Genomic DNA, 57,184 nt, shown 5'->3' with positions numbered 1-57,184 from the left:
ACCAATTTTGAAGTTTGAAATGTCTAAAAGGAAAAACTCTAAGTCAAGACTATTCTTTCAAACTTCGTTGTTCAAACATGGATTAAACAAAATGACAAGATGTCATATTGGTAACAAAGCCTCGATGAACAAACAAGCATTGAATGATAAGAAGAGGTTTCTCGGAAAGGAAAATTTTGCAATTATGCATAAATCTTTTGTCGTGACACCCTGGAAATGGTGTAGATAACCAAGGAGATTCAGATCCTGTACTCCTAAATCACAGTAGGAGGAGGATAGTTTTCAATTTTATGTCCCAAATTACGATGGGCTTAACCTTGAAAATCACAACGAGTTGAACTTTGAAGATTACAATGGGGGAAATCCGACCAAGTAAGAGATGAGCATTACCAACCGGACAAGATAGCATTCGGACGCATTGGCAATAAAGCCTTATTGAGCAATGGGCAATAACAACTCAAACATTGAAAGATCATTTTCATTTTTGCATTCATGCATACACATTTAGCCAGGATATTTTGATGTATTTCAATCATGATCACTAGGCATAAATAGGTTCATATAGGTCATGTTCCCCAAAGAACAGATCAATGAAGATGGCAGGTCTTACTTTCCTAAGTTGGCAGTGAAACAGATCGAAGAAACCATAGTTTGCAATTAAAAGATTGAGGCCACAACGGCAAATCTTACCTTCTCAGGCGATGCAGTGGAATAGATTGAAGCTACAACGGCAAATCTTCCTTCCCTGACATTCCAATCTCATTTCCCTAGTGGTGCAGTGGAACAGATTGAAGCTACGATGGCGAATCTCGCTTCCCCGACATTGAAGTCAAATAGATTGAAGCTACAACAGCGAATCTCATTTCCCTGGCAGTATAATGGAATAGATTGAAGCTACGACGGTGAATCTTGCTTCCCCGATAATGCAATTAAAAGATTGAGGCCACAACGGCGAATCTTACCTTCTCAGGCGATGCAGTGGAATAGATTGAAGCTACAACGGCAAATCTTCCTTCCCCGACATTGCAATCTCATTTCCCTAGTAGTGCAGTGGAACAGATTGAAGCTACGATGGCGAATCTCGCTTCCCCGACATTGAAGTCAAATAGATTGAAGCTACAATAGCGAATCTCATTTCCCTAGCAGTATAGTGGAATAGATTGAAGCTACGACGGTGAATCTTGTTTCCCCGACATTGCAATTAAAAGATTGAGGCCACAACGGCGAATCTTACCTTCTCAGGCGATGCAGTGGAATAGATTGAAGCTACAACGGCAAATCTTCCTTCCCCGACATTGCAATCTCATTTCCCTAGCGGTGCAGTGGAACAGATTGAAGCTACGATGGCGAATCTCGCTTCCCCGACATTGAAGTCAAATAGATTGAAGCTACAACAACGAATCTCATTTCCCTGGCAGTACAGTGGAACAGATTGAAGCTACGACGGTGAATCTTGCTTCCCCGACATTGCAATTAAAAGATTAAGGCCACAACGGCGAATCTTACCTTCCCAGGCGATGCAGTGGAATAGATTGAAGCTACAACGGCGAATCTTCGTTCCCCGACATTACAATCTCATTTCCCTAGCGATGCAGTGGAACAGATTGAAGCTACGATGGCGAATCTCGCTTCCCCGACATTGCGGTTAATAGATTGAAGCTACAACAGCGAATCTTACTTCCCCGACATTGCAGTTGAACAGATTGGAGATGGCAGACCTTATCTCTCTGAAGTTGCAATAGAGCAGATCGCATCCAGTTTGATCTCCCTAAAGTTGCAGTGGAGTAGACCAAAACCATGAATCTTGTCCCCTTGAAGTTGCAGCGAAAAATATTGAAGCTACAAGTTAAAACTCTCTGAAGTGCAGTGGAATGGACCGAAGTGACAAGACACAGTGGATCGAAATAAAGCTACTTGAAAAGAGAAGTACCAGAATAAGTCGAGATTCAGCGAGACTGGGCAAAATTAACCCTTTTGAAGTCTTTGCTCTGTTCTCGTTACACGACAACGAGCAAAGAGGGGCAGCTGTACGGGCCCAATTTTACCTGGGCCTTAAACACCAAACACAAAACACAAAACATAAACAGATTTAAAAACAAAAAATCCCTAAGCCCAATAATGCCCTAACCTAAAATTCAAACCAAACTACCCAAAACTACCCAAAAGCCCAACAACCCGAGGCCTAATATTCAAACCCCAATGGCCCAAAGTATCAAACCAAACAAGTCAAACCCTAGCACTACAGCACCGCGCCTAGGGTATTCAGACCCTCGACCTTCTAACGCCGCCAGCTACCACCGCCGTTCATCACGTCCCATCTACCCCCTACTCTCTGCCTCTGTAGTCTGTCTTCAAGTACCTACAAACATGCAAGGAAGAGACAACAACAATAGTAGAAAAATAGTAAGACAATCGGCTATAAAAGTCGAAGCAAAATGTAACCTTTTTCTCTCCTGGACACAAACATTTTTTTAAGAAATAAGAAAAGAGAAAATAGTTTCAAAGGTGATTTCTTAGCATTTCCGATTCTTATTCTTTTCTTCTGCGTTCATATTTATTTTTTTCATTTTTATATTTTACTTTTCTATCTCCGTCGCCGATATCGGCCTTGATAAGACGGGTTCAAGGTTTTTTTAACTCTCGGGTTCATGTAGTTCGGCCTTCAAAAGGGTTTAAAACGGAGGCCAAAGGTAACACCTCGCACAACTCCGGCCATAGGCCATGGAGGCGGCGGCTGCTATGGCCAAAACCCTAGGCCAGGTGGAGGACCGAAAGAGAAAAGCTAAGAGCTTTCTCTGTTTTTTTAACAAAAAAAAGAAACTGAATAGCTTTTTTTGTACTGTTTTTTATTTTTTATCAGGAATGAAACGGCGCCGTTTGGCCCCCCTGACCCGCCCATGATCCGACCCGCTCCAGAGGGGATTCGCGCGTTTTCATAAAGGGGGTTATTTGCACGCAAAACCCCTCCGCTTTTGAGCTGTAGCGCAACTGGGTCTTTACTGTTTTCATATTTTGGCCACTGAATTTACTAATAGTTTCATTTTGGTACAAGCTGAAACACCGTGATTGGGGGTTGGGAATATTTCCCAGTTGGTCCCTCGTCCTTTGAGCGTGTTGCATTTTGGCCCCGAACCACCTTCTTTGTTTATTTACGATTCTGACCCCAAAATTTCGGTCCGTTTTCAATTCGATCCTTAATCTACTTATTCATTTTTTTTGTTTGATTTTATTAAAAAAGAAAACAAAATAATTTTATTTATTACTTCATTTAATGTTATTTATTTACTTTCGTTTTTTTATTTTTCTTTTTTTTGGTCAACATTACATAAGTTTTATCTTATTTATTTATTCATCTTTTTATTTGATCCTTTTATTAACTTTTAACTGATTATTATTGCAATCTTATTCTATTAGTTATTTAATTGTTATTTTCAAGCATTTTTAATATTTAGATTTATTAGTATTGTTATTTCATTATTATTATTATTGTTACATTATCACTTCCATTATTATTATTCATATATTGGCACTAATGTTTGTTAGTTTTAATGTTATATGTATATTTTATGATGATGTATGTTATGTCATTATTACTATTGTATTTTATGATTTATTATTTACCCTTTAAATATTCTACAAATATAGTTATCTTATGTTGTTATCGTGCTACATCATATGAAATAATTGTTTGCCTTCACATGATATTTGTATAAATTAAATTTATATCTCGTTAAATATTATACTACCTTTTTACTCAAAATTCGAAAAAAAGAAAAATTTTCAAAAATAAAATAACATTCTGTATTTAGAAACTCAAGAAAATCGTATCCTAACTTACGGGGTTTTGATTTTCTCGAAAATTTAATTACACAAATCATTTCAATTAAAGTTTTTAAATCTCACCAGGAATTAAGAAAAAATTTGTGTCCTAACTTACGGGACATAATCTTTTTTTATTATAACCTGGGATAATCAAACTCTTTCAAAATAAAATTTTTCGGCATTTATTCTCATATCGAGAATTTTAGATAACGTGTCCTAACTTACGGGATGTGATTCTTTATCTCGAATAACGCAAAAGTATGCTTCTCTCTTTAAATTTTCATTTTAATACAAGGATCATATTTTTAATTCTTCCAAGTTCTCAATTTTCGACATCAAGACATTAGCTAATCAACTAGGTACCAAATTTTGGGCGTTACGAGGGTGCTAATCCTTCCTCGTATGTAACCGACTCCCGAACCCGTCTTCTGAATTTCGTGGACCAAAATTTTTGTTTTAATAAAATCAAATCGTTTATTAAAAATAACCACTTTTCAAGGTGATCCGATCACACCTCAAAAAGGATTGGTGGCGACTCCCGTTTTCATTTTTAAAATCAAAGTCGACCCCATTTTCATCAAAAAAATGGTGTCAACAGCTTGGCGACTCCATTGAGGTCTAAAATAAGAGAGTCAAGCCATGTGTTGATTATTTTTGTCTTTTGTCGAAGATTGAAAACTTGACACGATCCTTATATTGCACTTCATTTGCCTTTATTTCGGCCTTTATTATTTTGTTTATAATTACTGCTTTATTCTGAGTTTAGATGTATATTTTTTCACATTGCATTGCATGACCATTGGTCACCCCCTTTTAAGTGGGAGTGAGAAGCTACGCCTTCGTGAGGTTTTCACCTCCGCATGGGATAGTGAATCGCTTCCGGGATACATCTGTACCTATGTCTTCGTGAGATTTTCATCTCCGCATGGCCATAGGGAAATGCATTCCCCTGAACTGAACTCGGTCCATATGAGCCTATAATGGGTGAGGATCGAGGAATTTTGCTGGTTCGGGTACCTTTACTTTAGAACCAAACCACATGTAATGAGCCATAGGAACCCACCTAGATGGAACTACGCCAAACCTTAGTGCTTACCCAAATGGATGATGTATTTATTGTCATTTACTTTAAATCTTTCCCTGTGTTTAATACTAATTTGCTTTGTTTGTGAATGCGTGGCATTTTCATTCTAAAAGAGGTGTCGATTCACATTCAGTATCTAGATAGAAAGCTTATCATGGAAAAGGGGTTTTTTGATAAAGTATAAGATAATGCGGCTGTACGAATATGGGCTGAGACGACACAACGGGAGAAAGGCGATAGTCTTATCGAAGGGCACATGTCAGAATTGTGGGATTTCACCCGTATCAGTGTAATCCAGAATGATCTTCGAGAAATGAAGGAAATTTGGGATCAATGGGATAACGAGGCCAAGCAGCTGTTCTTTTGTAACTACGGCGACCTGTCTTATCTGCTCAGTGTCAAAGTGGACAAGTATTTATTTCGAGCCCTTGCTCAATTTTGGAATCCTGCCTACAGTTGTTTCACTTTTGGAAAATTGGACTTGACGCCTACTGTGGAGGAGTATACGACCTTGCTTCGGTGCCTAAAGATTCAAGTCGACAAGGCTTATTCTAGAGTTGCTTGTGTCCCTCCGTTGTTAAAGAAATTGATGAACATCATTGGGATGAGTGAGCAATGGGTTGCTGCCCGAATCTAGCAGAAAGGTGACAGTAAATGCGTTCCTTGTAAAAGCTTGCGAGATTTAGTGCTAGTACACCCTGATGTAAAGAAAAGGGTCGATGTCTTTGCTTTAGGTATCTACGGATTAGTGGTCTTCCCCCAAGAATTAGGACACATAGACGAGGCCATTTCTGATTTATTAGATCGGCTTAGTAAAGGGGTTACTCCTGTTCCGGTAATTCTGGCTGAAACTTTTAGATCCTTGAATGTATGTCGGAGAACAGGTGAGGGAAGGTTTATTGGATGTGCGCAGCTCTTATTGGTATGGTTTCATAGTCATTTCTGGAAAGTGGAAAAAGTCTCTTATTGGGTATTCTCTGATAGCTATTCCCCTCTAGAAGAATTAGTAGCCACGCCAAAACAGGATGACGTTTCAGAAGAAAGATGGATGGCGATACTCTAGAATCTCTGAGATGAAGATGTTGAATGGAGGGCTCCCTGGTTGATTCCTGATGAGAATACCAGTGCGGAGATTTTGACTGGGTTCCTCTACTCGGGATATGGGGAGCTATTGGATATGCTCCTCTACTCGTATCAAGATAGTTTAGATCACGACAATTCATACCGACAATGCAAGGACTGGCCCAATATGAATTTTCCTATAAGGAGGACAATTACAAGAAAAAGGTTCGAGAAATGTCTAATGCATGAAACCAAACTCGTCGAATGAAGATCTCAACTGTGGGTCGGGCAATGACCCCCGAGTACAGTCAGTGGCATGATTAAAGGGTCTACGACAATATCCCAGTGTCAAATCCAGAAACTGCTCGATCTTTAGAGGAACACCTACAAGTATTGCCCTCTGAGATAGAAATCATCAAACAAGAATTTGAAAAGAGGAGTTTGGAGTTAGGGAAGAATATAGAACAACTAGAAGAAGAAAAAATGCAATTAGGACTGGATGTGGACATTCAAAGAATAGAGGCTGACAAATTGAGAAATGGAAAGAACAAGGCAGAAGAAGATTTAGACAGCCTAAAGATGGATTACAAGAAGTTGCGTAGGTCAATAAGAACTGTCGGCTTGGGTAAAACGTCTGAACAATGGCGACGGGAAATCCAGGTGGAAAAGACGAAAGCTAATCAATGGAAAAAGAAATTTCAGGATACTCGAGCCAGAGAAGTTGCTTTGAAAAAGAGTCTACTAGTCTGCCAAAACGAGAAGACGGAGTTGAAGGTCCGAGTAATTGAGCTAGAAAGGTCACTTCACCAACACCGTAGTTGTAATTATGCAGTTGAATTAAAGGCAAGCTTGGACAAAATTGAAGAATTAAAGGGACAAGTAGGAGAGCTCAAGGATGCATTGCAAAACAGCGAACTCCAAATAGAGCTTCTGGAAATAAGTAATGAGCAGTGGCAAGGGCAATTCCATCAGTCTCAAGATTAGATTAGAGACAGAGATTATATTATGGGCGAGGCGGTGGCTCAAGTACGCGAGGTAGCTGATCACTTGCAAACCCTAGCAGTTCAGGCAGATCTATTAAGTTTAAAGTATGAGTTGGAATCGGATCGGGGCCGAGAATTAGCTTGGCTTCTTAGAAAGGTTAAGGCTTTGAGTATAAGGGCAAAGTCGTATATGTAATCTATTTTATGTAAAGAAACTTCTTCTCTAGTAAAGTTTTCTAATGAAGTTGAATTAGAATCAGTGCCTCTTTTTGCATTCATATCATGCATTTACATTACATCATATGCATCAAGTTCATAAAATGACTCTAATAATTTAAAATATGACAGTTACCCTAGAAACTGAAAAAAACCCGTCGATCAAATATCACTACGGTACTCGTCGTCAAACAAAAGTAATGGATCAGAGGTTAGAAAAGCTAGAACAAATGCAAAAAGAAATGCAAGATAAGATGCAAGAACAATTGGATAAAATCCAACAAGATGCACTGGAATCCCAAAGAATTATGAGTCAACTGGCACACATATTTGTTGATAAAAGAAAAAGCCCTCTAATCAATTCGGGAGTCGATCAGGAGGACCCTGTTTATCCTCCAGGCTTCACTCTGACGAATACCCAAGCACAACCAGAGATGCGCCCGCAGAGAGTACCTATCACTAGTAGGCCTCAATACCAGGATGGCACCGCAGTACCTACGAATTTTCAAACAAGTTCGGGTTCTAATCCCGGAGAGAATCCTACCAATCCAATGGTTCCTGATCTTGATGACATGACAGAAATGGAGAAAGCAAAAATGGATCTGTCAAAACAACTAGAAGACCGGTGTAAATGGCTAGAGGAGAAGTTTAAAGCCATGGAAAATGCTGATTACCACTGAGGAATGGACGCTAAAGATTTGAGCTCGGTACCCGATTTGGTCCTCCCTCCCAAATTTAAAATGCCAGAGTTTGAGAAGTATAACGGGACAAGTTGTCCTGAAGCTCATATGACTATGTTTTGCCGAAGAATGACCGGATACATCAACAATGATCAACTGCTGATTCATTGCTTCTAGGACAGTTTGATCAGGTCAGCGGCTAGATAGTACAATCAATTGAGTCGGGCCAACATCCATTCATGGAAAGATATGGCGCAGGCCTTTATAAAGCAGTATAGACATGTGATGGATATAGCACCCGATCAAATGGTATTGCAAAACATGGAAAAGAAACCTAATGAGAGCTTCTGACAGTATGCTTAGAGATGGAGGGAGGTGGCAGCGCAAGTTCAACCACCACTTTTAGAGAAAGAGATAACCATGCTTTTTATCAATACTTTGAAAGCTCCATTTCTCAATCATATGTTGGGCAGTGCCACTAAAAGCTTTTCAGACATAGTGATGTCTAGAGAAATGATAGAAAACGCCATAAGATGTGGCAAGATAGAAGTAGGAGAAAGCACTAAAAGGTCAGCACCAAGGAAGAAGGAGCACGAGATAAACAATACAAGCACATTTAACAAGGACCATTCTAAATCAATCACGGTGGGACAAGCAAGAGTAGTAACTGCTAATCAGCAAGGTTCTTCGAAACAAGAATCCAGTCCAAGGCCAAATGTAGAGAGACCTCAATTCACACCCATCCCAGTGACGTATAGGGAATTGTACCAGAACTTATCTGATGCACATGTGGTATCTCCATTTTAGCTAAAACCTATGCAACCTCCATACCCTAAGTAGTATGACTCAAATGCCCAATGCGAGTATCACGCGGAGACTAAGGGGCACTTGATTGAGAACTGCACTGTATTCAAGAAGTTAGTTGAAAAACTTATCAATTTGGGGATCGTAAAGATCAGTGATTCATCAAGACCAAACGTAGCATGGAATTTGTTGCCCAATCATGATGATAAAGGGGTGAATACGATAACTGAGAATGGAGGAAGGAGAGTCAAAGGCAACGTAGCAGAGAAAAGACCCCCCCGAATGGGTTTGGAAACAAATGATGAGAGAAGGTCTCATCAAGCAAGATTCAATAAAAAAGCCTGAAGGAGCAAGGAAGTTTTGTGAGTTCCACGCAGAAGAAGGCCACAACATCCAAAAATGCACTGAGTTCAGAACCATGGTGCAAAACTTAATGGATAACAAAGAGTTGAAGTTTTATGAAGAGATCAAGGGACTGGAAGAGGGAGAAGTTTATGCTTCAGAGGAAGCATCTGAAGGGAAAGCACAAAAGGATAATTACCCAGTGGTGATTATTTCAAAGCCAATGAGCAAAGAATCTGGGATACAAATAGTGCCAAAGGTCATAATCCAAAAACCTGTATCCTTTCCCTACAAGGATAACAAAAAGGTTCCTTGGAATTATAACTGCAATGTGACAATCACAGGAAAAGAGAGCTTGGTAAATGCTTCAGAAGAGGATGAAGGATTCTATACACGAAGTGGAAAATGCTATGATCCGGCAAATGCAAGAGTGGAATCTGAAAAAGGAAAAGCCTTAGTAGTTGAGCTGGGAAAAGTAAAAATGGACAAAATTGAATCGCATGTCAATCAGCCAGTAACTGAAAATAAGGCTAGAGAATTTCTAAAATTCTTAAAACATAGCGAGTACAACGTGGTAGAACAATTACATAAGCAATCGGCTCGTATCTTGGTGCTTGAGTTGTTTCTAAGTTCAGAGATACATCGTAATGTGTTGATTAAGGTGCTAAATGAAACTATGTCGCTAACGATATCTCAGTGAATAAGTTGGACCGCTTGGTTAACAATATAAGTGCCGACAATTTCATTTTCTTTAATGATGATGAAATACCGCCGGGGGGAAGAGGAGCCACCAAAGCCTTACCTATCACCGCTCGTTGCGGGGAATATACGTTGTCGGGTGTGCTAATTGATAATGGATCGGCCTTGAACGTCTTACCCTTATCCACCTTAAGCAGGTTACCGGTGGATAGCTCTCACATGAAATCATGCCAGAATATAGTGAGAGCTTTTGATGGTACCGAAAGAAGGGTGATGGGAAGAATAGAAATACCCCTCTTGATTGGCCCAAATACATACGATGTGGATTTCTTAGTGATGGATATCAAGCCTTCGTATAATTACTTGCTGGGAAGACCCTAAATTCAATCAGCAGGAGCGGTGCCTTCATCATTGCACCAGAAGTTGAAATTGGTAACAGAAGGCCGGTTAATTACGATTAGCGCTGAGAAAGATATCGTTGCATCGATAACCAGTGACGCACCATATTTAGGAACGGATGATGAGGCGATCTAATGTTCCTTTCTATCCTTAGAATTCGTAAATGCGACTTTTGTCGTTGAGGGAAAGAAGATCCCGATGCCCAGCATATCCAGAGCCACGAGGATGGGACTACAAATGACAGTTGGGAGAGGAGCTATGCCCGGAAAAGGACTGGGAAGATGCTTTCAAGGAAGGATAGAGGCACCAATGGTAAAGGACAAACAAGACCATTTCGGTTTAGGATTTAAACCAAATGATAAACAAAGAAGGAAAGAGTTGGAGAAAAGACAAGAGAGGAGGAAGGCGCATTTGAATGGAGGAGAAGGTGATTGGGAACCTATGACTTTCCCCCACATATCCAGGACCTTCGTATCAGGGGGAACCGTGTATTCTGGACTGAGGACTCCAAGAAAGAAGACCACGGAGGAAATGTTAGGAACCCTGAACATCAATGCCATATTTGAAGAAGGACTTGAAGAAAGAAGTATATCAGGCATCTATCCCTTTGAACCCGGGAGTGTTCTAAATAATTGGACTGCAGAAGAAATGTCTGAAGTTTTTAGAGCTTTTCCAGAGTAATATTCAAAACATACTAATTGTTTTAAGCCTAGAGAAAATGAAAACTTTTTGTGAGATGAAATGGGCCTATATTTGAACATTTTGACTGCAATGAAATATATATTTGCAATTTCTTTTTTGAGTATATATTCTTTTAAGATTCTTTCATTCTTTCGTATGAATAGTCATCTTGGATGCTTTTATTCCAAATCATTCTTCCATTAATTCATGACCATACTATAAATAAGAATTCTTAAATTCACACATTCCCTGTATATTCTTTGGTACCTATAACAGGTCCCAAGATATCAATGACATGAGTGACTCTACTATGGACTTAGAAAACCCTTTTGAACGAGATATGTGTTTAGAGGAATCTCAAGATTTTGAAGATAACATAGATTGCAACCTATCTCCGGACTTGTTGAGGATGGTAGAGCAGGAAGGGAAATAAATCCTACCTCACGAAGAGACGGTAGAGACGATGATCCTGGAAGAAGGGAAGGTGGTGAAGATTGGCACATGCATAGCTGAAGAAGTAAAACAAGACCTTATTGAGTTGCTTCGAGAGTTTAAAGATGTCTTTGCATAGTCATACCAAGATAAGCCTGGGTTAAATACTGATATCGTAGTTCACCGTCTTCTTATAAAGGAGGATTGCAAGCCCATTCAGCAAAAACTCCGAAGAATGAGGCCGGATGTTGTATTAAAAATAAAAGAGGAATTGTAAAAGCAATTCGATGTTGGATCCTGCAAGTAGTTAAATACTCCGAATGGGTAGCCAACATCGTACCCGTCCCTAAGAAAGATGGGAAAGTACGAATGTGTGTAGATTACAGAGACTTAAATAAAGCTAGCCCAAAGGATAATTTTCCCTTGCCTTATATCGACACTCTGGTAGATAACACGGCGGGGCACTCACTGTTTTCTTTTATGGATGGTTTCTCGGGAGATAACCAAATTAAGATGCATCCTGATGATATGAAGAAAACTACATTCATAACCCTATGGGGGACTTTCTGCTATAAAGTGATGCCATTTGGATTGAAAAATGCGGGAGCCACATACCAAAGAGCCATGGTGACCCTTTTCCATGATATGATACATGAGGACATTGAAGTATATGTTGACAACATGATTGCAAAATCCCAGACGGAAAGAGAACATGTACAGGTCTTAAGAAAGTTGTTCTTAAGATTAAGAAAGTTCCAACTCAAACTCAATCTGGCCAAATGTATCTTTGGAGCTAGGTCAGGGAAACTTCTGGGGTTTGTAGTCAGTGAAAAAGGGATTGAAATTGACCCAGACAAATCCAGGGCAATTCGAGATTTTCCTCCACCACGTACTCAGAAAGAAGTTAGAGGTTTCTTAGGAAGGCTGAATTATATTACTCGATTTATTTCACAATTGACTGAAAAATGCGACCCCATATTTCGTCTTTTGAAAAAGCACAATCTAGATGTGTGGAATGAAGAATGCCAGGAGGCTTTTGACAAGATAAAACAGTACTTGTCGAATATTCCAGTATTGTCGTCACCAAGGCCAGATAAACCATTGATCCTGTATTTAACAGTGTTCGACTATTCCATGGGATGTGTACTTGGTCAACATGATGAAATGGGAAGAAAAGAGAAGGCAATTTATTATCTTAGTAAGAAATTTACTGACTGTGAAATGAGGTATTCGCCTATTGAAAAATTATGTTGTGCTTTGGTCTAGACGACGCGAAGATTGGGACAATACATGCTCTATCATACGACTTGGTTAATTTCAAAGTTAGACCCTTTAAAGTATATGATGGAGTCGACTGCGTTGAATGGGAGGATGGCTAGGAGGTAGATTCTACTCTCCGAATTTGACATAGTCTATGTAAATCAGAAGGCTGTTAAAGGAAGCGCGATAGCAGAATTTTTTGCTAGCAGAGCGTTAGAAGACTATGAACCTCTGAATTTTGATTTCTCGAATGAAGATTTGATGTATGTTGCAACTGCTAAAGAGGATCCCCACGAAAATCACCCTTGGAAGCTAAGCTTCGACGGAGCTTCAAATGCTATAGGCAAAGGAATTAGGGCAGTCCTCGTGTCCCCTAGTGGAGATCATTATCCTTTCACTAGCAAATTGGACTTTGATTGCACCAATAACATGGCTAAGTATGAAGCTTGCATTATGGGCATCTGAGCAGCCATAGAGCGAAAAATTAATATGCTAGAGGTATACGGAGACTTTGCATTAGTAATTTACCAGCTCAAAGGGGAATGGGAATGAGAGACCCGAAGTTAGTCCGCTATCGAAAATTGGTTTTGGAATTGATTAAGGAGTTTGATAGTGTCACCTTTTGTTATCTCCCACGAGATGAAAACTAGATGGCAGATGCTTTGGCCACTCTAGCCTCTATGATCAACGTAAACAAACTAGAAGATATGAAGCCTATTCAGATCAGCATTCATGAGGCTCCAGCCCATTGTTGCAACATTGGCGATGAAGAGGAAAAGGATGATCACCCCTGGTATCATGACATATTACGATATGTAAGGAGTCGTGAGTACCCCGACCATGTGACGGAGAATGATAAGAGGACATTAAGGAGATTGGCCATTGATTATGTCCTAGATGGGGAGATTTTGTATAAAAAAGGAAAAGATCAAGTATTTTTGAGATGTATGGATGCTGTCGAGGCCAAGAAAATTTTGGAAGAAGTGCATGAAGGTATCTGTGGAACGCATGCTAACAGTTTCAGGATGGCAAGACAAATTATGAGATTTGGGTACTATTGGTCCACCATGTAAGTGGATTGCATTAGTTACACCAAAAAGTGCCATAAATGTCAAATTTATGGTGACAAAATGCATGCGCCACCTTCACCCCTTCACGTTATGGTTTCTCTATGGCCGTTCTCCATGTGGGGAATGGATGTCATCGGGCCAATATCTCCAAAGGCTTCTAATGGGCATCGTTTTATCTTTGTGGTTATTGATTACTTCACTAAATGGGTGGAGGCTACTTCATATGCTAATGTCAAGAAGTCAGCAGTTAGCAGGTTTCTAAAAAAAGAGATCATATGTCGATACGGGATGCCTGAAAGGATTATATCCGACAATGCGATGAACTTGAACAACAACTTAATAGCGGAAGTTTGTAGTCAGTTCAAGATCAGACACCATAATTCGTCGTTATACCGCCCAAAAATGAATGGTGTCGTGGAAGCAACTAACAAAAATATCAAGAAAATTGTAGGGAAAATGACTAAAACCTACAAAGACTGGCACAAGAAATTACCTTTCGCTCTCCTGGCATATCGTACCTCTGTTAAAACCTCTACTGGGGCAACACCGTTTTCTTTAGTCTATGAGATGGAGGTAGTTTTACCCATAGAAGTTGAAATCCCTTCTCTCCGAGTATTAGCTGAATTAAAGTTAGATGAGGCCGAATGGATTCAATCTCGATATGATCAGCTAAACTTGATAGAAGAAAAGAGGTTAAAAGCTATTCGTCATGGTCAGATGTATCAGAAACAAATTATGCGAGCCTATAACAAAAAAATTCGTCCCAGAGAATTTTACGAGGGGGACCTGGTTTTGAAAAAGATTATTCCTCTACAAAAGGATTTTAGAGGAAAATGGATGCCAAATTAGGAAGGTCCTTATGTGGTAAAAAAGGCCTTTTCTGGAGGAGCTTTAATCTTGAGCGAGATGGATGGTAAAAGCCTGCCAAATCCTGTAAACTCAGATTCAATCAAGATATATTTCACTTGAAGAAAGAGGACCAAAGTGAAAACCTGTAAATGGCACTTTAAGTTTCAAAAAAAAAAAGGGAGAGGCCAAGGTGAAAACCCGTAAAGTGCGCATTGAGACCAGAGGGGATTTGAGTTGTAAACCTGAAAAGGTGGCTCAAATTTTGATGGGACATGAGGTAAACGGAACATCTCAAATTTTGATTAAGATCGGGGCATGTGGTGGTCTCGCTATACCTGAATCAATAAGAAAAGGGAGAAGACATCTTGGGGCATCAACAAAGTATTTAGGATTCCCTAAATACATATTAAATTCAGAATGGTCTTTAGAAAGCTTATGTAAGGAAGCTCGTGCTGCGATATCTGGGGCACCTGTTGTCATCTTATTTATTTTCAATCTTGGCAAAATTTGTTGTCTTGATTAATGTACTCCTTTCAAGCTTTGCTCCCGATAAAATTCCATCTTGTCCATTGTCTTTTTCTCATTTGCTATCTTGATTAACTTTTTCATTTCGAGATTTGTTCTCAATAACATTTTGTTTGTTCATTGTGATAATCTTTTTTTTTCAAACAGCTAAAATAACTATTAATGGACTGAATGTTCAAGCAAAATGATTTTTGCATATTACTCTAGAAATTTTTAAATAATACAGGGACCTGAAACATGACTGTTGTTTAGAACACACCAATTTTGAAGTTTGAAATGTCTAAAAAGAAAAAGTCTAAGTCAAGACTATCCTTTCAAACTTCGTTGCTCAAACATGTATTAAACAAAATGACAAGATGTCATATTGGTAACAAAGCCTCAATGAACAAACAAGCATTGAATGATAAGAAGAGGTTTCTCAGAAAGGAAAATTTTGCAATTATGCATAAATCTTTTGTCGTGACACCCTGGAAATGGTGTAGATAACCAAGGAGATTCAGATCCTATACTCCTAAATCACAGTAGGAGGAGGATAGTTTTCAATTTTATGTCCCAAATTACGATGGGCTTAACCTTGAAAATCACAACGAGTTGAACTTTAAAGATTACAATGGGGGCAATCCAACCAAGTAAGAGATGAGCATTACCAACCGGACAAGATAGCATTCGGACGCATTGGCAATAAAGCCTTATTGAGCAATGGGCAATAACAACTCAAACATTGAAAGATCATTTTCATTTTTGCATTCATGCATACACATTTAGCCAGGATATTTTGATGTATTTCGATCATGATCACTAGGCATAAATAGGTTCATATAGGTCATGTTCCCTAAAGAACAGATCAATGAAGATGGCAGGTCTTGCTTTCCTAAGTTGACAGCGAAGCAGATCGAAGAAACCATAGTTTGCAATTAAAAGATTGAGGCCACAACGGCGAATCTTACCTTCTCAGGCGATGCAGTGGAATAGATTGAAGCTACAACGGCAAATCTTCCTTCCCCGACATTACAATCTCATTTCCCTAGCGGTGCAGTAGAACAGATTGAAGCTATGATGGCGAATCTCGCTTCCCCGACATTGAATTCAAATAGATTGAAGCTACAACAGCGAATCTCATTTCCCTGGCAGTACAGTGGAACAGATTGAAGCTACGACGGTGAATCTTGCTTCCCCGACACTGCAATTAAAAGATTGAGGCCACAATGGCGAATCTTACCTTCCAAAGCGATGCAATGGAATAGATTGAAGCTACAACGGCGAATCTTCCTTCCCTGACATTGCAATCTCATTTCCCTAGCGATGCAGTGGAACAGATTGAAGCTACGATGGCGAATCTCGCTTCCCCGACATTGCGGTTAATAGATTGAAGCTACAGCAGCGAATCTTACTTCCCCGACCTTGCAGTTGAACAGATTGGAGATGGCAGACCTTATCTCTCTGAAGTTGCAGTAGAGCAGATCGCATCCAGTTTGATCTCCCTAAAGTTACAGTGGAGTAGACCAAAACCATGAATCTTGTCCCCTTGAAGTTGCAGCGAAAAAGATTGAAGCTATAAGTCAAAACTCTCTGAAGTGCGGTGGAATGGATCGAAGCGACAAGACACAGTGGATCGAAATAAAGCTACTTGAAAAGAGAAGTACCAGAATAAGTCGAGATTCGGCGAGACCGGGCAAAATTGACCCTTTTGAAGTCTTTGCTCTGTTCTCGTTACATGACAACGAGCAAAGAGGGGCAGCTGTACGAGCCCAATTTTACCCGGGCCTTAAACACCAAACACAAAACCCAAAACATAAACAGATTTAAAAACAAAAAATCCCTAAGCCCAATAAAGCCCTAACCCAACATTCAAACCAAACTACCCAAAACTACCCAAAAGCCCAACAACTCGAAGCCCAATATCCAAACCCCAATGGCCCAAAGTATCAAACCAAACAAGTCAAACCCTAGCGCTACAGCGCCGCGCCTAGGGTATTCGGACCCTCGACCTTCTGGCGCCGCCACCTACCACCACCGTTCATCACGTCCCATCTGCCCTCTACTCTCTGCCTCTGTAGTCCGTCTTCAAGTACCTACAAACAAGCAAGGAAGTGACAACAACAATAGTAGAAAAATAGTAACACAATCGGCTATAAAAGTCGAAGCTAAATGTAACCTTTTTCTCTCTTGGACACAAACATTTTTTTAAGAAATAAGAAAAGAGAAAATAGTTTCAAAGGTGATTTCTTAGCATTTCCGATTCTTATTCTTTTCTTCTGCGTTTATTTTTATTTTTTTCATTTTTATATTTTACTTTTCTATCTCCGTCGCCGATATCGGCCTTGATAAGGCGGGTTCAAGGTTTTTTTAACTCTCGGGTTCATGTAGTTCGGCCTTCAAAAGGGTTTAAAACGGTGGCCAAAGTTAACCCCTCACGCAACTCCGGCTATAGGCCATGGAGGCGGCGGCGGCTATGGCCAAAACCCTAGGCCAGGTGGAGGACCGAGAGAGAAAAGCTAAGAGCTTTCTCTGTTTTTTTAACAAAAAAAAGGAAACTGAATAGGTTTTTTTTTTACTATTTTTTATTCTTTATCAGGAATGAAACGGCGCCATTTGGCCCCCTGACCCGCGCGTGATATGACCCGCTCCAAGGGGGATCCGTGCGTTTTCATAAAGGGGGTTATTTGCGCGCAAGACTCCTCCCCTTTCGAGCTGTAGCGCAATTGGGTCTTTACTGTTTTTATATTTTGGCCATTGAATTTACTAATAGTTTCATTTTGGTACAAGCTGAAACACCGTGATTGGGGGTTGGGAATATTTCCCAGTTGGTCCCTCGTCCTTTGAGCGTGTTTCATTTTGGCCCCGAGCCACCTTCTTTGTTTTTTACGATTCTGACCCCTAAATTTCGGTCCGTTTTCAATTCGATCCTTAATCTACTTATTCATTTTTTTTTGTTTGATTTTATTAAGAAAGAAAACAAAATAATTTTATTTATTACTTCGTTTAATGTTATTTATTTACTTTCGTTTTTTTTCTTTTTTTTTGTCAACATTACATAGGTTTTATCTTATTTATTCATCTTTTATTTTATCCTTTTATTAATTTTAACCGATTATTATTGCAATCTTATTCTATTAGTTATTTAATTGTTATTTTCAAGCATTTTTAATATTTAGATTTATTAGTATTGTTATTTCATTATTATTATTGTTATTACTTCCATTATTATTGTTCATATATTGGCACTAATGTTTGTTAGTTTTAATGTTATATGTATATTTTATGATGATGTATGTTATGTCATTATTACTATTGTATTTTATGATTTATTATTTACCCTTTAAATATTCTACAAATATAGTTATCTTATGTTGTTATCGTGCTACATCATATGAAATAATTGTTTGCCTTCACATGATATTTGTATAAATTAAATTTATATCTCGTTAAATATTATACTACCTTTTTATTCAAAATTCGAAAAAAAGAAAAATTTTCAAAAATAAAATAATATTCTAATTTAGAAACTCAAGAAAATCGTATCCTAACTTACGGGATTTCGATTTTCTCGAAAATTTAAATACACAAATCATTTCAATTAAAGTTTTTAAATCTCACCAGGAATTAACAAAAAATTTGTGTCCTAACTTACGGGACATAATCTTTTTTATTAAAACCTGGTATAATCAAACTCTTTCAAAATAAAATTTTTCGACATTTATTCTCGTATCGATAATTTTAGATATGGTATCCTAACTTACGGGATGTGATTCTTTATCTCGAATAACGCGAAAGTATGCTTCTCTCTTTAAATTTTCATTTTAATACAAGGATCGTATTTTTAATTCTTCCAAGTTCTCAATTTTCGACATCAAGACATTAGCTAATCAATTAGGTACCAATTTTTGGGCATTACGAGGGTGCTAATCCTTCCTCGTACGTAACCGACTCCCGAACCTGTCTTCTGAATTTCGTGGACCAAAATTGTTGTTTTAATAAAATCAAATCGTTTATTAAAAATAACCATTTTTCAAGGTGATCCGATCACACCTCAAAAAGGATTGGTGGCAACTTCCGTTTTCATTTTCGAAATCCAAGTCAACCCCGTTTTCATAAAAAAAATGGTGTCAACAATACCAATAATTCAATTAAATAATTCAAATCAATAAACAGACGAAATTTAGAAGCCAATATGGTAAAACAAATTAACATCCACCATAACAAATATAACAAAAATAACAACGAAGGTCTCAGTTACATGTCGAATCAAAATTGAAAGTTTAAATGTATTAGAAAGATCTTTATGAAAGAAATGTTGCATCTGCGAAAGCTTAAATTTACTACAGTACCAGACCTCCTTGTTACTACCTTGAATATGTGCACAGAAACAAACAAAACGATGCGCTAAAAAAAATCACTCAATGATGATACATTACATTTTAAAATTCAAGAAGTGTAAATATTTAATTTTTAAATTTTGCACACTATAAAAGAAATTGAGATTGAAATAAGCATTCTAAAAGCATTCAATAGCCAACAATAACATTTAATCACAAAAAATTTTCATTTAATTAATTTATCCAAGAAATTGAGATTGAAATAAGCATTCTAAAAGCATTCAATAGCCAACAATAACATTTAATCACAAAAAAAATTCATTTAATTAATTTATCTAAATAACACAAGAAGGAAAACATTTAAACAGATGAATGTCGAACTGAGCTCCCAATGACAATCAATAAATAGCTGCACAAATGCCAACAATGATAATATTCCATTGCGCGATAAATACGACCTAATTGATGACCAACCAAACACCAAATGTGAAAACATAACAATGACAATATTCTCAGACGTTCAAGATAATCCGCACAATAAACAGTGATGGGAATCCCTATAGTCTATCACATGTCGACTATATCCGATAAAATTCCAATTAGTTTTACTGAATATTTTTAACAATTTATAAAAGTAGCAATTTATACAAATGACCATTATTAAAAACATTTAATGAACTATTACACGAAGTCAATTCCGAATACAAGTAATCACAAATCGAATTTCTAAGCAAGTTTTACTTAGAATGTTCAATCTTTGACAACTTGACTTTTTACTTCGCCTTGGACGTTTCAGCTACTTCGTTCTATTTAAGAATTAAATCCAACAATTAATAGAATAAAACCTATAATTTCATGAATACAAATACTAAACAAAGTTCACTATCCGATTCCGAAAACTACCAATAACTAATCCAAAATTTATTTTGAACAAAGAGAAACTAATTTCGACCATATAAAAACTTCGATACTAATTTAGAAACACGATTAAAAAAAACTTACCACTAGATTCAGATTTTTTCCTTTTTTCCTTTTTTAAATTTTAAAAATATTAGAAATTTGAGTTTTGATTTCCACTATTCAAAATCAAATTGGTTAAATTAAAATCACTCTAAAAGCGAAGAAAATGTGTTCCCCACTTTCAATTTGGTTCGAAATGAAAAAGAATCGATAAAAAAATTGAAATAGAAAGAAAAAAAAAAACTTCCCTCGATTTCGAAGGGCGTGCGGAGATGGTGAGGATCAGGTTTTTTTTCCACGCTTAAATCTTAAAAAAGAAAAATTAAACTTTTAACTTTGGTAAAATGATGTCATAAATACTTTTAACTTTCATCATTTTACAAATAAGTTCTTAAGCTTCAATTAACTCAATTTTCTCTCTCTTTACAATTTAATCCAAGACCAATCAATACCATTAACTATCGAAAGCCGAACAATAAAGTCTCAACTCCAGAACTAGAATTTCCGATATTAAATTCACTATGGAATAATAAATTCTCAACAACCTTGCAATATTTTATTGAAATTTCACGAAATTTGATACCGGAAAATTTTGTGGCATTACTTTAAACTTTTATTTTTAAAATATATCACATAAGAATTGAATCTTATTTAATAGTTAAAATAATAATTTTAATAAATAAAAGATTTTATTAATATAACATCGATAATTTAAAGATGTAATTATAATATTTTAAAGTTTAAAACCAATTTAAAATGAACCATATAATTTAGAGATATATAATACAATTAACCTTATCCCAAAAACATTCTTCGAAGTTTGAATATTTGGGTTTTTCTCCAACCATATTTTACTTTAATTAAATATCAAGTGGTTCCATAAATGAAAAAAAAAAAGAATAAACACTCATTTAATTACCAAATAAAGTAAATTAATTTAAGGCTTTTTAAATCAAAGCTTTACTTGACAGAGACGAAAGAAAATTAGCAAGATAGGATAATTGAAAGATTAGAAAATATATTTACTCTTAATACGTATGATTGGTAAGAATTATAAATATGAAAAAAAACAGGAAAAAAATAGTTTTGTTCTTGTTTATTGTATGGTAGAATTAAAAAATAGGGAAAATGTTAAACTATAAGAAAAGAATGAAGAAATCAATAAAATAATATTTTCCATTATGTTTCAACATGCAGGCTTCTCATGTATTTATACACGAACATAGACAACTGACGTAAACCAACTAACTGCCACCTAACTACAAACAGACTAACAACTTCAGCAGTTACAGACGAAACAACTTCATTAATTACTCTAACATTCCCCTAGCTTGTTTGATTTCTGAACACTAAGCTCACTGAAAGACAAGACTCGAAGAGCATGTCGAAAAGAAGAAAATAGCTTAGGCGTAATTGGTTTAGTGAGAACATCTGCAATCTGTTGAAAAGACGGAACAAAGTTGACTTGTAGAAGCCCGGCAAGGATTTTTTCACGAACAAAATGATGATCTATTTCAACATGCTTCATCCTGGCATGATGAGTGGGATTCTCAGCTACTGAAACTGCAGAGAAATTATCGCACCAAATGACAAGCAATTTAGACGGGAGGATGCCCACTTCAATCAACAGTTGTTGAATCCATAGAAGTTCAGATACACAGTTGGCTAGGCTGCGATGTTCTGCCTCAGCAGATGACCTTGATACTACTGGCTGCTTCTTTGAGCACCAAGAAACCGGATTTGATCCTAAGAACACCACATACCCTGAAGTAGATTGTCGATCTTCAATGGATGAGGCCCAGTCAGCATCAGAGTAACATACCAGCTCTAGCTGACCTTTAGGAAAGTACAGGCCATGATCCATGGTGCCAGCCAGATATCTCAAAACTCATTTGATGGCCCTCCAATGAGTGTCACTTGGGGAGTTCATGAACTGACTAAGTTTATTGACATAGAATGACAGATCAGGTCGTGCAATACATACATATTGAAGCATACCTACAGCACTTATGTACAAATGAATATCAGCAAACGGAGGACTGCCATCTGAAGCAACTAACTTGGGGGTGCTCACCATGGGTGTTGGTGTGGGAGCTGCACTGATCATTCCAGTTTTGTGAAGTAGTTCAGTAACATACTTCTTCTAACTGAGTAGCATTCCCTGTGATGTACGCTACACATCAATTCCCAAGAAGAAGCTGAGATCTCCCATGTCCTTAAGACCAAATTTATTATGAAGATGAAGGACCACATCTTCTATATCTTGATCAGAACTGCCCGTGAGCACAATGTAATCGACATAGACCACGAGTAGCAGATACTTTCCTGCAGATCCTCGAATAAACAGGGAGGAATCAGCTTTGAATGCTCGAAAACCAAGCTGACCAACAAGGTACTGCTTAAGAGTTTGAAACCATGCGCGAGGAGCTTGTCGCAGACCATAGAGCACTTTATTCAACTTGCAAACAAGTTTCTGACCAGAGGTATCCGAAACTTCAAAACCAGGGGGTTGCTCCATGTATAACTCTTCAGTAAGCTCACCATTAAGAAAAGCATTATTAATATCAACTTGTCTCAATGACCACCCTTGCATAACAGCAATAGCAAGAATAGTGCAAATAGTAGACGCTCGAACCACCAGACTAAAAGTATCACGAAAATCAAGCTCCGCATGTTGAGAGAATCCTTTTGCTACCAATCGAGCTTTGTACCAATCTACAGATCCATCAGCCTTCTTTTTAACCTTAAAGAGCCATTTGCACCCGACTGCTCTCCGATTCTCTGGTAGTGGACAGAGTGTCCAAGTATTATTGTGGATCAATGCTTGTAACTCACTATGAACTGCCACCTGCCAGCACTCAGATGCCATTGTTGTATGAATGTCAGAAGGAACATCACAAGGAGAGTAAGGTGCTGTGCTCAAATATGCCTTTGGCTTGAATACTCCAACTTTACTCCTAGTAACCATGGAATAGGTATTACATGGGACAGGGTGTAAGACTTGTAATGGTTGAGGTGTAGGTGACCTAGGTGAAGCAGTTGGGGTAGGTAGAACTTGTGTCATATTAGGATAGTCAGACTGTGAAGTAGGCATTGTAGGTGAGGAACTAGGCGTTGTAGAGTGATTATTAGAAATAGTGATAGTTGGTGTGCTAGTACAAGGTACTTGACTAGGAGTTAAGACAAGAAGTTTTGCACTAGACTAGGACACAGGGATAGATGAGACGACTGATGAAAAAAGAGTTTTGTATGGAAACGTATTCTCATGAAACGTGACATGACGAGTAACATAGATTTTACCAGTTGTATCCTAACATTTGTAACCTTTGTATAATGGGGAGTAACCTAGAAACACACAGGGTAAAGACCGAAACTGTAGTTTTGTTCTGTTAAATGGTCGAAGGTTGGGAAAACACAAGCAACCAAATGTTCGAAGAAAAAGGTATTCTAGCTTTGTTTTAAATAGTTTCTCACAGGGTGATATATCTCCCAAGGGATGAGAGGGTAACCTGTTGATCAGGAACACAGCACTGCAGAAAGCTTCATTCCAGAATGTTAAAGGCATGGTGGCATGAGCTAGCATGGACAGACCTGCTTCAACTACCTGTCTGTGTTTGCGCTCAACAAGACCATTTTGTGCAGATGTGTATGGACAAGTGAGACGCTGTATGATCCCTTGCTGAGCCAAATAGCTCTTTAATGCCTGAAATTCCCCTCCTCCATCTGTTTGTAAAACTTGAAGTTTTGTACCAAGTATTCTTTCAGCTTGGCGATGAAACAATGGAAACACAGTAATAACCTTCGACTTATTCTTCAAAAAATAAAGCCACGTATAGCGTGAGTAGGCATCAGTGAATGCAACGTAGTAACGAAACCCGTTGGACACAACCAGAGCTGGTCCCCAAACATCAGCAACTACCAACTGTAAAGGAGTGGTATATGTAGTGATCAACTTAGAAAAAGGAAGCTTATGGTCCTTACCCAGATGACAAGCAACACAACCAACAGATTTATTATTGTCAGTAAATTGTATATTACATTGTAGAAGTGCCTTTGTAAGTATAGCTCGACAGGGGTACCCTAATCTAGAATGCCAATCACTGAAAGGAAACATTGTGCTAGACACTGAGTATGCTTAGAAGACACACCACCTTCAGTATACTTGTTGAGATGAAGCCTGTACAAACCATGATGCACGGAGCCTCGAAGAAGCACCTCTCTTGCCCGTAAATCACGTACCTGACACTAAGTAGGGAAAAACTCAAACATCACCTGATTGTCTTTAGCAAAATTGGACACAGAGAATAGATTTTTAGTAATGCCAGGAACAAGCAACAAGGATCTCATGTACAATGGTCGAGACCGAGTAAGTAAAGATGATTTCCCAGTAGACAGAATAGGTAGAGCTGAACCATTGCCGACAAACACCTTACCTGGTCCTTTGTATGATCCACTATCACCAAGTGAGGTAGCCAAATTTGTAAGATGATGTGTGGCACCAGAATCTGGATACCAGAAGTTATCGGCCACTGTTTCAAGAGTTGCCACATAGGCCTAAGACTGTGCTGCGCTAGGGGAAGACATACTGACCTGTTGTGGAGAACTACCAACGAATGTATTAGACCAAATAGATGAGGGATGAGTGGGAAAACACCAACCTGGTGAACACCACTGAGCATTTTACTGAGAAGAAGGGATCCAAGGTGCAGCAGTAGGACTGGAACCGACCATACAAATATTTGCTTATGGGGGAGGCCTGTAGTTGTTACTCTTGTAGGAAGAGTCAAATCGATAGTAGCAACGGTCAGCAAGATGACCAGCTTTCCTACATAACTGGCATTGAATCCTCAAGCTAGAAGAATACCCTCGCCCACGCCCACGCCCCCGAGCTGTAGATGACGATCTATAAGCAGGTATTGAACCATTATCAATAGTAGACTTAGGAGACTGATGAGACACCATGTTTGCAGAACTAGAGACTTCACAACTCACAACTTGCTGTCGAGTTTCAGCATCAAGAAGCATGGAAGTTACTCCTTGGACTGTGTAGGGCACCTGACTTGCTGTAACAATGGTAATGACAGATTCATATTCGGGAGAAAAACCATTAAGGATCACAATAACATGCCCGTGCTCGCTGATAACTTCACCGCAACTAGCCAAATTATCATAGCAGCTTTTAACCTTTATCAAGAACACTTTCATGCTCAATTCACCCTTGCGTTGGGAGTGCAAAGACCTTCGATAGAACATCAATTTAGAGTAGTTTTACTGTCATACAAAGTGACAATCTCATCCAGATTTTAGCACTGGTGTCTATACCAATAAGATGAGGAAGAACCATTTGACTAATAGAAGATAATAACCATGACGCAAGCACACTGTCTTGTTGTTCGAAGCTTGCGAACTCTGGGTTTTCATGAAGACCACCATTACCATAAGAAAGAAATTGAGTGGGAGGGACCTACTGCGAGTCCAAGAAGCCTTGAAGCTTATGTGCTTTTACTGCCAAAAGTACCAGTTGTCGCCATAACAAATAGGTATTATCATCAAGAAGAACACTAATCTTCTTTGTACAAAAGAACCGACTGTCAACAACTCCGTCAGTAGTATTGAAAGCCATTTCGACGATGCAAACTGCACAGTAGACAGACTAAAGAAACGATGCCAGGACAAAACCTATATCTGATACCATGTTAAACTATAAGAAAAGAAAGAAGAAATCAAGAAAATAATATTTTCCATTATGTTTCAACATGCAGGCTTCTCATGCATTTATACACGAACGTAGACAACTGACGTAAACCAACTAACTGCCACCTAACTACTAACAGACTAACAACTTCAGCAGTTACAGACTAAACAACTTCATTAATTACTCTAACAGAAAAAAAATAATTTTTTTTAAAAATGCATAATTTTAAATTAACATATATCTCTTATATATTTTCTCTCATCTTAGAATGATTTGCTTTTATGAGTTAATAATTCATTTGGATAGACAATGAGTGTAGCTCTAGTGAGATTGAAAATAGAGATGACGGTGAGATTAAAATAATGTTGGATATTTGTTTGGATTAAAACGCAATGGTAGTTATGAGATGAAAATGAAAATTTAGTTTGCCTCCTAAACTTATCCAAAAGTACTTAGTTGGTATCTGAATTTTTTTATGGACCTAGTTGGTACCTGAACTTGTATTAGGCTAGTATCTTTGCACTAACACCATTAGTTTATATTGACGTAGCATTGATAGTCAATCTGTTGGTAACACATTGCAACCTCTCAATATTACATGTGATAGATATAAATTTAAAAAATTAAAAAACTTTAAAATATAGAAATTAATAAAATATATATATATTTAATTTTTCACATAAAAGTTGAACCTAGAAAAAAAATTATACTTTTTTTATTAATTTATTTATTTTAAAGATTTTTTTTAATTTATACTCGTCATGTGGTATATTGAGAGGCTGTCATGAGTAAACACCAAATTGGTTATCAGTGCCACGTCAATACAAACTAAAGGTGTTGGTGTGGAGGTACCAACTTAGATGACAAAATTAAAGTTCATATACCAATTAAGTACTTTTGGACAAGTTCAAGGGTCAATTTACATATTAACCCATTTTTTTAATTATGTTGACATGACAATTCATGTGAAGTTTATGATGACATGATACTATTTTGTTTTATATGCTACAATAAAAAATAATTTAAAAATTATAAAAAAATATTCAAAAAATACAAAATTCAAAAATTATATAAAAATTGATAAAATTTTTTTAAAAAAAGCATGAAATATACGAAGATTGTCATGTGGGCTATCATATTTAAAACTTAACATGTTATTCAGTATTTCTATTAAAAACTCAATTAGACTATTTTTCAAAAGGTTAATAGTTAAATTTGACTTTGTTTTACAAAGTTGAAGCCTAAATTAAGCTCTCTGAAAACAAAAAAATTATAAATATTAAAGGTTAAATTTAATATTATACCAAAAATAAATGAATAAATAGATATAATTAAAAGTTAAGAAGGAAGAGAAATGGTTAAAAGAGTAGTGTAAAGCCCAAAATCTGCTCGGGCCCAGCAATCCAATTACAAAAAATAAACCCAAACAATTATAGCCCAAATAAATCAAAAAAACCAAAAGCCCAAATAGCCCACAACAAAAACTTTCAGCAGCAAAGGGAGCAAACCCTAACCCTCTCTAGCGCTGCATGCACGCCCCTGCCCTTGGGCGCCGCTCCAACTCCCCGCACGCCGCTGCTGCACTTTACCACGCTCGTCTAACACCTGCAAAGAATTGAATGCAATAACAAATGAAGAAGCACGCGGGCAATAATAGTAGTTAATAGATAATAAGGAAGAGAAAAGCATTTTGATTCGGCTATAAAAGCCCGAATCTCACCGTTGTATTTTTTACGAACACACATAAAAGAAAAGAACACATATTGAAATCAAAAACAGATTGGAGATTCTAAGAGGTTGATAAAGATCTTATTATATTCTTTAGTTTTTCGTTTTCATATTGTTTATTTTTCTCATTTATTTCATTTAGTTGTTCACTCATCTATTCTACAAATCCATTTTTAACAAACAAAATAGAATAAAAAAGGAAAATACCTGAAACCCTCAGCCGCGTCGTCGGAGGTCTCTCCGTCATCGAAATCGGCTCTAAAGGGATGAAGTGAAAGGCCTTGTCTCGTGGCCATCGGGCCAGAAAACGTGGCCTTTGAACGGGGTTCAAAACAGAGCTCAAAATAGCCCCATTTGCGCATCGACGACAACAGCTACGGCGGCGGCCACGGCTCAAAGCCTGGCCGGATGTTGGGGGGAAATGCCGAGAGGGAGAGAGACCGATGATTCTCTGCTTTTTTTTTGAAAATGAAAAAGGGAATGATTTTTTTTTGTTGTTTTTTGTAGTATTTATAAAGGAGTGAAACGACGTCGTTTCAAGAGTGGCCGACCCGAATGCGTGACCCGACCCGCCTAGGGGATCCGCGTGTTTTTGTTAAGTGGGCTATTTGCGCCCTTAGTCCTTCCACATTATTTTTTTGTTTTAATTTAATCCTTCTGCTTGTTTCTTTATTTTTTTTAATTTGGCCCCGCAAATTTGCTGCATGTTCCAATTTAGTCCGTGCATAAATGCTGCGCTTCAGGACTTGGGCATATTTCCCGATCAATCCTTCGCACTTTGTGCGTGCTTCATTTCAACCCCCCTGAACCTTTTATTTGCGAATTTGGCCCCCAAATTATTGGTCTAATTTCAATTCGATCCTCGGCCTTTTAAACTTCAAGTTTTTTTTTTATTTTTTTCTATAAATATACATATTTAAAAATCAGTTTTATTTAATATTTTTGTTTAATGTTATTTACTTATTTATATATATATATTAAACTTCAGATTTTGTCATATACATATACATGCATACATTTTATAATACACATACATTTTTAATACACATACTTATACATGTTTATATTCTATAATCTATATGCATTTTTATATATATATACATACGTCTTTTATACTTTATAATTTTAAAAAAAGATATATGCATATATACGTTCTTATAACTTATACATATATTTTATAATTCCTAAATATACATTTTTTATGTTTTATCGTTTTAAAATATGTACATGTATATATATATTTTTATATAATATTGACATATACTTTATGATATACATATATACACATTTTTTATTTTATAAAAATTGTCCACATAAATATACATATGTCTTTTCATATTTTTTAATTTTATTCATCTTCTTTATTGTTATTATTATTTATTTACTTATTTACGTGTTTATTATCATTTCAAAAGGATAATTTTAATTCTATTAATTTATTTACTTGTTGTTATGTGATTGATTCGTCTCTTATATTTATTTATTTCATTTTCGTTGATTATCTGTATTATTTATGCTTAACTTGTCATATTCATTATCATTTTGTTATGCATATTAACACCATACATCAAAAAGAAATTTTTCTAAATAAGGCAATGTTTTGCGTTTGGAAAATCGAGAAAACGTACCCTAACGTGCTGGGTTTTAATTTCTCGTTTGACCGAAATAGACAAATATCCTTTTTAAACTTTTAAAATAAGGCAATATTTCGCGTTTGGAAAATCGAGGAAACGTGCCCTAACGTGTTGGGTTTCGACTTCTCGTTTGACCAAATAGCCAAATATCCTTTTAAAATTTCAAAGTGAGACAATATTTGCGTTTGAAAATTTGAGAGAAAGTGCCCTAACGTGCTAGGTCTCAATTTCTCGTTTGACCAAATAGCCAAATATCTTCTTAACTTTCAATCTATTATTCGAGTTTTCTTTAAGGATCGTATTTTTAAAACTCTTCAAAGTTTTCAATCTTCGACATTAAGACATTAACTAATCAACTAGGTACCAATTTTTGGGCGTTACAAGGGTGCTAATCCTTCCTCGTACGTAACCGACTCCCGAACCCGATTTTCTGAATTTCGTGGACCAAAATCGTTGTTTTAATAAAATTAAATCGTTTATTAAAAATAACCACTTTTCAAGGTGATCCGATCACACCTTATCAAAAAAGATTGGTGGCGACTCCCGTTTTTTCATTTTCATTTTCAAAATCCAAGTCGACCCTATTTCATCAAAAAAATGGTGTCAACAAGTAGTATTAATTTCGACCGAAGGTCCAGATTCTAATTGGACGCTTCTCCCATCTGTACCAAAATTCCAGGGTGAGGTGTTTCAAACAGATTTCACTGAAGGTGTGTTTCAGTGAGAAAGCGATTTTAGCTTTGGATTTAAACGCACCGATGGTCCATTGACATTCAAAGAGACTATAAGTGAACAATAGTTTCTCCTTAGCAAAAGATGGAAAATAGTATCTGTTCTATTTTTTTTATCAAATACATTTAAAATTTATTTTCTTTTCATTTTTAGAGTACTCTCTTTTTCAGTTTGTCATTCAACCAAAAATGTTATGGACATATAAAGTTATAAATGTTTAGTAAAATCAAATTTATACGACACCTAAGGATGAGATAAGATGGGATATGAGCGAGATATGATGAAGTAACCCTAGGATAAATCAATGTTGCATGCCGAATAAAGATCAGGAAAACGACAGAATAATAATTCAGAATATATAAGCAGGGCCTTTCATCTTTTGGTAATAAGTAACTTTTTAACTTTTTCGTTTCTCTTTCTATGGGAATTACGAAGTATCTCAAAGTGAAGAGAATTTTCACCGAATGAAGCTGTGTTTTGACATCATTTTGCCTCTCAAATGCGATGTCTGAAATAACTGCAACAGTTATATAAATTCGCATTTAGAAGAATCAAGGTTTAGCTTAGTTTTATTAATTTAAAAACTGAGATTCAACAAATTTGTTTTTAATTGATATTTAAATTTTAATATCTACAATTTTTTAACTTATTTTTAAGATACTGCTTCCTTTTGTGCCAAAATATAATTGCATTCAGCAGCAAGCGAGATCTAACCAATCAAATCAAAGATAAGGCCAGCTCGTTGGCATCCGTATGATTGCTAGCATTTTAGAATTAATAGGTTTGAAGAATGGAGTAGAGTTTAGTGGGAGAGGAAACTTAATGACTGATCAATATTTACGACTAAAATGACTAATTATTATCAATACGATATGAATGTTTTGCGTAGGAAGCTTAGACATAAAATGGACATTCATGAAAAGAGAAAACGCAAACAAAGTAGAAACTGATCAAGAGAGTTATGTACACTCAACTGATCCCTTCATTATAGCTATTGCCAAATACCGAAAAAGAAAAATACTAATAAAGAAGGCCGAAACCCCCAAACTGAGCTGAATCTTCGATGGATTTTATCATATTATATTCCCTTCCATTTGATTCTTTTTCTCATGTAATCCCTGCATAAATTAAGTAGATATGACTATATATATGCATGTAATCTCAAAAGCACAAACCTAATAATCTCAAAAGTCTAAATCTTTCTATCTGCACCAACATAAAAATTAAAGAAAGAAATTAACAAGCTAAGATACTACATCCATCCAACAAAAAAATTTCCAAGATTGTAAATTGTAAAATTGCTATCTAGGTTTAACTAACTGACCAATATTTTTTTAAAGAAAAAATGTTAATTATATATGTTTCAAAATGAGACGCACAGGAAAAGCCTCAAAGAATTCATATGTTTTGTCTCAGCTGATCATGTAAAACTGAAAGTGGATCATAAAGGCTGCACTACATTTTTTCCTAAGCTGATAAAGGAATGCTTAAATTTTATAATAATCTAACCGGATAATTCTCAAAACTATACCTGAATATATAATTTTATATATGAACTTTGATTTTGGATAATTGTACACATTAAACTTCAATTGTGGTTTAAATGTATGTACAAAATTTTTATTTTTGTTAAATTATCAAATTTTGAAAAAAATAAATACATTAATTTATTTTTACATCATATAAATAAAATTATTTTTATATGCAATATATTAATGTTAGATGTTGTTATATGGTGATTATGTTAGTAGTATGTGAAAATTGAATTAAATAAAAATTTTATATATAAAATTACACAAAATCAATACAAAATTACTGTTTTATCCCTGATCAAACTGTATATTCCAAGAAATTAATAACATACATCAAGAGCCAGAAACATATACTATATATAGAAAAACAAATTGAACATGCAAAGATCTTTCTCCTTGCATTTACGTGCAATGGTCGGGATGCAAACGACATTACAAGTATAAGAGATTATCTAGCAAAATCAAAAGGAAATGGACATGATATGTGATATGTTTCCTAAGAATCATTGTTTTAAAGAAACACAAATTGCTATCTATAAGTTCAAATGATATATAGCAGAATAAAATAAATTCTTTGGCGCTGCCAAAAAGAGTTATGTATTTGATGATGAAGAAGAGCGACAAGAATACGTGAGGTGGTAAACTTTTAAAGTAAACACCAACATAAAAATTCGAGTGACTTTGTTTCTTAAAAAAATGTGTTCTTTTGATGTCTAAAGTTAAGTCATTTGGTGAACGTACCCAACAAAAGCTTTAGCTCCAGCGAAATCTTTAATCAGAAAACCAAAGTATATATTGCAAATGGAATATAACTTAGTGTCCCACAAAATCTGATATTGGGCAACATGCAATCTATGGAAGGTACAAAGGGCAACAAGAAAAGTAATTGATTAATGCAGAAATGCAAAATCTCAAAACTAGCCTTGCAAAGATCTTCTGCACTAGAGAAAAGAAAAATATAAAAATAAGAATCTGTGGGGTATTCGTAAAATTGTTGTTATCGTTAAGGTTAAAGAAACAATTGTTAATTGAAAGAGTCTAGAATTAAAGATTCGCAATTATGTTAATTTAATTGAGCAAAAGCCAAACAAAAAACATGGATATACACTAAAGTATTAACTAAGGTGATTTATTAAGAAACCTTAAACATTGAATAGTCCTTTGCTTTCAATCATTTGCATATTTTATAATTGCAAATGTGGAAAAGTGTATGACATAAATCTCACTTAACCATTCATGGCGGCATACAATCTGCGGAATTTTAAAACCGCCACGTCAAGGAAAAGTTGTCATGAAGCAACTAACATTACCTTCAGCAACTATTTTCACAATCAGATTTTGCAAAATTTTAATCTGTTGTCTGTCTGTCTGAGAGAGAGAGAGAGAGAGAGAGAAAGAGAGAGAGGGGGGGGGGGGTTGGAAGCCAGAATCCTTGTTACACGAAATAAATTATACCATCGATTTGAATGTCCCATAAGAGTAGGAGATACCTAGCTAGCTAGTAAAAGCTATTCTGGAAACATCCAGATGGGTCCATCACTCCAATGTTTTTCCATATCGTGTCACTATATATGCAAATTAGGGTTCTTGAAAGTCATAAGTTTTCAGTGAGAGCCAAGGAAATTGCCTGTCTACAATATTGGGAACTGAGTAATCTGTATTAGTATTCCTCCAATTAGGTAAACGATTAGATTTGATCTGTTGTCAGTATGTCAGTAGCCTTCCACAAAGCAGTCTTTTAGTTGAGAAACTACATAGAGTTAGTGGTCTCATGAAATGAAGATACTAGCACTGCTTCCTAGATCTAGCATTTTGAAAGTGAAAGTAGCTATTGAAATTTAGAAAAAATTGAGAAGCGGATGGATGATAAAAATGATTACCATACATCGTCCAAAGATTAAGAGAAGTGAATGGTGGAGCTGGATTCATCACCTCCCTTGCCTTGATGCGGCTTCTTCTTTTTCTTCTTATAAGGGATCCCCCTTGCCTTGGCTTGACACTCCCTGACCTCTCTGAGATAAACCCGAATAGCACCGCTGGCAAAAGGGTTGGTCTCAGGTGACCCTCCATTCTCTTCATAAGCAGCTCGAAGCCTCCCAATTAGAGCATCGAGGCTGCCCCAGGCTTGCCTAAGGGGGCATGTGCAAGGAGCAGGCGGCTCAGGCTGTCCATAGAACATGCATCCCTGCAGGTGAACCTTGGTCTTTCCGAACTGATCCAGATATCGAAGGAAGTCCAGCACATGGTTGCAGTTGCACTGAGAAAGAGGAACTGGGGGCCTCTGGTTCTTCAGGTACTGCCCGAAAGTATTCCAGTCCCTTCTCTTCTGTGACTCATAGCGGCTAGGTGTTGGGGGCAGCTGTTGATCACCGGGATTAACCCTTGATGGTCCTTCCGCTATATCCTTCCCTCTTTCACTCGACATATTGTTGAGATCGAGGCAGATTGATTAATTATCTTTTGCTAAATAAGGCAAGAAGAAATTATAAGGGGGCTGGGGAAAGGGGAGGTGAAAGGAATAGTAGAAGCAAGAGAGTGGAGGAATATGAATTCCACATCACGGGGCATGCTAGACATGCCATTGGGCCATAACAACATGTTGCTTTCTATTCCTCCTTTTCTTCATCTTTCATTTGTATATTCTCCTTTTCTTTTTCTTTTTGTATTATTTTCTTAAAAATAATAGTTTTAGTACTATACAATTAGCTCTACAGTTCCCATATCAAAGCATACAATAATTATATCTTCTTTGTCGACATAAAACATTATCATGTTAAACTTGAAGATCTAATTACAATTAAAACCTGATTCTCCCTGTTGATGATTTCGCTACAGTTTCTACAAACAAGATATCCTTTTGAGATAAATATATATTTGGAAAAGTAGCACAATTTATTAAACCCATAAATTTGATAGTTTTGACGAGGGAAAAATACCAGGCAAAACGTTCAACACCCCAAAACAATGCCAAAAGAGATCCTAACCAAAACCCCAAATACAGCGAACCCAGATACAGCTCAATCAGAAAATGGATAGGAGACTGTGAGCCCGATTAGTCCCTGTCTTGGCTAATTTGTCTGCATCAGCATTGCCTTCCCTGAGAATTTGAATAATGTCCTAAGCACCAAAGCAACAAAAGTTAAAATTCCTACAGAGATAAGGGGTTCTGAGCAACAAAAGACATTATTTCTCTTGTCAAATTCAAAGTTTTACGAATTCCAGTAAAAAAAATATTAATCCTTTGGTTCTATAGAGTGTATGAGATTATTTTTAATAGTTAAATATTCCAAATTAGGTGATGTGAATGAAATCAACTACTGAGATTTGCTGTTGCTGTTTTGGTTGTCATTTTCAAAGGCAACGGCGACTGGTATTATGTTAAAATTATTGTACAGCCCCTGTATTATTGTAGAGAAACATCTTGGTCACTATATATTGAAATGAACAAAACTATCTCTAACGAATAAAATAAACAATTTTGTGATAGTTTAAAAACAGATTAATTTTATGGATGAATTTAATTAAATGACATGATAATTTTGAATAATGTTGTATATTTATCATTGGAATTTGGAACTTAAAAACTCAATTAATTGCATTTAACCCAATTGATTCCGTAATTTATTTATCTATTAAATACAATAATTTGAGTTTGTTAAACTACAACGAGCTGGAGGTGAATATATTTAATCATATTTAAATTAATGTTACATTATTTATCATCTCTGATTTATGAAATTAATTAATTTTTTATGTAATGATTCAAACTGTTGATAATCCCTCCCTAATACTTAAATAGGAAGATAAATATATTTTAACGTTTTTGAACTCATATCCACCTGCACTGATAACAATATTAATCTCAACCAAAAAAAGAAAAATGATTTAAATGTTTAACTATTATAAAAAATTGATCATTTTACTCATTTTTTTATAATGTATAGGGATATTTATGCTTTTTTTGAAAGTATAATGATTAAAATGCATTTGGTGTCATCTATACTTATATTTAATCTTTTACTAAGTTGGTGTCACTGTTTAATTGAGCACCTTCTTAGTTATGGAAGTATTAAGATATCCTCTCCCATGCAAAATAAGTTATATTTTTATGACATTATTATTATTATTTATCTTTTTTATATAATAAATCAATAAAAGTTTGATCATAATAAAATTTAAACTTGAAACACATGCATAATAAACAATTAATTTTATTATTGTAATTAAAGCATTAATTAATTATAATATTTTTTTAATAAATATATTTGTTATATAATTTAATTAAAAATACACTTTGTCCTATAATATATAAATACCTATAGGATACTTTTTAAGCCGATAGAACGTACATAACCATGGACGAATACGTTACATGCTATATACTCGTCAATTCAAGTTATCCGGTTCTAGAACTAAGCTACGTTATTTTCATTCATTTGTTTTGTTAGGTCTTTGGGAACATAATCACCATGCATGCCAAATTCAATGGCCCCTTGGTTGCCTTGAACTACACTCCTCTTTGGCTGGCAGTGCTTTTAGTAAAATTTATTAAATTAAATTTGTTAGTGCTCTTAATTTTTAAATTTGGAAAATTAATTAATTTGTAACCTATTTTTTATAGGATTATTAGACTGTTGAGGTCTATAAAAATAAAATCTACTTAAAAATATAAATTAGTAGATAATAATAAGTAGAGTCATATCTACATAGATCGATATCAATTTTACTTTTTAAATGAAAAAGTACAATAAATATGAGGAGCTTTTTAGAAAATCAAAAACTAAATTTTAATTAAAATTTTATTGAAGAAAGAAATAATTAAATCTTTGGGAAAACCAATTAGGAAAAACTCTAGACAATGGTAAAATTTTCGTTTCATTTATAGATTTGATCATCAACACAATAGAATCTTCAAATCCTTTAATAAGTTAATTCTAGTTGTTGGCTAAATGGCAAACATCCAATCTCTTATTACTTGTTTAGTAACCTAATGGCCACTCTTTTGAAATTACTTCCCAAACCAATAAATATCCTTGTAACTCAATGTTTGATATTTAACTTACTGACAACATTAAGAATGAGAGAGACCTAATTCTAACCAACAAACTCACCTCAACGAAGTCTATTTAAACTAGATCACACACCCGCACCACATAATCATAAACTATAACATAAACAATCGTGAAATTCTTCACAAGTATTAGAATTAATTAAACAATTACAAATTTAATTATTCTAATTGACAAGTCAATTGTTTTAAGCTAGTGAATACTGGCCACATATTTAACAAACTTGAATAATTGTAATACAAATAGAAGATGTGAAACTACTAAAGAACAAAGAAGAATTAAACACAAATTAAGTCTTACGAATTTATTGAATCAAAATTCGATATCCTTTCACTAGAAAAGGAAGTTGAGAAACTCATAGAGAAAATAAAACACAAAAATAAAATAAAACTAAGGTGGCTATATCTAGGTATGTGTTGGTCTTAACCTAATAATGTCTATTCATAGGAAAAAAATAATATACTAGAGAAAATACAAAAGTTCCCTTAATTAAATAAAATATTTTTTTCTAGGTTTCTTGGCAATTTTCGCATTAAACTTTCAAGCCATTTTTTAGTGCCTTTTTGACGCTTTTTGGGCTTAAGTCATGAAATATGTTCGATTAGGTCTTTTAGTTCCCTTATACTTGGTACATTATGGGCAAAATCGAAGTCAGGTAGCTCAAGTTATGGCTAAAATACTAAAGTTGTGTTGTGTTGGAAGTCCTATCTGCAAGAACTTGCCAAAAATAAACTTTAAGCTCACTTTTCTCCTTTATTCCCTAAATCAATACTAAATAAAATATAAGTCTAAATAGTATAATTCAAGGGGAGAAATATTACAAATATATCGAAAAATAATGTCGTAACATCCCGCTCGGCGAAGCCCTAAATATTCGAAGCATTCTTTATAAAAGTAAGGCTTAAAGAGTAAGTTTTAAGCGTTCAACGTTAGGATTTGATTAAGTTTAAGAACTTTTTAGTGCGCCTGCAATGCCCTGGCTTGGCAGGTTCTGAAAGAAAAGGTTCCATAGGGAATGTCACGATGAAACCTTTATGGCAATAAGGTATGAACAAGTAAGGCTGAAACGCATCAGGGTATGTGGCAAATCAAGTGTATTATTGTGTGCATGGTCCTCTAAAATAGAAATGGATAAGAAATCATAAAAAGGACAAGGCATGAAAAATCAAGGAATAATGATATGAATTTATACATATATGGATATGGCACATGGTCATAAAGAAGTATGATTGGCGAAATAGTATTCACTTAGATGCACTTTTTGGTGTTTAGAATGGGCGAACTCCAATATGAAAATAAGTAAATAAGGATTCCATGTCAAATTACTATGAGTAGTGAAATGAGACTTATGGTTAAGTAAAATGACCTTTAGGATATGATTTCACGCCAGTGGCATAACACACCCCATAACCATTATGGCCCCATGTTAATTAATCTGTGAGGTAAGCTAGTTAGGAACTAACCGAACATGAACTAGAAGGGTTATAGGCTAAAGGAAAAATCAAATAAGTTTCTTGGAAGTGGCAAGTTTTGGATGAGACAACTTAGTATTGATGTGATGCTTACCAGGTTCCAATAGAGACTTGGGTTAAGTTAAAAGGACACTCAGGTTTGGTTAAGGGGGAGTTATTTTCTTCCCCATTTCCTCTAAAAACATTAATATCTATGGCTAAAGAAAGATAGAAACATTGCTCTGAGTTGAGTTTGAAATCATGGATATTTCTAGTGATTTTATTCACATCAAGGTATGTTTCGTGACTCTGTTTGTCAAGGGAACATAAATATGTAAGCATGTTTGGAGAAATAGGGCTTGAGAGATGTTTCGGTTTAAAATAATAATAATGGTTATCCAGATGGGTTCTTGGAATGACATAAATGTGCAAGTGTACACAATCGTTAATGTAATAGCCCGTTTTTCAATGGTGTTAGAAACAGTGGGTTCAGGGCCACCAAATCCTACGAGTAAGTTCATAAATATTATTATTTAATATTTACAAGTCAAATGTGACTTTCAAAAGGTTTTTGATTTGATAACTTATGTTATTTAAGCAACTTATTAAGTTCGAGTGGTAAGACCTTAAGGTCAAGTAGTTTTAGAAAATAAGGTATCGGGACCTCGTTTCTATAAACTGAGCTGTAAATATTTTTATAAATATTTATGGAGTGTCATTTAAGAGGTATTAAAGTTTCATTAAAAATTTTTAACATTTCAATAGTTAATTAATTAAAAAGGACTAAATCATAAAAGATGTAAAATTTGATCACTTTTTGATTTGAGTGATTAAATGGCCTTTTGAATAAATGAAAAGGGACGTAAATGGTAATTAAACCATTATGAGAATTGGTGGACGTTAGTGGGCTTATAAATTGTTAAAGTTTGATTATTATAAGGGTAAAAGAGTAAATTATTAAATAAGTATATTATAATAAAAACATGATAAAATCCATTATCATCTTCCTTATTTGAAATCCACCATTGAAACCCTAAAGAAGAAGAAACCATATTCAACCAACTTTTTTTTGGTGATTTGGTAAGCAAACTTTGCCCGTTTCTAATAACTTTTACGTCTTTGAGATCGTTGCAACTAGGTCTAGCTAGCCTGTACCTTCATTTTTGAAACTGTTAAAGATTTTGAATTTTTCCATTGATGAATCTATGTGATTTTAGATGTTAAATGATGAATTTGAAATGTTGGTTGATATTTTAAAGTATTTTGTTAAGTGATTTTGATGAATTTTTCGATTAGGGACTAAATTGTTAAAATAGTAAATATACAAGGATTTGTGTGCCGTGAATATTCAGATGATGTGAATTGGCATTAAAAATGGTTAATTTTCATGTTTTAGGCTCAGAGACTAAATTGAATAAAAGTAAAATTTTTGGGGTAATTTTGTAAAATGTCAAAAATGACTAAATTGCATAAAATACATTTTTTTGCTATCTAAATTAATGGATTGAATGAAAATATTAATTTAGATCAAGATTGGATGGAAAATCAAGGAGAATGAAAAATTACCAAAATGCCCTTATACTTTGACATTTCTGCAATTGAGCCAGGTAAGTTCGTACGTTTAAATAGCATTTTAAATATGTTTGATTTAAATGTTATTATGTCATATTATTATATTATGGCTCGACGGAACGATGTTTTGATGACTTTCGAGCCCCATTGGCACCTTAGGAATATATAGGATATAATTGACATGTCGTTAGGGTTACCATGTTTCGGGTGCTGGTCCTGAATGTCCTACCGGTGGCTGAGTTCTGACATGTGTTATGAATACTTGACAACTTGTGTGAGCAACACCGTGTAGCTACGTCTCGACCAATAGCTTGTGTGAACAGACCCACTTATGGCTCGAGAGAGAGCATCTCCGATTGACAATGTCATAAAAGTATGGAAAGGTATGAGATGTTGATGATTAAAGTATATATAGCCATATTCATGGAAAGTGTGAATGCTTATATGCTATGTTCATGAAAGCTGATATATCATGTGGGGATTTTGTTAAAGTTATGTGTTTAATCACTAACTTGAGTTGTTGTTGATGTGCTTAGGCTATGCCAAGCTTGTGGATATGATTGATGTTTATTATTATGCTTGTACTATTCATAGAAAATGGGTAAGAAAAGGGAATGAAACGGTAAGTATGTAATTGGGATGTATTATGATGTTATAAAAGGTTTAATGTGATAAATGATGTATTTATATGTGAGTAAACTGCTTATACTATGGATGAATCTACCTATACTATGGAATAATACATTGAGTTGAGAATTAATAATGTTGTTAAAGCTTATGATAAGCATTGGGGAGTGAATGGAAAGTAAGTAAATAGAAATTTGTATAATCTTATAAAAAGGTTGTTGATTATATATTTTATTTATCATGAAATCCTATCATGTTATGAATGATCAATATATTTATGCAACATTAATGAACTTACACATTTGTGAGTTGGTGATTATGGTATGATAAATCTTGAGGCATTTGTATAGGTTTATTTTTAACCTATAAATTTCATTATTGAAATGAAGCATTATGCTTATGGTTTATACGAGCTTACTAAGCATTCATTACTTACGTAGTTATTTTTCTCTTACTTTACAGATTATTAGAAGCTCGATCGGATTGGAAGCTAATTGGAGATCCATCACACTATCCATCAATTTTATCGGTAGATTTTTATGCTTTGGTCGTGGTTATAATGGCATGTATAGGTGTTTTGTGCTTGATGATATGACCACTATGTTTGGCTTGTAAATAGGGTTTTATGATTGATGACATTTTGACATTTTTGGGCTTGATGGCTAATGTTGAAATGGTTTAGTGATGATATATTTTGAATGGCCAAATAGAGATGCTTGTGTGATATTGGCATGTAATGTTGCTTTGAATTTGCGAAACTTATGTTATTTTGATGCATTGATGGTTGGTGTGCTTTTGGCATTTTGATGCTTAATGGTTGGTGTAAAATGATCAAATTGATGCATGGTTTTATGGCCAAAGTAGCATGTGTTGGCATGTTTCCAAAGTGATCATTTAGGGCATGTTTTGATATAGGATTTAATCAATTATGTTTGGTTGAATTATGACCATTTGGACCTAAATTTGGTATGTATATATTGGATGTTGGAACCATTTAATAATGGCTAGTTTTGTGTCATTTATATGGTTTTGATACATAAGAGAAATGGTTCAAATGGTAAAGTTATTTTGTTATGGTATGAATCTAAATTGGTAAGGTTGGTATATGTCAAAAGTGGTATGTTTTGGTATGGAAACAAGTTAGTTGCTAAATGGTTAAATATGCACATGTTTAGATAAATGGTATTTTTGCATTTGAGGTGGTGCCTATATAGCAAATTAGTTGTATGTATAAATGACCTAATGAATTGGTCTTATTATGCATGCTTTGGTATGTTTGAAGGCTTTATTTTATATGCAAATGTCTTGTATAGGTGAGCTTGAAATGGGTGAAAGGAATGACTTGAAATTGGCCTATTTCTTTTCCACACGGCCTAAGACACGGGCGTGTGTCTCAATCGTGTGTGACACACAGCCATACGACATGCTCGTGTGTCCCCTGTAGATATTTTAAAGGTTGCATTTCAAGAGTTACACAGCCTGGCACACGGGCATGTGGCTTGGCCATGTGACCCAAGTCAGAGAGTTACACTGGCATAGACACGAGCTAGGACACGGTCGTGTATCCCTACTTCGAATGTCCACACAGCCTATGACAAATGTCTTTTTCATATATATGTTTGATAACATTATAAAGTTACATGTTTCATATATCAACTCACTAACCTTGTGAGACTTGTGATGTGTATAGGTAATTAATGAACTCATCACCATGATATTGAAATACCTTGTAAAATGTTTAAATTACATCCTTTACGGTAATTTAAAGTTAAAGTTTATTTGATGATTGAATAAGGTTGACATGTTGAGTTTGTTTTGTTTTGGATAGTTGTTGTCTTATAATTGATTATAAAATGTTATGGTTGTATTTTCTTGGCACATTAGGTATATCTTCACCATGTGTATATATGGGAATTTTGAACAAAGTTTGGTAGGTTTGATTGTGGATGGAATTGATGAAATGGTGTAGTTGATAGGCTTATGAGTAATGAATATGTTATGGACGAATGTAAATTTATTTGAAGTTGGATATGTGGTGTCATTGAAGGCATATTGGTTAGGCACTTAGGTTGATTGCTATTTGGTGTATTATGGTATGTTTTGCTGCAATTTGAATAGGTAAAAATGGTTAGAAATGGTTTGGCTTGGAACCTAAGCAATGGAAGATGTAATGGCTTGATTTTGAAGTTGTTTTGGATTTGCACGACCTAAGACACGAGCTGTCACACGGCCGTGTGCCACACAAGGCCACCTTACACACCCGTGTGTCTTATTGATTTTTAGGTGCAGGTATTCCACATGGCATCAGGTTGTTACATGACCATGTGACCTTGAATTACACAATCTAGGCTCTGTCACACGGTTGGCCACACAACCATGTCTTTGAACCATACGATCTAGGCTCTGTTACACGGCCTGTCAACACAACCGTGTGACACTTGTTTTTTAGTTTTTATCATATTTTGCTATTTTGTTTCAGATTAGTCCCTATTTGTTCCCAAACTATTTTAAGTCCCCTATAAGCTCTGTTTAAGGTCCATAACTGTAAATATGCATGAATGATATGTAATATGAGTATTTGGTATTTAAATTAATAATTGAAAGGTTTTATGTTGTCATTTGTTTTGTTATGTGTTGTAATATTTCGTAACCCTAATCTGGCGACGGAGACGAGTTAGGCGTGTTACATTTAGTGTTGTTGAAATGGAAATATATGAGACATTGAGAGTGTATGTTTGCTTAATTGGTAGAAATAGACAAATGGTTATTTGGGCAAGTTATTGTGAGTTGATGTTAATGGTCATTTTGAAAACAGTGAGTGATGTCGAGATGTTAGACCTTAACGTCACGATGAAAAATCGACAGTGAGTGACATTGCGATCATTGACCTCCAAAGTCATGACGTTAACCTAATAGTTTTAATATTTTACAAGTTAGTCCTCGATCAACCTCAGGTTATCAAAAGAGCTTTTGTAAGCTTGTTTAAATGCTAGATATATTTATGTAACATGTCATGATTACATATTGAACATTATAGTATGTATAAACTATTAGATTGAGATTGTAGTTGCTCCGACAATAAATGTGGCATTCCGTATCTCAGACCCGACAATCGGGTCGAGTATGAGGTCTTACATCTTTAGTCTAATCATAAATGAGCAAACCAATTGAAAGAATAGTGTGTCGTTTATCAAGTCCAACTGGGGAGATGCTTTGTCTTGAGCATTGAAATGGATGACTCCTAGAAGATAGAGACATAGATGTGACTAATTGGAATGACAGTACATCGAACAGAACCCAAGTAGAATAGATCTTAAATTTGTTTATAGATTTATTCACTTGTAACGTTCATAGTGTGGCATACCTTAATCCTAAGTTGATGATATGTTCCAACTAAATAGCAAGTTTAAGAGACTCCCTTATCCAATGTAAGAGTAAAAAAAATGTTGAAAGCTTCTTCAAACACTATTAAAGCTCCAAATAATGCAACTATGGTAGGCAGATTTACACAAGAAACAAATAAAACACACAAACAAAATATGCAATAAAAAGAAAATAAAAATAAATAAGAAATAACAAAAAGAAAATTATAAACTTTCGAGCGATCTATATTGCCTCCATAGAAGAAATTCCAAGAGGTCCTTGACATATTGACTTGACGTTTGTCATTCATTCTTAAGATCAGGACCTCTCTTGGCAATTGAGCATATCGGGTTTGTTGTATCTTTGACCACCTAGATAGCCACATCAAGATCCACTTCTCTCCAAAACCTAGCCAACTCTATAGTGCATTTCAAGGTACTATAGTCTCAGGAAATATAACTTAATGTCATAAAAATTAGTATCACCTTGGACTAAACTTCCTACATCAGAATAAAAATATCGTGAAGTCCTTCAGTTGGCTTCTCCACCACAATCGTTGGAAAGTGTGATGACTCTTCCATACTTTCACTTTTTACCAGGTTTAGCTCATCAACAATGTCTACCTCTATACTTACTCTTATGTCACTCGAAAGGGAGACGCTATATTCAACATTCACAAACTCTTGTTGAACATCTATACTCAATGTAACACCCCAAACCCAGCCTAGACAATGTGGCCGAATCTCGGATGTCACATTAAAACCGTTGAAAACACTTATTTGTTAAAGTAACTAGATTTCAATTGTTTTTACGAAAACTCAAAAATTTCAAGTATCGATTAATTTTATTTTGGAAAACACTTATTTAAAATGTGAATATTTTTGAAGTTTATTATAATGCCAAAGAAACTCATCATAAATCATTCAAGCAAAGGTTTTGTAATATTCTTAATTATTTCCTTTTAAAATGATTTTGTTAAAAATCTTTCGCAGTAGTCTTTTGAAAATATTTAGAAAACCACAATTTTATAGGCTTGTTTAAAATAAAGTAAAATCATAAGTGATCTAAAAGATATAAAATATTTGTAAATTCATCAAGCATGCATGCGTGACAGTTTAAAATTGTAAAATAAAGAAACAATCCAATTAAACAGTCCAAAGTCCCAAAGTCCAAAATAACATCCAAAAATAGTTTATAAACCCATTATTAAAAGTATCCATCTGAGAGGCTCCTCTGTTTGCCGAGTCCAAGCCCTAAGTCTGTGTATTACATAAAAGGTTCAGAACTAATCGGGTGAGCTTTTAAAGCACAGTGTGGTTCTTATATCAAGTTAAATAACAAATAAACACATATTGATTATATAACATAATCAAATTTGATGCACATGATCATGACAGTGCATTTTTTGTAAAATAATTATGCAAGTTTTTATAAAACATCCTACTCATCACCGCACACTACAAAATGAGTTCCCCTTAACTCATCCATCCAAACACTTCAATGTGGATGCAGCTACCAATATTTGTAGAGAAGTTGCCATGTAGGTTGTGGACAAAGCTACCATATAGGTTGTGGATAAAGTCACCAATTCTTCCTCCTTACAATATCCCACCCCATGCATGTGATATGGTCATACTGAACATATATAAACATTTTACTCATTTCAGGATATCACTTGTCACATTGGGCATGTTGAACATGCAAATCGAATAATATCATGTAGGGCATGTTTTAGCATGCAAATCGGATTATGTCATGTAGGCCATGTTTAACATGCAATCAAATCTCAATTTTAATGTCAGTGGCATGATTTATATATTATGCCTATCATATAATGTCATCATATCACACATCATGAGAAACGAGAATATGCACATAATTTCACAACATTCCTCAAATCACATCAAATAACACATACGATCATTAAATGATCAGTTCGAGGTACTTACTTGAGTATAACCCTTTTTATGGGTTTAGCAACACTTTTCGAATACATAGTGTATTCTCAACTATTCATGTTATAGAGATTTTTAACAAGGTTTCAATTATAATTAATTATATTTTATCTGGCAAAAACATCTCATATATATATTTGTAGTAAGTTACCCATACCTGATTGTAGATCCAAAGCAAAACACCATTCTAAGAATGCCTACACTTGGATTTACTCGATAAGTTACCTACTTATAAAAAAAACGATCATTCATTAGGGAGTTCATTTTAAATGCTTTATGCCATAAGTACATTTAATAACACTCCGATTAGTACTCACCCTTATAGAAGTCAATTGTAATATGATCTCGCTCCCAATATTAGTAACTTTCCGGGATGGTACCGATCGGCCCTTCAACAAAAAGTTGTATACAGTATGTTAAAATTGAAGGAAAATATACTATAGCCTCTATAAACATTCGGCCTAAAGGAAAAGGAGAGAGGAGTTAGTGGTTTTTCATTCCACTACCATACTCACCCTAACCCGAATGAATTAGAAGAGATGTTGGATCACCGGAGTCTTGCATCGGAGAGGAGATTAAGTCTAGAGAAAAATCACTTGAAAGAATGAGTCAAGATGTAAGATTTAAATAAAATAATTTAAAACTAAGAGAAATAGAGATATATGATTTCGATTACTAAAGAGGATGAAAGGGGTCGAAAAAATATTGAAGAAAATAGAAAGGTCAATGAAGCCGGTAGAGGCACGGTGGCATGGCGACGGTGTCCGATGTAATGGAATTTATGCAAGTCTACATAGTCGTTCAAGTAATAAGTAAGTAAAATGAGTTATCGTCTCCACAAAGACTGTGTATGTTAATCGATTAATTGCAAAATTATAAATCACTAAAAACTCAATAATTTTGGATAGTGATGATTAAATTAACTAGATGCAAAAATTGACCCCTAATTCAATTTTAATCTAAATTCAAATTATCTAAATGTATGAATAAATGGCTTTAGCAACAAAAACAATTAACATGAAATAGGCTAGGATAATTATATTAATCAACTCAATTCATTTTCATCATGCTTAACAATGTTCGGAAAATATTCCATGGCAACTCGATCTTTCATGAGTTTGGAAGCCAAATTAAGTCCTCTCGAATCTTTTACTTAGTGAAATATGTATTTTACCAATCATATTAAACTAAGGGCTTCTTAGCATTTATGTTTGCAATAGTTTAACCACATAAACCTAAAAACTATGCAAGATAATAGAGCTAACTAAAGATATTATGAACCTCTAATTTTTAGTTAGGTTTAATAATCTAAATTGAGAATTGCACTTTTCAATTATGCATCTACTAACCGTCGTTTGGTTAGGATCGCTTAGCTAATCTGAATGCATCTAATCACATATGAATGAAATACATCTTGATTTTAATTGAAAACATTATCAACTGTGGCACAAACATGTAAAACATGAATCAAATAAATCTTACTGAATTAACATAATCATATTAGAAAATAGGATTTAAAATATCATCATTGATGTCAAAAATAATAAACTCATAGAAAACATAAGTAAATTAAATAACAAGAGGAAACGGTAAACTCTAATTTAGTTCAGCAGCCTTTTGGATCTTTTCTGATTGATGTGTTCCTCTATTTTGCTCGATGCTCTTTTCGCTAAGGGTTTCCTAAGGTGGCCAGCTATGGAAGTATCTTGACAAAGCTTTTGCTGGCTAAAGGATGGAAGGGGAAATGGAATGGCTATGCAAGGGAAACAAAAAGGGAAATGGAAGAGAGAATGATGAATGAGGGAATGAATAAGAGATAAGTGTTGAGGGATGTGTTATGAATGAAGGGATGATCTGAGAAGTGGGATTTGTATGGTATTTATAGGTGAAGGTAAGGGTAGAGTTTGCTAAAAATAGAATTTAAAATCCCTCTCTTTTCTTTTATACATGGCCGGCCACAAATTATGGAAAAGGGGATGACTTGGTTGCTTGTTTTTGAATTCAAAACAATGCTATTAATAGCCATAAGGTGGAAGGTTTCAAAGACCAAGTTGGTGGGCCAATTTTTTATTTTTGTCCAACTACAAGGATATTCAGTTAAATACCCCAAATCTTTTTTTTGGGCAGCATCTACTTGTACCAAAATTAGGCTTTCATTCGTCCTTGTTGGACAGTTTCTCAGTCCAATAATTAATTAGACTTGTCTATCTTTTAGCACATCTTTTACTAGGTCAAATTAACACCTTTATGACCTAGTTTTGCATGGTCTTGATGTCCAAATAAAGTGGATGTGTGCATGTCCATACATTATTTATGTTAATCACATCTTCCATGGTCCTCCTGCATAGTGAAAATTAACATCTTAATATTTAACATGAAAATAATATAAATTATGTACAAAAATCATGTAATTAAGCATAATTTCAGATACTTTATAAATTCATGTCCAATATTAATAATTAAGTAAAATTCACTTATTTTAATAACAATTACTCAAGATTAACATATTTATTAAGTCAAAAGGTGATAAATATATATAGAAAAATCCTATATAATTTCGAGTTTACACACCCCTAAACTTAAACCATTGCTCGTCTCGAGTAATGTTCATGCACAAAACAACTTTTTGCTAAGGCAATTTTTGCAATATGATAAAGTAGCATGAATCTTCACACATCATCATGCATCAATGAAATCATACTAAAAAAATACTTTTTATTAATAAGTAGCTCGAACGATAATATTTTTTCCAAACTTTATACTAAGTACAACATAATGTCAACATGAGTCATAGAATGCATGCATTTCCAAATTATATATAATATTCACCAATCAGTATGCTTTCCTTATCAACTAAACATAGCAATCACAAGGTTTAATTATTGGTATTCATATGTTGAACTTAGCAATTCCTCTTCACTAATGTAGTCGGTATAATCATCACATCAATAGGTCTTTTATTAGGTTGTGATGGGGTTAGGCTAAAGGTAGGGATAAAGACAAGTGAATTTTTCAGTTCAATCATCTTAAACCTAACTTTGTCTTGGATCCTTTTGTGTCAAAACCTCCATACAATTGGGTCTTGGAACACCCCCAAACTTATTTCGAACTCATGCTCAACCTTTATTTTTCAAACTTTGAGCAAACTTTTCTTTGTCTTTGAAGAAACTTACCTTTGTTCTTTCATTCTTTTTTTTAAACATGAGAAGAGCATGTAAATCCTTTTTGTATTTTTCCTCAAACTTTGATCATCAAGACAAATTCAATTAAAATAGGTGCAGAAGAACATGATAAAATTGAAAAAAAAAGATGATAATACGACTTATGATGTAGGTAATTTGCAATAAATAGGCTATTAAGCTCAAACATTATGTTTCAAGGGTTAAATTAATAAGATCAGCTTGAAAGACTCAAACGATCCAAAAAAAGTGTTCCTATATCATATTAGATTCTTATACCTCCTAGGATTTTTCCACAAGAAAGTTACTAAGTCAATTCTAAAGAATCAAACCTTCATACTTGTCTATTTCTAAAGAAATCAAATTTTTATGGAAAATACTACATAAGTCTAAAGAACATACAAGCATTCCATACTCAAGATAACATAAGAATAACTTAGATAAAATTAGAAATCATGCTTGCATTTGAAAAAAATTATGAACAAAAATTCTTTCTGAACATTAATTTATTTCAGCATACTTAAGAAAAACATTAAAACATACTTTAAAATTCATGCGAAATGCCTTACCCCCTTTAAAGGAAGTAATGTCCTCATTGCGAAAACAAAGTAATGAATGAAAACTGAACACCAGGTAGGGTTGCAAGAAAAGAGAGGTGAGTCATAAAGACTGCTTAAGTACCAAGTCTTTCTCAATAATCCAACCCTAGACATGTTCATTCACATTCCCATTACCACATCACTTTGCTTTTCTTAACGAAGAGGCATAGAGCTTATTTTATTCATGCTTGCTACTTATTATGCAAAAGCAAAAATTCTAACTAGGAAATAAATATAAACACCTAAAAAGAAATAAAAACTAAAGACAAGAAATTCCCCATTTTATTTATTTGACTTATCCTCCTTGTCTTCATCCTTTGATGTTTCATCCTTGCTTTCATTCTCATCTTCCTTCCATGACTCGAAGATATAATCTGGAAACTCAGGAACAAAACTGTTAGAGATACTTTTAAATGTATTTCTTACAGAATCATCTCTAATCTTTGTATATTTCCAATGAGCATGTTGTTGGTTATGCATAAATTTCATCATATCCATCATAATTGACAATTCCGATTTCTTCACAGTATTTGAAGAAGTGGGCATAGGAATAGTCAACTTGGGATCAACGCTTGGTTCAACCGACTCATTAGCATTAGACTCTTTTCTTGGTTCAAAGGCTTCTGATTCCTTTATAGTTCTGGATTGTTCGGTTCTTCCTCAGATTCTAATTCTTCTGTATCAGAAATGAGTTAGCCTCAGTTTTGGATTTGTTTGATGACTCATCAGTTTCTGGTTCTGTTGGTTCACTCGGTTCAGTTGGGTTTAGTTCATTGATATTCTCCACTAACCTTTCAAGATCATGGGCTGTGGTGCAACCTTGAACATACGGGCCTTTCAGGTTTGCTTTTGTTTTAACTTGGGCCGTTAAGCAAAGTGAAGTTATCAAAGTAGAACCATACCTTAGCCAATGGTTTTAGATATTCCCTCCGGTAAGAATGATTACCATACTTTCTTATAATCCATTAGGATTTTATATTTGTCACAACATTTAACACTTGTTGAAGAAAATCCCAATTTATATTTGTCATCATGGTAAAGTACTCATATTATTCAACATCAGGTAGTTTAAACAAATCATTAATGGACTTAGAAGTTAGGGGTACTTTCTTCTTGGGAACAAGAACTTCAGTAGCATCTGGCTTAGTCAAATTGGGATAGAACTCTCAAACTAACTCTTCTTTAGGTAATGGGCGTGCATCGCAAAAATAGTTCCAATTGAGGGCATCAATTGTCTTTCGAATCGGTAAAGGCACAACGATCTTATCACTGCTTTCCAAGTTGAAACCTTATTTCGGCATCATAGGTTGATTTTTGAAGATGGAATCAAAATGTTTTTTCACTTCCTTATCTTGAATCATAATGGGATTTTCGACAGAGGTCTTGGAAGATCTAGTTCTTTTGAGAGACATGGTGATTTTTTTCCAAAAAATAGGTAAAATTTCGGCAAGGGATTTTGCAGCAATGATAGGCTTGCAGCAATGACTGGTTTACGGTGGTGCACGGCTTACGATAGCGACAGGTACAGCGGTGATAGGAATGTAGCGACGATATGGTTGCTCTGGCAAAAGGCTCGTGACGACAATAGGCTAAGGTTTTTGTGACAAGGGAAAGATATTAGAGAGATTATTTAGGATTTAGGTTGATGACTAAGAGGGAAAATAATGAGGGGATAGGGTTTAAGCTAATTGCTTGAAGGGTTGTGATAATTATGGTGGTAGAGAGGGGTTTATATAGTGGTGAATTAGGGCAAACTTGTAGCAAAAATTATCTACAAGGGTGACTTCGGCGACAAGTATATAGGAAGCGAAAAAGTGGTGGCAAAATTAGGATTTTTAGGCAACCCTTGGATGACAACTTGGGATAAATTTCTCCTCTTCACTATTTTAGGCCTTGACCCCAAACTGTATTTACATACTGGAGTGCTTAAGATAAAATAAACTGATTAATACTTGGGCCAATTTGGCCCCTTTATTCAACATAAAAAAATAAAATTAACATTAAAAATAGAAATTAAAGTTAAAAATAAAAATTTTAAAATTAATCAGAAAATTTCTTCCTAAAAGATTACATTAAATTAATTCCAAGGAAAGGCTGAAGGGGTCACAACGGTCCCACTTAAGTTCCAATCTCCCTAGACAGAATTAATTTAATGTATTAATTTAAGAAAAATAATTTCTAAGTATTTATTAAAAAGTAAGATCACAAAAATTAAGGGTGTATTAATTTGACCGAGGTTTTAATTCGCTCAACTTCACCATTCTAATAGTGCTTGAGACGTTGATCATTAACTTTAAACGTACCTCCATAGTTGTATAATTCTATAGCTCCATAAGGATAAACTTTATAAATGGTATAAGGTCCTTTCCATCAGGATTTGAGCTTCCCAACGAATAACCTTAGCCTCAAATTAAACAACAACACTTTTTGACCTTATCTGAATTCACGTTGTATATGACAGTCATGCCATCTCTTAGATTTTTCTTTACACATCTTGGCATTTTCGTATGAAAATAACCTCAACTCCTCCAACTCATCAAGCTGTAGCATCCTTCTCTCACTAACTTGCTTAAGATCCAAATTCAATTGCTTCAAAGTTGAGTGAGCTTTATTCTCGAATTCGAGCGGCAAATGACATGCCTTAACAGTAGTTCGATAGGCCTATAGAGCATTATCGAGCCTTCAAGACCAATCTTTTCTGTTGGGGTGCACTACCTTCTCAAGAATACCTTTGATTTCACGATTCACCCTTTCAACTTGTCCATTTGTCTGTGGGTGATCGGCAGTAGCAATCATATGCTTCACATCATACTTGTCAAGCAACCACTTAAGCCACCTATTTACAAAGTGAGATCCTTCATCGCTAATTATAGCTCTAGGAGTCCAAAACCGTGTAAATACATGCTTATGTAGGAATCACATGACTACCTTAGCATCATTTGTTAGGTACGCCTCAGCTTCAACCCATTTGGATACATAGTCCACAACGACCAAAATATATTTATTACCATATGAAGAAGGAAACGAGCCTAGAAAATCAATGCCCCATAAGTCGAATAGTTCTACATCTAAAATATTTGTCAAGGGCATCTCGTTCCTCCTTGATATGTTTTCGGTTCTTTGGAATCTATCACAATTTTTCACATATGCATACACATCTTTGAACACTGTAGGCCAAAAGAATCTTGCTTGCAAAATCTTTGCTACAGTGGGAGAACCACCAAAGGGTCCTCCACTTGGAGATGAATCGCAGTGGTACAAAATCTTGTCAATTTCACTTCCAGCTACATAGTTCCTGATTATGTTATCTGCACATTATTTAAACAAAAACGGATCCTCCCAGAAATAATATCGACTATCATGAAGGAATTTTTCCTTTGTTAGTAGGTCATTTTTTGAGCAATTATTCCACATGCTAAATAATTAGCAAAATCAACAAACCAATGTGTTTCATGAATTCGACTTACCTCAAATTTATGCCCATCAGGAAGATTCTTATTAATTGGAACAAGTGAAGAAGTTACCTCATTTTGTTCCAACCTCGACAGGTGATCAACTACTTAATTTTCAACACCTTTTTTATATTGGATCTCAAGGTCAAATTCTTGGAGTAAGAGTATCCATCGAATTACCCTTGGCTTAACATCTTTTTTGGTGAGTAAATACTTAATAGCTACATGATCGGTAAACACTATAACTTTGGTACCTATAAGATATGAATGGAACTTTTCAAAAGCAAACACTGTAGCAAAGAGTTCTTTTCTAGTTACCGTATAATTGAGCTGGGCTCCTGTCAAAGTTCTGCTTGCATAGTAGATAGGATGAAACACTTTGTTTCTTCTTTGACCCATCACAACTCTAACAACAAAATCGATTGCATCACACATCAACTCAAAAGGTGAGTTCTAATCAGGTGTAACAATTATTTAGGCTAAGATTAACCAACTTTTTAATTCATCAAAAGCTTCTAAACATCACAAATGTTAAAATAAAAAAATCTTTTTCTAAAAGCAGACACAAATGTTTAGAAATTTTTGAAAAATCTTTAATAAAAATATAATAAAAACCGGCATGGCCTAAGAGACTTCTAACTCCTTTCACACTAACTGGAGGTGGTAATCTTTCAATTACATCAACATTTTCTTTATCCACTTCAATCCCATTTTTGGAAATTTTATGTGCTAAGACAATTCCATCCTTAACCGTAAAATGACATTTCTCCCTGTTAAGGGCAAGATTCGTCTCCTCGCATCTTTTTAAGACCCTAGCGAAATTACTCAAACAAACATCATAAGTGTTACCAAAAACAAAAAAAAAATCATCCATTAAAACCTCAACAAAATTTTCAACCATATTAGTGAAAATTGCCATCATACATTCCTGAAATGTAACGAGTGCATTACATAAGCCGAAAGGCATTCGCCTAAAGGCAAATGTATCATATGGGCAAGTAAAAGTAGTTTTATGTTGGTCCTCAAGGGCTACAACTATTTGGTTGTATCCCGAATATCCATCTAAAAAATAGTAAAATTCGTTACCTTCCACTTGATTTAACATCTGATCCATAAAAGGAAACGAAAAAAGATTTTTACAAGTGGCTTTGTTTAATTTTCTGTAGTCAATACAAATTCTCCAACCCATGGCAGTTCTCGTCGGGATTAACTTGTTGCGTTCACTATTGACAATCGTGATTCTACCATTTTTTGGTACACATTGTACCAGACTTACCCAAGAACTATCTGATATGGGGTAGATAATTCACGCATCTAACCATTTGTTCACTTCCTTCCATACTACTTTCATGATAAGGTTAAGTCTCATTTCCCCATTGATTCTACCTCGCTCATCTTTCTCTAAAATAATCTTATGCATACAAAAGGAAGGGCTTATACCTCGTATGTCAGCTATGGTCCAACCGATTACCTTTTTAAATTTCTTTAAAATAGTGCAATCAGTTGCTCTTCTTGATGTTCTGTCAGTTATGCTAAAACAATCAGAGGAAAATTAGAACAGTTACCTAAATAAACGTATTTTAAATGGGATGGAAGTACCTTTAGTTCAATCTTAGGTGATTCCTCAATTGACAACTTGGTTTGTGTAAATCCTCGAACTTCCAACTCTAGCGGTTCAAACCGCAGTGGTTGAACATAACTCCTCAGATTGGCTTCCATCAAAGCCATGTTTTCATTACCTTTTTCATCTTCCAATGGTTCAAACCCTAAAATGTTCTCCAACGAGTCTTCTTCAAAATTGCTCTTGTATTCCATAGAAACTAAGGTTTCTGATTCCTCTATTATTAAACATTCTTCCATCAGATCGAGAAATTTCATGGCCTTTGGAACGTTAAATGTTACCTGGTAGTCTTGGACTCTCATTGTGAGTTCTCCTTTTTGCACATCTATCAACGTTCTTCCCGTGGCTAGGAAAGGTTAGAATGAAGGAAATGTGCAAGTGTACACAATCGTAATAAGTAATAAAGTGAAAAGTGAATGCCGAGTTATCGTACCCACAAGGACTGTGAAAAGAATTATTTATGAATGCAATTAAAAACATTTTGGTGAAGAAAAATATTTTGATTTTGAAGAAGTGATTAAAAAGCAAGTAAAATAAAATAAAATAAAAATAAAAGTTCTAATGCACAATTTCAAATGAAGGGTTTAATCAAGTTGACATAATTGTGTTAGATTAATTACATTGCTTAACTTAGAATTACTAAACTCATATTCATGTTGTTACGAATAAATTCACGGCAACTTGTTAATTTGATAACTATTGCTCATACGTACCTATTAAATTAAATAATCTCTTGAATATTTTCCAATGCCAATTCAAACAATTAGTCAATCTTCTTAAGCACATAAAAGATTGAGTTAACAATGTATTCCTACCTTGAAACAATTTAATCATAATAATCTTGCACGTTATACAATGCTAATGTACCGTTCAATACCGTCGCTAATTTAACCCTTAGCTACATTAGAAGATTAAACATGCACTACTTAAGTAGTGTGTCAATTAATTTCAATTTCAGCACGATTAAATAATTAATTCATTAGTTACCTTACAATTATAATGCAAGAATAACTTAACCATGATTTTACTTAATCAAACAACTTACCAAGGCCTATAACAAGACAAACATAATTTTAATAACTTAAGTGGAAAAAATGCAATCAACCTAACATGAATTAAATTTAAGTCATATTAATTAAATTAAACATATCAACATAACAAGTATTTATAGACATGTTCATAACAACAACAATAAAAATTAAATGATAGGGAACTAGAATCAAATCCGGTGTTTCTTCGAAGCTTGACCATTTTTCTCCGCTCTTTCTCTGCTTGTTCTTGTTGAACCAAGGCTTCTACAAGCACTCAAATGCTGCTACCAATGATGGTTGAAGGGATTTTTTCCAAGAGGGTAAATCAACAAGGGAATAGAAGGGAAAATGAAGAACAAAGGAAGGGGTTTTGAAGAGAGAAAGTGAGAGAAAAGTGAAGAATGAAATGATGAAAGGTGTGAGAGGTGTGGTTGAAATAAGCAGCCAAGGGGCTATTTATAGTTGGATAGGCTGCTAAAAATAGCAAAAATAAGTAGCCATAGACTCCCCCCATGGCCAACCAAACATGTGGCAAGTTTGAAGCTTTCAAACTTGCTAAATTTAGCTAGGGGAAAATCTACAAAAGCTTGATAAGTGGAGGGGTTTGAATGCAATTCCAAGGAAGCTTCAAGGGATCTTTTGCAATCCAAATAATCAGCTAAATAAGGTGATTGGGTTAGCATCTTGGACAATTTTGGGCAGCCCAGTTGCTCAATTGGACCAATCTCTCGGTTTATCACAATTGAGCCTCTTTTCATAATTTAATTAATAATAATTTAACTCAAAATAAATTGGATTACAATTAAAATTAATTATATTATGAATTAATATTCATAATTTAGACTTTCTTTGCTGAAAAATTAATTTGCCTCGATGCTTCAAAATCGCTTCTCGATTTTGTGCTTCTAGCAATGCCTATTGAGCCATTTTTCTCCTTTTGTGTGAATCTGTCGAAAATAAATCAAAATTTATTATAAAATTAATTAAAATTGAACATGTTAATAATTTAAGTACAACTTAATTATTTTATTAATTTTATATATTTTTTGACAAGATTTACTATCAAATTGCATGAATTTGAGTTAAAAAGGGCATGAAAAAGTGTGTATATTTTCGTGTTTCCAAAGGTCTCTTAAGGATGATCGGAACTTCTTTATCTGCTTCAAACTCTGTCACAATTAAGTCAGCGGGAAAAATAAACTTATCAACTCTTGCCAAAACATCATCGATCTTTCCCTCGGGATATGCTAATGAACGATTTCCAGTTGAAGTGTCACAGTAGTGGGTCTTCCCTATTCCCAACAGTTTGAAAATAGATTTGGGCATCAAGTTGATGCTTGCTCCAAGGTCAAACAAAGCTTTACCGTAGTAAGATTCTCTAATGTTTCAGGGTATCGTGAGGCTTCCAGGGTCTTTCAATTTTGGAGGTAGCTTGTTCTATAAGAACACACTGCACTCCTTCATCAAAGCAACAGTCTCATACTTACCAAGCCTTTTCTTCTTGGACAGAATATCCTTCATAAACTTCACGTAGTTGGGCATCTATTCTAAAGACTCTACCAATGGGATGTTGATGTGAAGTTGCTTTAGAACATCTAAGAACTTCTTGAATTATACTTGTAACACCCCATACCCGGCCAAGTCACCAAGTTCGAATATTAGGATGCTACACCATCGTCTCATGTCATAACCAACAAGTAAAAGCCCATTTCCAACAAAACATCCATCAGTTTGCTATTCGCATCGACCTTAAGTCAATC

General features: G+C 35.0%; 3 protein-coding genes across 4 annotated transcripts; 1 reads left to right on the top strand and 2 right to left on the bottom strand.

The window, feature by feature from the left end:
- The first annotated feature begins 13,114 nt into the window (after positions 1-13,114).
- On the top strand, positions 13,115-13,537 carry LOC107911178 (uncharacterized). Its single transcript, XM_016839059.1, has one exon. It carries the CDS (start codon positions 13,115-13,117, stop codon positions 13,535-13,537), a length of 423 nt encoding a protein of 140 aa, XP_016694548.1.
- A 13,707-nt stretch (positions 13,538-27,244) lies between these two features.
- LOC121223189 (uncharacterized) lies at positions 27,245-30,515 on the bottom strand. The gene is made up of 3 exons (XM_041104306.1): positions 30,435-30,515; positions 27,815-28,058; positions 27,245-27,484 (listed from the first exon to the last, which is right to left on the bottom strand). Exons 1-3 carry the CDS (start codon positions 30,513-30,515, stop codon positions 27,465-27,467), a joined length of 345 nt encoding a protein of 114 aa, XP_040960240.1. The 3' UTR covers positions 27,245-27,464.
- A 294-nt stretch (positions 30,516-30,809) lies between these two features.
- On the bottom strand, positions 30,810-34,047 carry LOC107913592 (protein LIGHT-DEPENDENT SHORT HYPOCOTYLS 10). 2 transcript variants are annotated; one of them, XM_016842227.2, is made up of 2 exons: positions 33,391-34,047; positions 30,810-31,091 (listed from the first exon to the last, which is right to left on the bottom strand). In XM_016842227.2, exon 1 carries the CDS (start codon positions 33,928-33,930, stop codon positions 33,403-33,405), a length of 528 nt encoding a protein of 175 aa, XP_016697716.1. In that variant the 5' UTR covers positions 33,931-34,047; the 3' UTR covers positions 30,810-31,091; positions 33,391-33,402. The 2 variants fall into 2 exon arrangements, with proteins under 2 accessions (XP_016697716.1, XP_016697715.1); XM_016842226.2 differs by having other exon boundaries at positions 33,386-34,040.
- Between the last annotated feature and the right edge of the window lie 23,137 nt (positions 34,048-57,184).

This window comes from Gossypium hirsutum, chromosome D11, assembly GCF_007990345.1.
Source record: "Gossypium hirsutum isolate 1008001.06 chromosome D11, Gossypium_hirsutum_v2.1, whole genome shotgun sequence".
In the NCBI taxonomy this organism is placed as follows: Eukaryota; Viridiplantae; Streptophyta; class Magnoliopsida; order Malvales; family Malvaceae; genus Gossypium; species Gossypium hirsutum.
The sequence above is the reverse complement of the archived record's forward strand: the minus strand, read 5'-3'. Positions and strand labels throughout refer to the sequence as shown.

What these genes read in the sequence shown, in the direction of transcription:
- LOC107911178 (XM_016839059.1), top strand. Translation starts at nt 13,115, where the DNA reads ATGGCAGATGCTTTGGCCACTCTAGCCTCTATGATCAACGTAAACAAA.
- LOC121223189 (XM_041104306.1), bottom strand. Translation starts at nt 30,515, where the DNA reads ATGCGAATTTATATAACTGTTGCAGTTATTTCAGACATCGCATTTGAG. An exon ending in TCAAAACACAGCTTCATTCG is followed by an intron (nt 28,059 to 30,434) that starts GTGAAAATTCTC and finishes AAAAAAAAGCAG; the next exon opens with AGAATCATCGGTCTCTCTCC. An exon ending in GACGCGGCTGAGGGTTTCAG is followed by an intron (nt 27,485 to 27,814) that starts GTATTTTCCTTT and finishes AATTCTTTGCAG; the next exon opens with GTGTTAGACGAGCGTGGTAA.
- LOC107913592 (XM_016842227.2), bottom strand. Translation starts at nt 33,930, where the DNA reads ATGTCGAGTGAAAGAGGGAAGGATATAGCGGAAGGACCATCAAGGGTT.